The following is a 72,089-nucleotide window of genomic DNA, read 5'->3' on the forward strand; positions in this document are numbered from 1 at the left end:
TGCCAGAGGAGTGGAGAGAGTCTACGGTGATACCAATTTATAAGAATAAAGGAGATCCCCAATGTTGTGGCAACTACAGAGGTATTAAACTACTCAGCCATACCATGAAGCTTTGGGAAAGGGTGATAGAGGCTAGGTTGAGACAAGTTACTAGGGTCTTGGAAAACCAATTTAGCTTTATGCCAGGCAGGTCTACTACGGAGGCGATTCATCTACTTCGACAACTTATGGAGAAATATAGGGGAAAAATAGAGATCTTCACTTGGCATTCATTGACCTTGAGAAGGTGTATGATAGCATTCCCCGCGATACTATATGAAAGACCTTGGAAATGAGACGGATCCCAACTGCTTATATCTGGGCGATTCGTGATATGTATTGTAGATCTACTACATAAGTCATAACTACAGTTGGCGACACCGAGGCATTCCCGATGGAAATCAGACTCCACCAGGGGTTGGCTCTTAGCCCTTACATCTTCGCCTTGATTATGGACGACATCTATTGTGCGACACCTGACGGTGTTCCATGGTGTATGCTTTTCACAGACGACATTGTCCTAGTTGCTGAAACAAAAACTGAGCTGAATAGTATACTGGCTACCTGGAAGACTGCTCTGGAAGAAAAAGGTCTAAGGATCAATATTGAAAAGACATAGTATTTATGTTCAAACTTTAGTGGGAACCAAAACGATGAAGATGTAGAAGTATGCATAGAAGGACACGTTCTCCCCTCAAAGGATTGTTTCAAGTACCTAGGGTCTATAATACATAAAGATGGGGGTGTGGATGATGATGTTACACACCGTATAAAGGCGGGATGGCTAAAGTGGAGGGCTATAACTGGAGTTTTATGTGACAAGAAGGTGCCTCTAAAACTTAAGGGAAAATTTTATAGAATGGCAATAAGACCTACGCTGCTGTATGGATCAGAATGTTGGGCAATCAAGAAGGATCACGTAAGGAAGATGGAGGCCGCAGAAATGAGAATGCTTCGATGGGTATGTGGTAGGACTCTGTGGGACATGACACCAAACTCTGCTATTAGGAAGTCCTTGGGGGTGGTGCCTGTATCCGAAAAACTGAGGGAGGGAAGACTACGGTGGTTTGGGCATGTCCTTAGGCGACAACCGTCGGATACGGTCAGGAGGGTAGAGTCGATTACAGTCGATGATACCAGAAGGAGAGGATGACCAAGGCGAAACTGGGAAGACTGCTTGATATCTAATTTGAAGGATCTAGCCTTTACCGAGGACATGACCTCTGATAGGAAAGTATGGAGACTTAAGACCAAGGTAGCCGAGTAGTGCGGGCCACATCCATAGGGTGTATCATCTCTGTCTTCTTTTAATGTCTTTGTAGTAATTTACATGATCTCTACTTTTTATACGTTTTTTTTCATTGGAATTTATGAAGGCTTAGAACTAGGGTAGCGGAGTAGTGTTGCCTTAATTTAGGTTTTGACCCTTTTGACTTCATTCGTTTTCTCGTAGCTTGCTATCGTTGACTTCTGTGTATCATGCTCTTCATGTTCCCTCTTTTTAAATTTAGTCGGGTCTTACGTTTCTGTCTATTTGCAGATATTTTTAAGCAGAGATTTATTTTCAGGGATTACTTCTCATTACAGACGCGCATACGAAGACTGCCTATGAAGAGTGTCCAACTATGTATTTATTTATTCATTTATATATGCATTGCATTTTATCTTTATTTTTAATTTTCTGACTGCCAGAGGTCTTCCACGGAAGCTGCTTTCAACCTGGAGTTGGGGCAGCCTACTACCCTACTTCCCCCTTACCCCATTACATATTGGAATATGGTTTTGTTATTGTTGTTGTTGTATCAGGAGTCGATATCATGTTTATTTTAAGTATCAAACAAGTGTTTCATATGTATGACATTTTATTGTCATCATATGTATGACACTAGCCACCTTATAATAATAATCTGTATATACCTCGAGGAAAGAAGGGAAAGAAGGGAAAAAAAGGCCTTTCGTCATTTCAGAAAAAAAAAATCACATTTTCTATCGTATTGTCTGTGCTACCTCTTTCTTTCTCCGTATACAGAAATAAAATTTCGCCCGTCAACCGTTTATACTTCATTAACTATAAATTTTCGTTAAATTAAAAGAATAAATTATCGAAGATCGACAAAATTAACTTGTCATCAACGATATGAATAACCACATTTGGTAGGATAATATGTGTATGCCAATGTCTCTTTCGTCTGGGTCTCAATTTCAAACTAAGCAGGTTGTATGAACAAGACTAGGCATTTAATAGTGTGTTTTGGATTTAATGAGTTGATGAAAGTGGGTGACTAATTGACTGAGTGATAGATAAATATTAATTTGGAAGTGTGGGTAAAAGTGAACCAAATTATTTACCGATCAAGTTAAAGTCCATGTGGAAAACAGAGTGAAGTAAATTAACAACAAATGGCATTCAAACAAACAAAATAAATGAAAAAAGAAAAGCTTACATCGACCAATGCGGCGTCTAATTACAAGCAATATTTAATGATGAGCGTCTATTGGCTAAGTTGGTACATACTTAATGCTCTTGACCATGAATAGCTAATTGCTACATTATTTCATGCAGATATTAATAGATTGGTTCAAAATTATGTTAGAATATTTCATTTGATAATTTTTATTTAATATTTTGGATTAAAATATTTTTAAAAAAAATATAATTTAAGATTTTCATGTATTTAAAATTTATATCCGATATTGAATTAAGTTTGAATTTGAGCTTAAATCGAACTAAGTTTGAGAATGTTTTGAAATTTATATTTTTTTTAGCTCAAGTAGAGCTTTATAATTTTATATTCGCGAACTTTCGAGTTGAGGCGAGCTCAAATTTGAAGATAAGAAAAATCCATGTTCCCCCAAATTGTTAATAACATTGATATATATATATATATATATCTTGAACCATTAATTTAAAGTTCAATCACCAATATATCGGCGGCTATTTATGAGATATTTTGACTCCACCGCTACACTCAAGTTGGTTTTATTTTATGATCAGCCAAAAAAAAAATTGTTTTGTTTTCTTAAAAAAATTATAAAATAAATACTTGCATTTTACATATAAAATTAAATTTTATTTAATGAAAAGAACTAATAACATGTGTATACACTAGTTTTTTTTGTCCATTTGTTTTTATTTTTGTTTTTATTTTATTATTATTATTATTAGTATTATTATTATTATATTATTATTATTATTAATAAATAATAAATACATTACATACCTGATTACATTTACAACCCTGAGGCCTAACAGGAATCAACCCAAAACCCAGTTGAAGCAAGCCTAGACACGAAAGTTCAACCCTATCCATACCCGGCCCAACATACCCGATCCAGATGTATATAAGGTTTCTAGACCCTATCTCCAGCCACCAGCTCCTCACCATTGTTGGATCTGGCCTTGATCCAACGGCCTAGATGGTTCCAACAAAAAACCCTAGGGTATCATAACCCTAGGGATTACGCGACCGCCGCCTCTGATGCCTCAGCCAGCTGCTGCCACGCCGACATCTCGCCAGAAGCCTCCAGAAGCACCATAATGCTAGGCGAGCCGTCCATGTCGCTGCCCTTAGGGTGAGTCACCACCATAGTTTGGGGACTCTCCGAAAACCACCTTATTACCCGATCCAAGGCAGCCACTGAACCTACGAGGAAGAGGAGAACTCAACTGCAAGCAACATACAAACAAAAATAAAGCTACCAATGATCCCAGACAACTACAAACCGAAAGAAAAGAGAAGAAGCCGAGAGACTTACCACGACCATCAGAATCTTCAAACCATCGCCGAAGAAGCTATTCCAACCAAGGTAAAAGCTTCGGTTTTTCTTAGATCTAGGGCTATCTAAAAGCTTTTAGAAGGAGTAAAGGCCGGATTCGGCACTAGGGTTGAAGAAGGAAAAATTGATATACGGCGACCGACTGGTGACTGGACTCCCTTATGTGGGAGGTTTTTAGAGAGAAGTGAGAGCTTCTCTCTCCTTAGAGAGAGAGAAGTAAAATGAAAAATGGGGAAAATAGCCCTTTAGGGCCGGTTAAAGGGTTTAAATACCCTCCCCATACGACGTCGTTTTGGGGGAGGGGTGTCTGTATAATTTCAAGCATGAGAAAATCACGATCGCAGTCCTCCTTATTTTGTAATCTTTCAATATGGTCATTAAAATCAATTTTTGAGCCTTTTAATTATGTGTTTTAATTCTGTTTTATTATAATTTAGTCACTGGTAAAATATGTTTAAATATTTAGGGTAAATATCTATTTAGTCCTTATAATTTTATAATTTTTTTAATTTTAATCCTTTATAAATATATAGGTTAAATCACACTGTTAATACTTATATTTTATAATATTTCAAATTATGCCCATTAATTTTTATATTTTGCAATTTAATCCTATAGCTTTTAAGTTCATTTATTTTGGTCAATTTTTTATTGCAATTTTATTTTATTTTTATTATTATTTTCCTTTATTTTTCAATACTTTAATTATTTCTTTTTATGTTTTAGTCACTAATATTTATATAAATGTAAGTATTATTTGATTAATTTCACAAATTAATTAAATAATAATATTTATTTATTTATTAACTATTAAGAAAATGATGTCTTAAAATAACAAGATGTCCTATTCTAGTATTTTAAAAATAAATGAATATCCTTCTTATATAAATATATATATATATATATATATATACTTCATTTTTATTTAAATTATTTTTTAGGAAGAATTATCATATTCTTATTAATATTTATTTTTTAAATATTAAGAAAGGGGTTGTCTTAAAGTAACTAGATGTCATTTTCTGATATTTCTAAGTAAATAAATACACTACTTATAAAACCCTAAAAAATATATATTTACTTTAGTTTTATAAAAATTATTTTATTATATTTTCCTTAGTATTATCTGATTGAATCTGAAATAAAAGGATCGTAAATTAAATTTATATTCGAATTCTTATATTTCTACTAATAGAGACAATTTATAATCGACGGGTACTAATTTTGGGCGTTGTGGGGGTGCTAATCCTTCCCCAAATGTAACCGACCACGAATCCCTTTTTATTACTAAAAAGAATAAATTTCTGTTTATACTCAGACTGATTTATCTTTTAAAATGGTGTTTTCTTAAAAACTATTTTAAAAGGTGATTTTTGGGTATTCAACCTACCTAACCCAAAAGGTCGATGGAAACTCCAAAACATTTCAAAAAAAACCATTTATTTATTCACTTATTTTTCCGCCAAAGAAATTCGTACCCAGGTGAAAACCGGTTATAACAACTTGCACCTAGTCAAGAGATCTCAAGTTTATTTTTCTTTTGATGCTAATTATGGAATGAGAGAAGGGAGTTATAGATAATGGAATTTAAAACTAAATATGTGTTGATGTTAACATGTGTTTGTAACATTTAAATGCTTGTGTTTCTTCTTGGACATCGTTTCGACTATTATAAACACTTTTACGATGTCGATTGTTTTATCAGACAAAAGAAAGTTTTACCAAAGTAGTCAACAATTAAAATTACTTTAATAATTATTGTTCCTATCTTTTAGTTAATGTCATAAAACCTCTATTTCTCTATTTTTATTTCCATAAATAAGTCTAAATATATCCTTTTTTTTTTAATTTCAAATTCGATTGTATCAAACCTCTAAAACCTTTCTAAATCACAAATAATCAAAAGTGAAGTAGCCCTGGACCCATCAATGAGTGGCCTGGTAGAATAAGCCCATTATCTTTTTCGGTTCTATTTTTTTTTATTAATCTAGAGTAATTATAAGTGATAGTATCTTTTCTAAACACTTTTAATCATTTGATAACGAACATTTAAATACACCGCTGCAGTAGTTGGTACTCAAACTCAAGCTTTAAAGAAACCAATTATCCCTTTGACCACTGAAACTGCGTAATTCATGCAAAAATCAATTTGTTGGTTGTACTTTATATGTGAAAATATTTTATAATCACAAATTTGGTTTCAATTTTAAAATATAAAATATATATTGTTAATATTTAATATGAATTTAAATAAAATAGCTAAATCGAATTGAAATAGGCTAGATGAAAATAAAATAGACTAAATCTAATTTTTTTACCTATTTTAAAATATAATTAATGACGAATTTTAGAAAAACATTTATAGACTAGAACAATATAAATATAATTTAAAATTTATCTACCATAATTCATATATTTTTTTAATTTAAAAATATAAGAACAATTTTATATATATTTGAATTAAATATATAAAAATATATTAATCAAACCAATATAATTTTAACATAATTAATACATATTTTTCATTTAGGATAAACTACCTATTTAGTTATCTATCTATTACTTAATTTATGTTTTAGACACTTAACTATTATTATTTTTACAAAATCATACATAATGGTACGTTTTGGTTCTGTTCTGATCACATATCGGGTAACACCCTAATTCGACCCGACCTGAAGATCAAAGGACTAGTGCATTACATGGGACAACTGAAGTGGCTAACCCAAGATTTCTTTTTAAAACAAAATCATAATACTCATTAGGATACCATCATTTGAAATCATGCATGAAAACATAAGTATTTAAGTTTACAAAAGTGGGGAGCTCCTAATATATCTCAAAATAATGCATACTAAGTATTCTAAAATAGAGTTGCAACTTGAATATATGAATGTTTATTAATAGTCCATGCCCTCTAAAATAAACTCGAGACGTACTCTGAGCCTTGAACGATATGGAATGCAAGTTGTGTGATAAGCTCCTCGACGATCCTCCTAAGAACCTACTCATGGAAACAAAAGATTGATAAAAGGAAGTGCCATAGCAGATTTTCTTGTAATTTGTACCTCAAATAATTAAGAGTCCCTACACTTTGATTTCTTGTAACACCCTAAACCAGTACGACACACAGTTAACCGATTAGAATAACACACGGAACCAACGGAGTGGCTAACCAAAAATTTTCTTTACTTTCTCAATTAAAATGATTATTTGTAAATACTCAAAATAAAATAAATCAACAAAAATTTAATTAAAATGGTTTATATTAGGAGCTCCCAAAATATATTTATCAATATATACAGACGAACATTTAAAATAAGTTATGACTCCAAGGTACAAAAAGAGGTCTTAAAATATGCATGCTCTTTAAAGGACAATCTTGAGACTTACTTTGCACTAAAACTCAGTCTGGATCTCTACTGCTCAAAAGGCTCCTCAACTGCTCCTCTACTAACCTATGTAAAGAAACAAATTCCAAACGTGGAGCTAACTAGCCCAGTGCCACACTAACAACTAAGCCATAGTAAAAGTGTTCATTAATTTCTCAAGCTAATAGGTAAAATGAAATATGAGTATACTCGTATACTGCACTCTCTACTCTATGGTAGCATCATGGAGAGGCTGAGGGTTCTGCATCTCAGAGCTCACGCACCCCTCTAGTTTACCAAGGATGAGGCTCGGAATCTCTACATTGGACACAACACCCTCGACTAACCCACCCCTACGAGTGTCGGGCCTCGGCCCTAGTTAGTCAGTTTAAAGTGCCTCGCACACTACCTAAGGATATTAAGACTAATTCTGTACTTTGACACCATTATCTTAAATGAACTCAGATATCCTGATCGTTTCCTGAGTATCAAACAAGGCTAGTTTTATTTAAGATAATTTAGCGCTTTTAAAAAACCCTATTTTTCTCTTAATCTTTTATTATTAAACCCAAACCCAAACCTTGGTATCAATACTAGCCTTATAGTATCAATACTGCCTCTTAAGTATCGATACTCTTCTCATGATATCGATACCCAAGTGTTAAATCCTATATGAAAGAAGGAGGAGTATCGATACCCGGGTATCGATACTTGGCCCTTGGTATCGATACTCCCTAGAGTACCGATACCAAAAATGCATTATGGAAAATTAGTTTCGATACCAAGCTCTTTGGTCTCAAAACTAAAACCCCAATATCGATACTCCTTCATGAGGTATCGATACAACCATCATAAAAATAGTTGAAATTAATCATTCCTCAAGAATAGTATCAGTACTATTCCTCCAATACCGATACTCACCCTTAAAAATACATTATTTGGGTATTCAAACTCACCCATAATGTTATTTTAAGGTTCCCAATCATTATTAGTGTTTTATGTGATCACAAAGGATCATAAAAAAGGCTTTAAAACATGGTAAAAACCTAAAACATGGAGTCTACCATGAAAATTCTCAACATGCATTAAACTATACTCTTGTGGTATCTTACATTTCTAATGACCCATAATTTTTTGCTGCTAGAAATGCCCTCAAATCACTCAATAGGTAATTCCTCTTTTCCCATTTCTCTTGACCTTTCTCCCACTTCTTTCACTAATCAAAGGTAAGAAAAGGAATTACTAACTTAACTAAGTGGTTGGATTAAAGTTAAAACACTTCCTATAACTTGAACCTACAAAAAAGAGTTATAATCCATAGATTCTCTAAACTTCCGTAAAAACCATTTTTAAGGGTAAAACATGATATATGGGGCTTAAAATGAAGCTCTTTGATTGTAAATTACTATGCTTACCTTAAATAAACTTAATTAGGCTTGAAATCCTTGAAATCTTCAATTGAAGGAGGAATGAGAATAAAAGAAAGATGAGATGAAAGGAAGAGTGTTTGCTGAATGTTTTGGGGGAGTGGTTCACGTAAAACCCATAAAAATATAGGTTCTTGGCCTTTGATTTAAAAATTGGGTAAATTGCACTTTGTTTCCCTCGTCTTTTTATTTCATAAAATGATTATCACCCTTCTATAACTCTTGCGCCCAACTTAAGCCCACCAACACTAAACTTGGTCTAAACTATTCTAATAGGTCCTTTGGGCTCAATTTATGGGTCTTATGTTAACCTAATCTATTAACCTGAGATTTGGGGCATTACATTTGTAGATGAGGATCCGAAGAAGAGATCGTTTCAAATGATAAAAACTTAAAGCTTTATTTTGATGGAGCATCTAATGCTTGGGACAAGGAATTGGGGAAGTACTGATTTCTTCAAAAAAATGTCTATTACCCTTTCACAAATAGACCAGAGTTCTTTTGCACTGAGAATATAATAAAATTTGAGGCTTGAACTATGGGGATAAAAGCGGACACAGATAGAAAATTTAAGTGTTGAAAGTACATGAAGATACCTAGCTAGTAGTATGTCAACTACGAGTATAGTGGAATTGACACAAAAAATATCCCTTCATCTTGTATGTATATCAAACTTCAGTACATACTTTAACGAGGGTAACACCTTTTGTCTTCGGTGTATGGAATAAAAACAGTCTTACCTATCGTTGTAGAGATTCCAAAAATTTAAGTCTTGACAAAAGCAAAGATTGCATGAAGTTGAATAGGCCCAAGTTTGGTATAATTAATGGAAACTCATTGAAAAAATTGGTTAGAAGTTTATACCATGAAAATATATATTAGAAGCGAATGAGGCAAGCTCAATACAAGAAAGTTCGTCAAAGAGAATTCCGATAGGATGATCTAGTGATTGAAAAGATCTTGCCAATTCAGAAAGATTTTCATGAGAAATAAATGCCTAATTACGAAAGAACCATACGTTGTCAAAAGAGTCTTTTCCAGACTAGTGTTAATTTTGATAGAGATGGATGAAGATGAATCAAGTGATCCAATAAATTTAAATTTAGGTAAAAAAGTATGACACTTGAAGAAAAGAAAAATAAATAAAAAGAAAAAAGTTAGAAAGAAAAAAAAAAGGAAAAAGGAAAAAAGAGAAAAGAGAAAAGAGAAAAGAGAAAAAAAAAAGAAAAAGAAAAGGAAAAAAAGGAAAAAAAGGAAAAAGAAAAAGAATAAATAAAAAGGGGTCAAAGATGAAGATACACGAAGAACATATTAAAACTAAAGGAAGTATTTGAGTTGAAAACTTGAAAGGGTGACTTCAAATGCATTTTAATATTAGGCACCAGACAAGTAAACCCTCTCAAGAGTTTAGTACTTTGGGATGAGCTTCACATCTACAAGCATTCTGGTAATATTTAAAGTCTTTTTAGAAAAAATACGTACTTCTACGCTTCAGGACTATATCTAGTTGATTGGTTCAGTGGAAAGAGTTTTGAAAAGAGTTGTACTTGGGCTCAATTAGCTATAAAAAAGAGATTTTGAATAGTGGAAAGATGGGAAGGATCGAGAATGTAATTACTTCATTTTAAAAACATGAAGCCTTTTTGTTCTTTCATTTTCTTCTCCTCCCCATTTTCTTATATTTTCCTTTTTCTCTTTCTCTTCAAAGGCCAAAGTTATAAGGGAGTATTTTGAGCTATTCTTATATCTTTTAAGATTCAATTTTTTCCTAATCTTTCTAGCAACATCGTTTTAGTGATTCAAGCCTTGGGTTTTCAAAGCTAAAGAGAAAAGTTGTGGAAAATCAACCAAATCATAGAGGAAATGTGAGTGGCTAAGTAAGTGGCTTCATTTCGAGATTCAAACATCAAGGTAGTGTATTTCTAGTCTATTGGAGTGTTAAGATTTCTTATGTTAGGATTTGAGTATTTAAGCATTTTAAGGTTTATATATGATTTCATGATCAAATAATGTTTTAGAGGTTAAGAAGAAGTTTTTATGCCACTTTATAACCCCAAGTAATTTTGTAATACTTTAGCACATGTGTAGTAACCAAACTATGGCATTTCGAGTATTTTTTGGGTGTTTTTCAAACCTACATAAAACATTTTAGGGTTTGAGTATCGATACTAGGATGAACAATATCGATAATGAATAAATTGGGGCAAAATTAGGGATTTTAGTGAGGGAGTATCGATATTGCCAGGGAGAGTATCGATGTTACCTTGTAGTATCGATACTCAGCGTGATAGTATTGATATTGGGCCTATTTTTTAGAAACATAATGCATATTTGGTATCGATACTCATAAGGGTATCGATACTTAACCCTAGGGTATCGATACTGCAAGTAGAGTATCAGTATTAGCCATCTTAGATTATTAGATTCGACCTCTTTTAGGCCCCGTAAGAGCAAAAGATGATCCGTAAAGGTAGAACTTATTTCGTGAGGGACATATTTGTCCAAAGGGGCCTGAAAACACTCATAGGAGTGGGCTACAACTGAAGTAACCATAGTAGGCACAATGCATTCAAGTTTCTTTAGTTGAGCATGTAGCCAGTATCTAAGAATGAAGGACCATTGTAGAGAAATGAAAACTTTATCAGATTGTGAGATAGCGGAGTCATGAACTACAAAAATGTAAGCAAATGGTGGACGTACAGTCGTCCCTCTAATTCGAGGGTGAATTAGATGAAAGCGTAGTAAGAGCAACTAGAGTGTCGTTACTTAGAGTTAAACCCGAGACAGGTAATAGGCTAGTGAATAGTACATCCATCGCGCATTAACCACAAAGATCGTCATAGAGTCACAAAATGTGTAAAGACTTATTTAGAGACAAAGAATGACTAAAACGCTCTTAAGTAAGAAATGACCAAAATCAAGTAGCTTAATGAATAACATCAGGAACATATTAATAAACCTTCGTATAACGTTCTAGATGTGAGAACGAGCGAGATAGTAGTTAGTGAGAGGATGACCTCACTTTTGTGAGTCCAGCTATTCTAGGATATACCAGGTTACCGTAGTTGCCCTAGTGGGGTATTGTAAGTGCGCAAGACACTTCAGAGGCTAACTAGGACGTGAGGTTCGGGGAATGGGTTAGCGATGTCAGTGTTGCATGGCCTTGGAGCCTTAAGAATACATGTATAGTCGCATCAGTCCAGTCAGGCAGTGAAGATCGTCTAGTGGTATAGGATATCTGAGATAACCTAAGTAAGTGCACGAGGAACTTCTGTAGGTAAGTATGGCGTGTGGCCTTAACACTTGCAAGAGATGGGAATGTGGGTGTGATAACCTTACCGGAGACACCTAAATAAGTGCACAAGGCACTTTTATGGCTAATTTAGGCGTGAGGCCTAACACTGGCGAGGGGTGGGTTAGTCAAGCATGATATACACATTTGTCTAGTGTCTGATAGCTTTGTGAGACCAGATACTATTCAGTATTTTATATCGATAATGACAAGTTGAGTTAGAATCACATTTAGATAATGTATAGTAGTTATAGTCATTAAGGTTAGATACCCTTTAGAGGAGTATATACCCTTTAGAGGAGTACTCATGGTGAGGCCCTTATCTAAGGACTAAGGGAAACATGAGACCCATACTTTAGTGAAAAATAGTTAAGCCTTAAGTAGGTAGCACTTGATCGAGATCATGCAATTACCTACTGCTTAGTACCATATTTTTAGTATGCTTATGTATATGAAACTCTTAATGATGCTATAGATTAGCGATTATACTATTGGTCTTTGTAAGCTCAGCCTTAGGATGTTTTTCGTTGGCAGGTTAGTAGTTAGAGCAATTTGTGGAGCACCATCACAGTAGGACGTTTCAACATATTCTTCAGAGTATTGTATTGTAGCTTTAGTGGGCATGTGTATTCATAAAACTTTATGTATTTGAATTGTAAACCTCAAGATGTATTATTTGTTTTAAATTATGTGTCATGAATTTCCGTTTTATTAAAATGTTTTAATAACTGGTTTGTATGTGGTATGATACCATTGAGTTTTAAAAAAATGAAACAGGTTTTGAAAATCAAGGGTTGTCTCAGCAGTCCAATGTGGCGCTTTAGGCCCATTCAGGTCTAGGGCCTTATATTTAGTGGTATCAGAGCATCAGGTTCAGTCAGTCCTAGGAGCTAGTGATCAGTTTTAGTAAGAGGTTAGTGAATACATGCCCCTAAGTACTGAAAGTACTTGTATAAGTCTAGAATCTTGATGGTGTTTAATCTCTTAATCTCTATTGTAGAATTTTACTATAGTCGATAGTTTCGAACATGGTGGCAAACACGCCTAAAGTATTTTTTGAGTTGGCATGGTAGGCTAAGACCGTAGAAAAGTGCAAAGTATGAGGAAGAGTTTCTTGGGCAAGTCCAACGCCCCAAGCATGAAGACTTGTGTACCAATGTGAGAGAACTAGGGGTCCGCCTGAGTAGAAAAGAGTAACGTCAATTTTGTCACTCTAGATGGGTCAAAGGTCAAACGTAGGGTCTCGTAGGAGACTGCTAGCTTCACCATTCATGGCAAGCTCTAGAGACTTTCATAAAGTTTTGATGTATCCAGTGTGTGAGCATTGTGGAAAAAATCATCGAGGAATGTGCTATAAGCTTTCTAGGAAGTGTTATAGGTACAGATCCTTGGCGTATTTGGCGAGAGATTTTTCTAGTTTGGATGGTATTGTATCATCTTGACCGAGAGGAGTGATCCCAATAGCTCGACAAGGCAAAGAACCTACCCAGAAAGGTGTTAGTTTAATACCCGGGTAGAAGAGTAGAGGAATGGGTCGACCCGTTCCCTATTCGATGGTGTACAATCTCACCTGTCAGTTTGCAGAAAGGAAAAGTCAGGATATTGATGTCGTAGATGAGATATCAAGTATGTTTTCATTTATCCCAATATTTAATGTCGCATCACTAGGCTTAAGAGAATGCATCCTTGGGTGGTGTCAAGTGAACTAGGTAAGAAAAGTATTGTATAGAGAACTCGATAGCGAGGATCCAAGTGAATTGTTATAAGACATTAGTGGAATAAACCAGAGTTACCTTAGATATTTTTTAAGGACTCGAGTCAGATTTAGTATTCTACCAAATGGAAGTTGTTAACAAGTGTTGCTTGACATTGGGATTGTGGGTCTGGTGATGGTAGAATAGGTGATTATCCTTTATTGAGTTGAGGGTTAACTCTGAGAGAATGTCGAGCCACATAATTCTACACCTTTGTGTGTTCCCTAGGGGAATATCTTTGTGGGTTGTTAAAGTTAAATATGAAACCAAAAGAACTTTTCACATTGGCAGTTAAGATGATTTATGTGACCAAATCGCCACGAGTTAGTGATCCAAAGTTCAGTATCGGGTACAAAGATCTCCCCGAGAGTGTTAAGAATACCTAAGTTGTCATAGTTAATATGTCGATCAATTTATTGTTAGAAACATCAAGACATACCTCAGCCAATGCCAAGGCACTTTAGTTGCTAACTGGGTACAAACGCACCAAGTACTTACGAGGAGTAAGTTAGCAGGGTATATATTATGATATAGTAGTTTTGGAATTCCAACCTAAGTACTAAGGATAATATAGGTATGATAGTGAGTTCTGAGTCTCGAGGTGTGATTCTCAAGGTACAAAGAACCCTCTAGTTTTGTCATTGTACATTCATACGTGAACATTAAGTCATTAAGCTAAGTGAACCAAATCTCGTCAGTAATGTCTTCGTGTGGGTATATGAGCATGAGCTATTTACAAAGCATAGCAGCTTGCAGCACTGCATAGTACCATGGATTCTAGTACTTCTAAATAAAGGAGATCAAGTGTGTTAAGCATCATGTAGAAAACATTAGTTGTTATCGTATAGCACAATAGTGTAACCGATAGTGAGTGTAAGACATAGAGTCTCATAACCCATAAGTCAGAATGCGGTTAAGAAAGATCTCATTTTTGTGATGTGCTCTCCAGGAGAGCCAGATGTTGCTAGTTTCGCTAGACAAGTTGTCTCCTTCCAGTTATAAGTACCTTAGATGTGCAAGCCGATAAGTAATGTATACACAAGTCTAAGGAAAGTGAGAAATAGTCTAGTAGTACAGACGAATGCTGAATCAGAGTTGTTTAGCAGAAGCATAGAGATCAATGTTAGCTAGAGAAGGATTTGGTGATAGGAGTGAGTATTAGAGTAACAGTCTTCTTGAAAAATATTATAAGTATTCAGTGTTTAAAAATCAGGGTAAGACTTGACGGTGTTGTGCATTTCAAAGGTTGTTGCTTAAGGTTTGATGCAATTATTACCCTATAAAAAAGGTAGGTCATAGAACACTTGTTAGTTTTCGAGTTGCAAGCCAAGCTATGAGGATTTCTTCCTCGAGGATCAGCTTCGATATGAGTTTAGGTGCTTTAAGGTTTCTAAGTGTTTGACCTAAGGATGGGTCGTTGTTTGGGCAGAATAAATTTTGAGGACAAAATTTCCTTTAAGGAGGGGAGTGTTTTAATAGTCCAAATTCTATGCCAGTAGTTTCAAGTTTACTCGAGAGGTAAGTGGACCCCATAAATTTTGCATTTTAAGTCGTTGGGTCGAGTAGAGTTTAATTGGGTTACACTTGGGCCCAATTAGCCATAAAAAAGAGTTTTTTAATAGTGGAAAGATGAGAAATCAAAAGTGTAACTATCCCATTTTAAAAAGATGAAGCCTTTTTATTCTTTCATTTTCTTCTCATTCCCATTCCTTATATTTTTTCTTCACATCCTCTTCAAAGGCCAAAGCTATAGGTGAGTATTTTGAGCCATTCTTACATCTTTTAAGCTTCAATTTCATTCCTAATCAATCCAACAACATCATTTTATTGATTCAAGCCTTGAGTTTTCAGGATTCAAACATCAAGGTAATGTATTTCTAATCCTCTAGAGTGTTAAGACTTTTCATAAATATAATGATTTGCTAGGATTTGAGTATTTAAGTGTTTTAGGGTTTATATTTGATTTCATGATCAAATGACATTTTATAGGTTAAGAAGACATTTTTATGCCACTTTATAACCATATGTATCTCCCTAAAGATTTAGAACATGAGTAGTAACCAAACTATGGCATTTAAAGTGATTTTGGGTGTTTTCTTGAGCATAAATAAAATATTTTGGGGTTTAAGTATCGATACTAGGATGAACAATTCGATAACGGATAAATTAGGGAAAATTTGAGGATTTTAGGGAGTATCAATACTGCTAGGTAGAGTATCGATATTGCCACTATATTATCGATACTCAGGGTGACAGTATCGATATGAGGCCTATTTTCAGAAACAAAACATATTTTTACCGATACTCATAAGTCTATCGATACTTGAACCTAGGGTATCAATACTGCAAGTAGAATATCGATACTACCCAACTTGGAAGGTAAGATTCGACCTCTTTAAGACACGTAAGAGTGAAGGAGGATCCGTAAAGGTATAACTTATTCTATGGTAGATGTATTTTGCCAATGGGGCCTGAAAGTATTCATAGGAATGGGTTACAACCGAAGTAACCATAGCAGGTGGAATGCATTCAAGTTTCTTCAGTATAGCACATAGCGAGTATCTGAGAATAAAGGACCATTACAGAGGATGTACTACTAAATGGTATGACAAATTTATCAAATTGTGAGATAGCGAAGTCGTGAACTACATGAATGTCTGCAAATAGTGGAAATATAGTTGTCCCTTTAATTCGAGGGTGAATTAGAGGAAAGCGTAAGAGCGACTAGAGTATCCCTACTCAGAGTTGAATCCGAGACAAGTACCAGGCTAGTGAATAGTACAATCAGTGAGCATCAACTATAGAAATCATCATAGAATAACGAAATGCATAGAGACTTTCTTAGAGATAGAGAATGACTAAAACGTTCCTAAATAACAAACGACAAAAATGAAGTAGGTTAATGAATAACAACATTAACATATTAATAAGCCTTTGTATAATGTTCTAGATGAGAGAATGAGCGAGATAGTAGTTAGTGAGAGGATGACCTCACTTTAGTGATTCCAATTATGCTATGGTATACCCAGGTTACCTTAGTTGCCCCAGTGAGGCATTGTCATTACGCTAGGCACTTCAGAGGGTAACTAGGACGTGAGGTTCGAACACTCAAGGGGAGTAGGTTAGTGATGTCAGTGTTGTATAGCCTTGGAACCTTATAAATACATGTATAGTCACAGCAATCCAATACAGGCGGTGGTGATCGTCTAGTGGTATAGGATATCCGAGAACACCTAAATAAGTATGCGAGGCACTTCTGTGGAAAACTATGGTGCTAGGCCTTAACACTCATGATGGGTGGGTTGGTGAGTGTGATATCCTTACTTGGATACTGATAATTTGGGTGTGGGACCTAACAATCATGAGGGGTAGGTTAGACGAGCATGATATCCATAGTTTTCTAGTGTCTGATGACTTTGTGAGACCAAATACTAGTAAGTATTATATATAGACAATGTCGAGTCGATTCAAGGTTGCATTTAGATAATGTAGTTACAGTCATTAAGGTTAGAGACCCTTTCGAGGCGTACTCATAGCAAGTACCTTATTCGAGGACTAAGTGAAGCATGAGACCCAACTTCAGTGATAGAACATTTAAGCCTTTAGTAGGTAGCACTTATCGATATCATGCAATTGCCTTTAGAACGATTATGTTTATGAAACTCTTAATGATGCTCTAGATTAGTGGTTATGCTTATCCGCGTGTGTGAGTACTATAAAATATACGTAAATAATGTGCAAGTATACACAATCACTCAAGTAATACAGTGATGAGTGAGTATCATCTCCACAGGGATTGGGTGAAATTAAAAAAAGTCTAACCAAAGCTAAGCACTAATCTATCTAGGTATAGTTAGTCTTTATATATAAAAATGTCACGGTAAATGAAAATGTGTATGAAGGTGGATGTAGATGAATTGTCTGATGGTGTAGCAGATGGAAATGTAATGGCAAGGTAAGATGTTTAGTGTTGAAAATGATGTAATGTCGAGGCAATGAAAGATGGTAAATAACAATATATAAAATGAAAAAAAGATAATCCTCACGTGACAAACTTCCAATGGAATGAATGGTAGGGATTGATCTAAGGATGCTAAACTTATTTATCAAGTATATCTAAGTTATCTAGTCTTTACTTGCTCGATAGGGCTTTCCTAAAGTGTTCCCAAAGGAACCTAATAGAATAGGATGCCAAGGCATCTGCTCTCACTCAACGATGTTGGCCAGCCTACACTATTGATAAAAACACCCTTTTTAGTCATTGAAATCATATCCTAGTCTCTCCCGAGATATAAGGGATTAGGTTGTAATATCCCTGGGCCGGTTCAAAGCCCCTTGGAAATACTATAACCCATTGCTTATGAGGATCTTATCTTGCGGTTCTCTCGAATTCTTACAAGTATTTCTAGCTTAGGTTTCTCCCGAATACCTATACTTCATCTAAGAAATGGACATTTCCATGCCTCTTACAAGCCTAAATGGTGAAGCATTCATAAGCAAAGCAAATAAAGAACCAAAATAAGCTCAAATATATCATCAAAATAAAGTCTAAACATCCATTAAACCAACCACCACCAAATAAGTTAGTTAATGGTCATGCAAATATTCGTTCCAACAACCCACAAATAAATTGAAAAATAGTAGCAAAAAGGGAAGTGAGAAGAAGCCTTCGACGTGCCACCGGAGGTCTCCTCAGCCACTACGAATCACTTTAGCTCGCTAGCTCCTCTCGGCACCTAGCTCGCCACTCCTTGGAGCTTAATCAATGGATCAAAACCCAAGGAAGAAGAAAAGGAAAAGGAAATAAAAATCTGATTTTTTTTGCTCTATGAGTGTGCCTCTTCACGTCTCTCATCTCTTTCCCTTTAGGTGTCATTATAATAAAAGGATATAGGGGTAATGATTAGGTTATTAGGTGCAAAATAACCCTCATACCCCTAGAATCACACCATAAGCATGAACTTAATTCTCCAGGTGGCATTAGTCCTCTAAAAGGTAGCTACAACAATCATTCCTCTTGTAGTGCCAGCTGTCCTCATACAACTGTATCTTTTTGTCATTTTCTGCGCCAGAAATGCCAAGGCATTTCAATCTGCTTCAACAACGTGTGATGCCGCAGCATTACTTCTCAACGAATCCTTTTTTCTTGCTATTCCTGCATATCATAGACAAACTGCAGCTTTCCCTCAAGCAGCATCATGAAGAAAAAAATAGCACTACCACCTCAAATGCAACTATATGCAACTACATGATCTTAAAATGCCTAAAATGAACTTTTAAGCAAACAATAACTTAAGTGAAAAAGACCTTAAAATTAGCCTTTTTAGGAAGTTAACACACCCCCAAACTTAAATTATTGATTGTCCTCAAGCAATGGATAGCAGTTACACAAGCAGAATGTCAAGGCAATGTTCAATAATAAGACAGTAGGACAAAATTGGATTTCAACCCTCAGAAAAATAGGCTTCAGCATGCTAGACATATCAAGAAATCAAGTACTTTTCCCAAGGTCAAGATTCTTTATGATCGAGTGTGTGCATGATTGTATCCAATCTATACTTAGCAAACTTAGACAATTTCTAATCAAGTCCCCTAGTTTTTGTCAAGGCATTTACTTATTCATTAAGCACATTTTCTTTACTCCCTTTTTCTTTTCTAATTTGTTTTTAAACTTGCTGTTACGAAGGGAGTCAGCTCATCACACCTACTCTCCCATACTCTAGGTGAAAGGGAGCATACCTTCCACCCCCAAGCTAGTTAAGTAAAGTCATCCCGTGACATATTTCATTCACTCATATGCACAAGGCTGCAATTTATTAAAGAAAATTCTGGGCAATGCCACGGTAAAGAGGAGTGTCCCTCTACAGCTATGCCTAAGCATTTATTCACAGTTTCATTTATAAGGGAGTTGTTTTTTATTTTTCTTTTAAGTACAATACCATATTTCAATGCCAAAGCTAACTAGAGTTCCTTCATAAAAAGTTTCCAAATTTTCTAAGTATAGAGAACATACAAATCGTGTACAAAAATTTCACAAAGCATCAAGGCCTAGAGTGAGTTCTTTCATTCTCAACAGTCATTTACATTCAGATTCTAGCCTAACAAAATCATCATCATCGGGTGTGGTCTTGGTGTGTCGACCACTACGGGGTGCAGGAGAAGGATCGGGTGCAGGGACAGGACTAGGTGTTTCTTTTACAGAGACAGTGGGTGGATATTTAGGGGTGTCATATCGATACGAATCAGGTGCTGGGTCATCAACTAGAGGATCGTCTTCACCTATTAAAAAGAAATAAAATCAAAGAAATATCTCTCCCATTAATGCGTTGTCCTTTCCTCCAATTGGATAACTGCTCCTGCATGGTTTTGCAGCACTATGGTCCCTACAAATCATATCAAAAATTAATTACAAAATAGAATGAAACAAAAGCTTAAATTTAAATTTTATTTATGCACAGACACAAATTCAATACGATGGCATCAAATTTTTGTTCTCCTCTTAGTACGCTTCAGCATCGTGCAGACATAATACATCCTTGTTGTGCGGTGGTGGAACTCCATTGTAGGCTTTCAGACGCTGGCCATTGACCTTGAAGATCGTCCCATTATCTATTCTCTTGATGTTAACAGCTCCATGGGGGTAGACATAATTCACCTCAAATGGTCCTGGCCATCGAGATTTGAGCTTCCCATGAAAGAGTTTAAGTCTGGAGTTGTAAAGCAAGACTTGTTGCCCCACATGAAAATGTCGTGGCATCAGTTTCTGGTCATGCCACTTCTTGGTTTTCTCATTGTAGATCTGAGAATTCTCATATGCTTGTGCTCTAAATTCTTCCATTTCATTAAGTTCTAGTAATCTCTGCTCCCCAGCTAGTTGAGCATCAAAATTCAATCGCTTGATGGCCCAATACGTCTTATGTTCACGTTCAACCAGAAGATGACAAGCTTTCCCATATACTAGCTTAAAGGGTGACATCCCCAAAGGAGTCTTGAATGTTGTTCTGTACCCCCAAAGTGCTTCATCCAACTTTGGCAACCAATACTTACGCCTTGGCCATCTCTATGCTTGGCCATTTGTCTGCGGCTGATATGCCGTGGCAATCTTGTGTCGAACTCCATATCTCTTCAATACCTTGGCAATCAACTTTTTATCAAAATAGGTTCCCTCATCACTTATAATAGCTCGGGGTACTCCAAACCGAGTGAAAATATACTTGTGCAAAAACTTGAGTATGGTCTTGGAGCCATTCCTTGATGTTGCTATTGCTTCCACCCACTTTGACACATAATACATAGTAAGCAATATATATAATTTTCCTTCAAAAGATGGGAATGGTCCCATGAAATCAATGCCCCACACATCAAACAACTTTATCTCCAAGATATTTTTCAGCGGCATTTCATGTTGTCTGGAGATGTTTCTAGTCCGTTGGCATCGATCACAAGCTTTGTAAAATGCTTGGGCATCTTTAAACAGAGTTGGCCAGTAAAAGCCTGATTGCAAAACCTTAGCAGCAGTCTTTGCTCCACCAAAATGGCCTCCACATGGGGCCGAATAAAAATGGTACAAAATATCACTTTGCTCCTCTTCGGGTACACATCGTCTAATGAGTTGATAAAACACAATGCTTGAAAAAATATGTCTCATCCCAAAAATAGTCCTTTGCATCGTGCTTGAACTTCTTTTTAGCCTGACTATCTAAATCAAAAGGCAAAATTCCACTAACAAAAATATTAACAAGGTCAGCGTACCATGGAATTGTCGCGGCATATAAAAGTTTCTCATCAAGAAATTCCTCTTTAATATCTACAATGTCATGGCATTCAGAATTGTTCTCTAGCCTTGATAAGTGATCAACAACTTGATTCTCAGTTCCTTTTCTATCTATCACCTCTAAGTCGAATTCTTACAAAAGTAAGATCCACCTAATAAGTCTAGGCTTGGCATCCTTTTTGTTCACTAAATATTTTATAGCCGAATGATCAGTGTGAACAATGACTTTAGTGCCTATTAGGTAAGGTCTAAATTTATCAAAAGCAAATACCACGGCAAGAAATTCTTTCTCAGTGGTGGTTTAGTTCAATTGTGCTTCATTTAAAGTGCGGATAAAATAATAAATAACATGAAAGATTTTACCTTGGTGTTTCCCCAAAACAGCTCCTACGGCATAATTGCTTGCATTACACATCAGCCCAAATGGTGATGTCCAATCGGGAGGAACTACAATGGGTGCCGAGATAAGTTGTCTTTTCAGCTCAGTAAATGCGCCGAGGTATAACTCGTCAAACACAAATGGTTGATTTTGTTAAAGCAATGTGCACAAGGGCTTAGAAATCTTGGAGAAGTCTTTGATAAACCTTCTATAGAATCCAGCATGTCTAAGAAAACTTATTATCCCCTTGACTGAAGTTAATGGTGGCAACTTTTCAATCATTTCAATCTTCACCTTATCCACCTCAATACCCTTGTGTGAAATTTTGTGGCCTAATACAATGCCTTCAGTCACCATGAAGTGACATTTTTCCTAATTTAAGACCAACTCAGCCTCTTCGCATCTTTTGAGAACTTTTGCTAAATTGCCGAGGCATCGTTCAAATTGTCCCCACAAACAGAAAAGTCATCCATGAAGATCTCCAGAAAATCCACAACCATGTCTGAAAATATAGCTTGCATACAGCGCTGAAACATTTTCGGGGCATTACAGAGTCCAAAAGGCATACTCCTAAAGGCAAAAGTTCCATAGGGACAAGTGAATGTAGTCTTTTCTTGGTCCTCTAGTGTGATGGCAATTTGATTGTACCCCGAGTACCAATCTAAAAAGCAATAGAATGCTTTGCCGGCCAATCGATCCAACATTTGGTCGATGAAAGGTAGAGGAAAATGGTCCTTCTTTGTAGCTTTATTAAGCTTTATATAGTCCATGCATATCCTCTATCCGGTAACAGTGCGAGTGGGTAATAGCTCATTCTTCTCATTAGTAACCACCGTCGTGCCTCCTTTCTTCGGAACACATTGGACAGGGCTCACCCACGAGCTATTGAAGATAGGGTAAATCACTCTAGCATCAAGCCATTTCAGAATTTCTTTCATCACCACTTGCTTTATAATAGGGTTGAGTCTTCTTTGTGGTTCAATTGAATTACCGTGGAAATCTTCCAACATAATCTTGTGCATGCAGATTGTGGGACTAATGCCCTTCAAGTCGGCCATAGTCCAACCAATTACTTTCTTATATTGCTTCAACACACTTAACAAACTTTGCTCTTGATTAGTAGTAAGTTTAGTGGAAATAATCACCGATAAAGTCTCATCACTACCTAAATAAACATATTTAAGATGCCTTGGAAAAGTCTTAAGCTCCAAAGTTGGTGCATGCAATAATGAAGGTTTAGGAGGAATGAATTCATCAAAATTTAGAGGTTCAAAATTCATACCTGATCTAGCTTGTAGTAAGCTAGATTACTCCTCCAAAATTGGAAAGTCGTCGCACTCCACTAACCTTTCATCATCCACCAAATATTCCTTTTCTTCTAGCTGAATGAAATTGTTCTGGCAAAGATGTTCAGTTTCTTCTTCAATCACTGAGTTCAATTCAAAAATGCCTTGGTATTCTTCATTGTCATCAACATATTTGAGCGTTCGAAACACATTGATAGTCACACACTGATCGGCCACTCTCAAGGTGAGTTCACCTCTTTCACAGTCTATAAATATACGTCTAGTGGCTAGGAAAGGTCTTCCCAGAATAATCGGTGCCTTGGCATCAACTTCGCAATCCAAAATTAAGAAGTCGACTGGAAACACAAACTTATCTACCCTCACTATGACATCCTCGACTCTCCCTTCAGGTTTAACATGAGATCTGTCGGCAAGTTATAAAATAACCGAGGTAGGTCTTGCATATCCTATGCCAAGCTTCAAGAATATAGATTTCGGCATTAAGTTGACACTTGAGCCAAGATCACATAGTGCCTTTCCAACAAAATTAGCTCCAATAGAACAAGGAATTATGAAGCTGCCCGGATCATTTTGTTTTGGCGGCAACTTACTCAATGAAGAACAAAATTCTGTTGCCATGGCAGCAGTCTCTACTTTCCTCTTCTTGGTACAAATTTCCTTCAGAAATTTGGCATACATCGGTATCTGTTCAATAGCTTCCAAGAGAGGTACATTGATATGGAGCTGATCAAGAATGTCCATGAACTTCTTGAACTGAACATCATCATTCTGCTTCTTTAATCTTTACGGGAAGGGTGGTTGAGGTCTCACTTCCTTAACTGCAGTAGTAGGAATTGATTTTGCCTTGGCATCAGAATTTGGTGCCTTAGTTGAATCATAAGTAGAACCCTCCTCCTTGTCCTTCTCAGTAATGGTATCGTTATACAATTCAGCTTCACCACTTTCAGTAGTGGGAGTAGAGTCATCATGTTATGGCGCACTAGCCTTGACTTGTTGATTGATTTGTGTTCCACTCCTAAGAGTTAACACATTGGAATGATATTTTCCATACCCTTTAGTGACTTCAGTATCACTTGGCAATCACCCTTGCTGATGCTCTTGCAATGCCATAGCAATCTGACCAACTTGACCTTCCAAAGCTCTCAAAGATGAGCTATGGCTTTGAAGTAAGGCGCCTTGACTATGAAGTAAAGCTCATTGATTTTGAATTGAAGTAGAATGGTCTTACAGCATTGTCTTTGTAGTAGATATGAACTCTTGAATTGTAGCTTCCAAGGAACTCATGTTTGCTGACGTTGAAGATCCTTTGTTAACATTATGCCATGGCATAGCATTCTGCAACCTTGAGGCTCATTATGAGTCTGCTTCCGAGTAGGTTGACTAGCATTGTGGGCTTCTTGATTTCCCCATGAGAAATTGGGGTGCTGACGCCATCCAATATTATAAGTGTTAGAGTAAGGATTGTTGTTGCCTCGATTGTAATTACCTACAAAGTTGATGGACTCGTGATTGCTCGGGCATTCTCTCTCATGATGATTGCCTTGGAATAACAGACATGCCAAGCTAGTTGCTTTCACTTCCTTCACCTCAGTAGAGCGTTGTAAGTTTTTCAGCATATTAGTGATAGTTGAGAGTTGAGCGGAAACCGAATCCTTGGTATCTAACTCAAATGCTCCAGGTTCTCTCATCCCACTCATACATGATTTGAACACTTTTGAAGCAAACTCTTGTAACGATCTCAATACTCATGCATGGATTCGTCGTCGCCCTGGCGAAAAGATGATATGTCATTCCTTAGCTGCGTATTCATGTTCGGTGGGTTGTACCTCAATAAGAAACTCTTACAAAGATCAGCCCACGATTCCATCGAACCGGCTGGTACACCATTCAACCAAGTCCTTGCTCGGTCAAACAATGAATACGGGAACAACTTTAAATTTAGAAAATCCTCATATACTCCCTCTTGGCGAAAACAATCACAAACTTCCAAAAAAATTTGAATGTGCTACCTGACATCTTCATTTAGAATACCCCCAAACTGCCTAATGGAATTCAACATGTTGAACATGACTGATTTCAACTCGAAATGTGCAGCTTGAATGTCGGGTGCCACAATTCCAGGATTCAGATCATCTAGCATCGGATTTAAGTGATCATGAATAACGCGCGGCCTAATAGAAGGTTCAGCATTGCCTAATGCCGCGACATTCTGATTTCCTTAATCTTGACCAATGCCTTGGTTTCCAATCTGATACATGTTTCCTCTAGCGTGTTGTGCTCGTCTCCTTTGTCTAAATAGTCTTTCAATCTCAGGTTCTATCGGTTCTAAAGGCTCTTCAGAATTTCTTCTAGGCATACACTAAATAAACCTGAAAAATAAAATAAAAAAATATAAAGTAAACTATACATAAATAAAAATGCAAAATAAAATAAAATGCTCTGGCAAAACTAAATAACTTCATGCTGCCAATCCCCGACAACGGTGACAAAAACTTGTCCGCGTGTGTGAGTACTATAAAATATACGAAAATAATATGCAAGTATACACAATCGCTCAAGTAATACAGTGATGAGTGAGTATCGTCTCCACAAGGATTGGGTGAAATTATGAAAGTCTAACCAAAGCTAAGCATTAATCTATCTATGTATAGTTAGTCTTTATATATACAAACGTCACGGTAAATGAAAATGTGTATGAAGGTGGATGTAGATGAATGGTCTGATGGTGTAGCAAATGGAAATATACTGGTAAGATAAGATGTTTAGTGTTAAAAATGATGTAATGTCGAGGCAATGAAAGATGGTTAATAACAATATATAAAATGAAAAGAAGATAATCCTCACGTGACAAACTTCCAATGTAATGAATGGTAGGGATTGATCTAAGGATGCTAAACTTATTTATCAGGTATATATAAGTTATCTAGTCTTTACTTGCTCGACAGGGATTTCCTAAAATGTTCTCAAATGAACCTAACAGAATAGGATGACAAGGCATCTGCTCTCACTCAACGATGTTGGTCAGCCTACCCTATTGATAAAAACACCCTTTTTAGTAGTTGAAATCCTATCCTAGTCTCTCCCGAGATCTAAGGGATTTGGTTGTAATATCCTTAGGCCGGTTCAAAGCCCATTGGAAATACTATAACCCATTGATTATGAGGATCTTATCTTGCGGTTCTCTCGAATTCTTACAAGTATTTCTAGCTTAGGTTTCTCCCGAATACCTAAACTTCATCTAAGAAATAGATATTTACATGCCTCTTACAAGCCTAGATGGTGAAGCATTCATAAGCAAAGCAAATAAAGAACCAAAATAAGCTCAAATATATCATCAAAATAAAGTCTAAACATCCATTAAACCAACCACCACCAAATAAGTTAGTTCATGGTAGGATTTGAAATATCCAAACACAAAGTCATGCAAATATTTGTTCCAACAACCCACAAATAAATCGAAAAATAGTAGAAAAAAGAGAAGTTAGAAGAAGCCTTCGACGCGCCACCGGAGGTCTCCTCGGCCACCACAAATCACTTTAGCTCGGTAGCTCCTCTTGGTACCTAGCTCGCCACTCCTTGGAGCTTAATCAATGGAGGAAAACCCAAGGAATAAGAAAAGGAAAAGGAAATAAAAATCTGATTTTTTTTGCTCTATGCGTGTGCCTCTTCACGTCTCTCCTCTCTTTCCCTTTAGGTGTCATTATAATAAAAGGATCTAGGGGTAATGATTAGGTTGTTAGGTGCGAAATATCCCTCATACCCCTAGAATCACACCATAAGCATGAACTTAATTCTCCAGGTGGTGTTAGTCCTCTAGAAGGTGGCTACAGCAATCATTCCACATGCAGTGCCAGCTGTCCTCATACAACTGTATCTTTTTGTCATTTTATGCGCTAGAAATGCCAAGGCATTTCAATCTGCTTTAGCAACGTGTGATGCCACGACATTACTTCCCAATGAATCCTTTTTGCTTGCTATTCCTCCACATCATAGACAAACTGCACCTTTCCCTCAAGCAATATCATTAAAAATAAAATAGCACTACCACCACAAATGCAACTATATGCAACTACATGATCTTAAAATGCCTAAAATGAACTTTTAAACAAACAATAACCTAAGTGAAAAATGCCTTAAAAGTAGCCTTTTTAGGAAGTTAACAATGCCGTTGGGCTTTTTAAGCTTGGTCTTCAGATGTTTTCCGTTGGCAGGTTAGTAGCTGGAGCTGTTTGTGGAGCACCGTCGTATTAGAACTTCTAGCATCTCCTTCAGAGAACTGCATTGTAGCTTTAGTCGACATGTGTATTCATAGAACCTTACTTATGTATTTGAGTTGTAAACCTCAAGATGTATTATTTGTTTTAAATTATGTGTCATGGAGCTCCTTTTTATTAAAATGTTTTAATAATTGTTTTGTATGTGGTATGATTCCCTTGAGTTTTTTTTTAAGAAGATGAAACACGTTTTGAAAATTAGGAGTTGTCTAAGTAACCCAACGTGGCACTTTGGGCCTATTCGGGTCTAGGGTGTTACATTGGATATTATGGCATTTCAACCCATAGAAAAGACTCAAGGCATCATCGTATCAGATATATTGATTGACTTTCTGAGTAAGCTTAGAAATAATAAATCATTTTTTCAATTGAAGTCGACAATTACGAGATTCCATTATGAAATCAGAAAAAGAAAATATAAAGACTTCTGATGGCACTTTTGTTGATCCAAGTTGAGAGCATGGGTATGTTTGATAAATAATAAGAAGATGAGGCTATTTGAAGTGTAATATTTTTAGCACACAATTAAAGATGGACCATACAAAAACCCACATTGTGGCATTATTGAAGACCTAGATCATGTCGAGGTTTCGAATGAAGAATGAGTAGCAAAAGAAGATCGAAGTTCCCACTTTAAAGACTAGAAGAAGATCAATGATCAACATTTCTTCACACATAAGAACATCATTTTTCATAGAAAATTTATTACATTTAGAAACATTTAATTGCATTCATATTTTCACAAACATATGCATGTTTCTTACAAATATTTAATAGAAAAAAGATTTGTGATGACGAGATATTGAGAAGAGAAAAAATTCAAACCCCAACCATGGACGAAACCGTATTTAAAGTGATGGAACTTTAAAGCTGAAAGAGCCCAATGAGTCATAATCTCGACATAGGGCATGATAGGGCATGATATTCAATCATTTCATCGAAAGAATAGATTATTTATTGTTTGAAATTCAAGGATCAATTTACAATTTTGATCCACATCTCGAAATAGTAGATCTCAGCAAAGAACCCAAGACCTTTTGGGTTGTTATCTTCGGGTATATTAAACATCAATGACATTTGATAATCAATTACAGGTTTAAATTCTTCAAAGAGAAGACAATTCAACTTCCAATAGAATGGTTCATAATGAGAAGAACTCATTTGATAAGGGATAAGAAATTCATAATGAGAAAATTTTGTTCAACCTTTGTCTCATTCATCACAAAAGGAGGTGGATCAATATTTTTAGTGGAAGGGTTCATAATGTGTATAATTTGTTCGATAAGGGAAAAAAGTTCATGATGAGAAGAACTTGTTCAACCTATTGTTGATTCATCATGAAAGGAGGTGGATCAATATTTCCAGTAGAAGAGTTCATAATAAGAAGAACTTGTTCAATAAGGAAGAAGAAGTTCATAACAAGAAGAACTTGTTCAACCTTTTCATCATTCATCACAGAAGAAGATGGATCATAATTTCCAGTATAAGGGTTTGTAATGAGAATAATTCGTTGATAAGTGAGAAGAAGTTCGTAATGAGAAGAACTTATTCAACCTTTTGCTCATTCATCACAGAAGGAGGTGGATCAGCATTTCTAATAGAAGGGTTCATAATAATAAAAACTCATTCGATAAGAAAGAAAAAATCATAATAAAAAGAACTCGTTCAATCTTTTTGCTCAAATTTATCACAGAAAGAAGTGGATCAACATTTCCAAAGTGAAGTTCATAACGAGAATAACACTTCCAAAAATGTTCATAATAAGACGAACTTTTTTTATTTCTTTACTCAAATCTATCATAGAAGGAAGTTGATCAGCATTTCCAAAAGAAGGTTTATAATGAAAAGAACTAATCCAAGGAAGAAAAAATTCATATAAGAAGGGCTTATCACATCGTTAGATTTGGAGACGATCTATGACCCATATTCATCATCAGTTAGGGTTTTCTCAAACCCTAGTTTTTCCAGGCTCGAGACTCAAACTGCACCACTATTATCAAGGGGGATTCTTTGCCTTTCAGTCGCATCGATCTAGAGTTATTTTCGTTCAAGTTGAGATAGATCACTTAAAATCTAGGGCATTTAATGTATAACCGGTCTTCTCTTTCTCCCACGCCTCGTTAAACCACCAGCAAAAAAGATAAAAACAAAAAGGAAAGAATCAGAAAAATCTTTCCCATTTTTTATTTTGTCTTTTGTAATATAAAAAGGTTCTATAACCCACCCCCAAAAAATGCAAATTGACGAATTTTTGGAATTTTCGGTCCAAAAAAATGCAAACAATATAAACAAAACGTCTAAGGTACCTTGCCTTTTGTATTAGCCATTTTTCGATTTGTATGGAAAATAAGGGAGTTTTATTCATGTTTACCTCATTATTTCTAATTTTGGTATGAGGTCCCTTTGATATACCTCTGTGGAAGCGTGAAAGAGGGTCTCTTTGAAAGAAAAAGCTTATCTTTTTAAGGGGTCATCGTTGAACTTTTGGAAAGAAAATGGTTGTGTTAAGTATGATGGGGGCTCAATTTTGAGGGCTAGAGATGAAAAAGAAATAATTTATGTCCGTTTAGGGGGCTCTAAGTTAGCCCGGACATCCTTAATGGTAGTCGGAGTGACATGAAAAAGGCCAAATAAATGGCCATTAGGTTTTGGAGCGACGCTGCGAGAGTAAGGAAGAAAGAGCAGAGAGAAAATAACAAATAGGGTGCGTTTGGTTCATAGAATGTAGCATTACCTCCAGGAATGAGATTACCAGAATGTAACATTACCTGATACATTACTGGAATGTTACATTATTGTGTTTGGTATGTTTGGCAAGAATGTATGATTACAGTGTTTGGTTGAAGGAATATGAGATTGCTGGAACGTATATTTTACCAAATTGTCCTTGTTCTATATGTGTTAACAAGTGGAATTCTAAATATTTAAATGAAAATATTTATATAAAAAATAATCAAAAATATATTACTTTATTATTTTAAATTTATATACATTTTAATAAAATTTATATATAATTTTTCTTTATAAAATTTAAAAGATAAATGGGTAAAATAAAAGAGTAAATATATCAAGTTTTCTTTTAATTATAAATAATATATTTTTTACATTATTTATCTAAAAATATATTAAATTTTACATCAACATTTAACTAAATAAGCATATGAAAATTTTAATAGATGAATCATTTTACTCCTTCCAAAATGTAGGATGATGCTCACTTATTTTACTTAATTCTCTGTAAATGACAGTGCGTGTATATGTTATATTTAAATTATGCAATTCTACCTTGTAATTATTTACATTAGTCAAGTAAACTTTATATATCATATTTGTATTAGAAAAATAAACTTGTTGATTCTTATAATTTTTATGGTTGATTAAATGTTAGCACTTTTTTCATTTTTTTTCTTTAAATAAGAACAAAACATTATACAAAACAGATTCATTTTATTTCAGCAGCAACTTATTGACTTTGCAAGACCCTTTTTATTTCAACACAGCAGATTCATTTTATTTTGCACACAGTAATAAACAGAATACAAAACATGTGGTATTCTTGATACCCATTACGATGCAATATTTATGAGAAACATTGGGAAGCAATAAATTATTTTAGTAATTTCAGATAGACTGACAGATAACACTAGCAGGCAGCATACAACAGTAGAATGAAAAGAAAAAGTGCAAACTGAAAGATAAGAGATAAGCTTACATTCTTTGTTTAGCTTATAGAACAAAAATAAGTATAACATTAACCATCAAAAGCAACAACAATGTTCAAACTTACAAAAGATAATAGCCATGACATTCTAAACTTAATCATATATGTTGGCTATATTAAATACACAAAATTCTCCAAGTCAAAAGCTTGGCATATACATGGTGAAGCTAGACAAAAAAGAATGGACCATATTCTAAAGTCAAAATCAAAAAGAGATCGACATAATTCTAGAAGGACCACCGTCAAAAGGATGGTCTAAATTTTGCATAAATTTTTCCATCTTTCAACACTACATGTACAAAGTGACTCATAATAAATGAGAAACATAATGTCCAAAACCAAGTTGTCTTCAAGTAGAGTCTCCTCAGCCCATAAGGTAAAAAGATCAACATCCTATAATATTCTTAAAACATGTATTGAAAAGTTAGAAGGCTTAAGCATGGCAGCAAATAAAAAAACAACTGAGATACTACAATAATATATATCTGTGTATCACCAAATTTAGTGCATACACAATACACATAGTAAGAGTCAACTGCCTCAAAAATTCAAAAGATGCATGCTACATAATCAACCATCATAATGCACACATTCCTACTAGCTGGTCATGTTTCTAAAAGTGTGTTGCTCCTAATTTTCTTGCAGGGGTAAAAGTAAATGACAAATCATATCAAACATGCCATCGCTCTGGATAATTGCAAGACATGTGGACTTCCACAACATATATTAGTTTTCCTTCAACCTATCAGAAATCATCTTTAGTGCTTTCTCCCTAATCAGACTCCCTTATTTCAAGCTATTCCGCAAATATACTGAATCAAATACAGTAGTGTTGTCATAACAAAATTAAAATATTATTGAAAGATGTATCAGCAATGGGTGATCAAAGAATATAACAGCCTCATAATATTCTTACAAGCATGCATTAGGATCTTCCTTGTGCACTTGAACAAGCACTGACGCTCGATAAAATATTATAGCAATACCATCAAAATGGAAAAAAAATAAAAGTATATATAGAAGAGAATCAGACATCTTCATATCATAGAATATAAACTATGGTTTTAATAACAGATGACCCACATATATTTTATGACATCTTTAATATACATCAATATGCATGTGTAATGGGAATCCATGTTTATAATTACAATAATCATCCAAAAAAGTTCAACAAGTTACTAACCACATGAATAGGATCATGAACTATGTAATTCTCCACAGCATTTCCACGCTCCAGATACCTATCAACAAGAATGTAGACTGCACCTCATGCAAACACTGTTAGCAAGCCAAAACTAAAATCAGAAACAAACTATGTAATGCCATAAGACATGAATTCTTTCTAGTTGAGGAGATATTGTCTTCGATGTAGGACTCATTTTGTTTCCTTAAAATTGCTAGCTCCTCTTAATCTGTCAAACAGTAGATTGTGCTAAATACTAAAATATAGATTTATGAATGTACATTAAAATTAAAAGAAAAAAGAGAGAATATTCAAGCTGGTATTTAAAAGAATAGTGAAGGTGTAACTAACCAAATACGAGCTGACTTACAAAGCCTTGTCTCTGAAATCAGGATTTATGGTCAACTCATGTGGACCAATCTTGATTTGTTGCGAAGTCGCCAAAGCCTCCTTCGACTTCTCATTCGGCGGTTTAAACCTGGAAACCGTCTCCACGAACCAATCGTGATTTTCTTTCAACTTCTTCGCCTACATAATTTGTAACAACCCGAATATTTACAAAATAGTATTTAATTGAAATTGGAGGTTAATTGTGAAAATTGGCAAAAATTTGGGGACTAAATTGAAAGATTTTAAAACTTGGAGCTTGTTTTAGAGTTAAAGAAAATTCAGGGACTAAGCCCTGAATTTACCCAAAAAAGTTAGGTAAGTTTGGGGTTATATGTTATATACGTGTGGTTTCTGTTTCAAAAACAGAAAACCACACTCCCAAATTCCCTTCCCCTACGCCGGTTTCCGACTTAGATCCCGACGCCGTCCGAATTTCGATCATCGTTTTAAAACCACCGTTGTGTTCATCATCGAGCGAGAAACAAACCCTTCAAATTAATTGAAGCGAAACGCTGCCAAACATCGGGAATTTTCAGTCAAAGTCTCGACGTTTTATTTAGCTCGATCGCCGGGAAAATCTCAAATTCATCACCGATCGTTGCTTCGTTTACGACACCTCCTGCACCATCGTGTTCCTTGTGTCGTTGCGAGTCTGGCAGTGTCAACCTTGTTCGTCGTCGACGGCGGCTCGTGAGGAGGTGGAGCAGTCAAAGATTCGACCGAGTTGAATTCGAGCTCTCCGCCGTTCAAAAATTTGAACCGATCGTTGTAAGTATCTCGAAATCGCTCAAAATAAGTTTTGGAAACTTTTCCGTAATTTTTAGACCCCCGGAGGAGGTCTCACGCGCCACATGCGCCGCCGCAGGGAGAGTGAGCAGCTGGAAAACCGGTTTGACCGGTTTTAAATCGGTTTTGACCAGTTTGACCGGTTTCGACCGGTTCGAACCGGTCTGACCAGTCTGAACCGTTCTGACTGGTCTGACCCAACCCGACCCGACCCGACCGTTGACCGTTGACCGTTGACCGTGACTGTTGATCTCCTTTGACCAAAACTTAAAATGGCTTTGACTGACCATTAAACGACCGGAAAAGTTTAACGAGTATACCTATTCTGATAGATTTCGACGTCCCGAATCTGTTTCTGAAGTCTGTTTCATCAAATTCGAACCCGAAGGCCTCCAAATCGACGGTCAAAGTGGTTGACTTTGACTTTGACCAATAATTTAAATTTTCGAAAAGTCATACTTTATGTTTTTCGACCTCCTGATTCTGATTCCGCAATCCGTTTGACCAAATTCAGACTCGAAATCCTCCAAATTGATAGTCAAACCCTAAAAATACTTATATACTTAAGAATTTTAGCATTGAATAATTAAGTAAGATTTGGGGCTGATAAATTATTATTGTTTGAAGGTACAAGAGATTCTCCGGATCGTTCGACAGCTCGACCCAGCTCGACCCAGCTCTTCTAGATCAGTTAAACCACGTGTGCCAGTATTCACCCGTAAGACCCATAAATTTTATAATTTTAGAGATTTATTTATGTTACCCATAAGTAATATAGGGTTATTATAAAATAGGTTCGAAAACTGTAGCAGAGCGTGGTAAAACCAGTAATCAGTAGATCTACTATTTGAACCTATTATCAAGGTGTGTTCCCTAATTATTACTGAACTGTTTTATTGCTTTTAATATGAGGTACACTGAGTTCTTTGGTTACTGTTTTATTGATGCACCAATTTAATGTGATGATTTATGGAATTTGTGACACGGTGCAATTGAACTTTTGGATTGAATTACAATAGTATAGCTCTGATCAAGCTAATAAACAGAATGGGCCTAATGTGGCTCTTGGGGCCCCAAGATACATTAGGTTGGCTTCCCTTGCTGTGTGCTTAGTGTAAGCTATATGGACTTGGACTTACGGGCCTAAGGATACAAGCTCTAAAGCTTATCCTTAGGTTGGTTTTCTTTTTGCTGTGTGCTTAAAGTAAGCTATATGGAAAATAGTTTTGGGAACTACTGATGGTGTACAAGAAAAGTGTTTAAACTATGATTTTCAAAAGTTACTCTTTTATGAATTTATGAGATTTACTGGACTATGATTTGTTTAATGTACCTATTGTGATTTTAAGGTAATATTGGGACACACTGAGCCTAGCTCACTTTTCGAAAATATTTTTCCCCTTTCAGATACTGTTGGTTAGATATCTCGGTTCGAGCACTTGGAGGATCAACATATCTCTTGAAGTATATCTGATTGTAATGTTTTATCTTGATAGTTTACTTTATTTTGGTGACATGGACCTTATTTTAAAGTATCGTATTTTAGGATGATGACACTTTTACTATTACTGTTCGGTTTATTGTGATTTTGATTTTGAAGACCTGTTTTAAATTAATTTATTACTTATTGGTATTATATTTACAAGTTGGGTTTTGATAGTATAATATCATGTCATTTATAATGTGATTTTACAATGATTGAATAACGGTTTCAGAAAATGTCTTTAAGAATCATGTATGTGATCCACTAGACTTAGTCAAAACTCATAGGCCAGATCTAGGGGGTTAAATTTATTGGTATCAGAGCTTTTGGTTTTTAACCCTCGGACCATGTTTGAGTCCATATTGAGAATACGATTTTGAAATATTTTACAAAACAAGTTACAAAGGCCATGTCACAAAATTATTAAGATTTTTAAATTGTGTTCGAGACTCCAAGTGCTTATCTAACCCTAAGTTTTATCTTCTGTAGTAACTTGAGATCCATCAAAATGAGTGTTAGACGTGGTCGTCGAACTAGCCATGGATGAGGTCGAGTGGCTAGATTTACAGATCCGATTGATGAGATACGGGTAGATCCCCCACCTCCGATAGGTGATCCTGCTCCTACGACCCCAACAAATCTGCCTCCTGCCGCTGGTATTGGAATGACTACACCGATCATAGGAGCGACCGATATTGAGTCAGAGTCTACCGGAGTTGCTTTGAATGAGAATTTTGGTAGACAATTTCTGCAGTTGATACAGGGAGCAGTCAGAGCTACTGGTGTTGTATCAGAGGTTCTTATTTCACAGACTTTGATTGCCAATAGAGTTAGAACTTTTGGGGGACAGATTGGTGGAGCTCCTACTGAAGCTGAGGATTGGCTCAAGGATACAGAGAGACGCATGGATCAGTTGGGTTTAGACTCAACTAAGAGATATCAGGGTGCTGTGGCGATGTTAGATGGCAATGCCTACACTTGGTGGGAGTCAGTGACCAGTAGTGTTCCTACCGATCGTTTGACCTAGAATTTCTTTAAGGATCGCTTTCGGAGTCGTTTTCTGGGAGAGCGCTACTTAGCTCAGAGACGTCAGTAGTTTCAAGACCTGGTTCAGGGAGACATGACTGTTTCTGAGTATGAGATCGAGTTCTTGAAGTTGCTTAAGTATGGATTCAGTATGGTACCTACTGAGAGAGATCGATGTCATAAATTTTCCCTTGGACTCAGATACGAGCTGCGTAGGCAAGTTGTAACCCATCAGGATGAGATATTTGATGTGCTGGTGCGCAGAGCTAAAGATGCTGAAGAGGTAGAGGTTTTAGCTTTTGGTAGAGAGCGTGTTGAACAAGAATGATCTAATAAATTTTCAGGCCCGATGGAGTCATCAGCACAGTCTGGGAAAAGGACTCGTACTTCAGTCCCTTAGAGAAGCAATACACGTTTCAGGCCTGCAGCATCCTCACCGTTAGTTGGCAGTCGAGGCGGTTCCTCGTCGTATTATCATGGGTTCCTCTGTGAGTTTTGTGGTAAACAACAAACAGGAGAGTGTCGTAAGAAGATGGGTCTTTGCTATCAGTGTGGATCTAGTGGTCATTTTCGGAGGGATTGTCCTCAGCTAGCTTCGTTTGAGCAGACCACTACTCAGACTCCTGTACATTCTCAGACTACAGTACAGACTCCAATTAGAGATCGTAGCCAAGTAAAGGCTCGTGGTTCAGTGTCCAGGACTGACAGTAGAGCCCGACCTCAGTAAAATAGAGGGCCAACAGCTTCTGAGGCTAGACAGCCAGCTTTGGTTTATGCCACTAGACGTCGGGATGACAGAGATGAGCCTAAGGTTATTGCAGGTATATTTACTATTTATTCTATCCCATACTTTACATTACTGGACAATGGCTCCACTCACTCCTATGTATCGAGCTCGGTATCTCGAAACCTTCAGATTCCGATCGAGAACACTGAAAATACTGTTACAGTTACGAGTCCAGTAGGACAAGCGGTATTAGTGAATAAAGTATTTCGGCGTTGTCCTCTCTAGGTTCAGGGAGAAATTTTTCTCGCTGATCTTATGGAACTTCCTTTAGAGGAGTTCGATCTAATTCTTGGGATGGATTGGTTGAATAAACACAAGGTAAATCTGGATTGCAAATACAAGCGGGCTACTCTAAAGACTTCAGATGGTCGGACTGTTGTGTTAATTGGTGAATGACGTGGCTATCTCTCCAATATAGTTTCAGCGATGGAAATTAATCGTATGATCCGGAAGGGGTATGAGACTTTCATTGCTTGTATTTTGAACACTAAAGGTTCATTTTCCACGATCGAAGAGATCCATACAGTTAGCGAGTTTCCTGATGTCTTTCCAGAGGAGTTGCCTGGTTTACCTCCTGATAGAGAGGTAGAGTTCGAGATTGAGACTTATCCGGGATCTGCACCTATTTCTATGGCACCTTATCGCATGGCTCCAAAAGAACATAAGGAGTTGAAGGTCCAATTACAAGAATTATTCGATCGAGGATTTATTCGGCATAGTACTTCACCATGGGGAGCTCCAGTTCTGTTCGTGAAAAAGAAGGATGGGTCGCTAAGATTATGTATAAACTATCGGAAGTTGAATCAGATGACGGTCAAGAATAAATATCCACTACCCAGGATTGATGACTTATTTAATCAGTTGCGAGGAGCTACTGTATTCTCTAAGATTGATCTTCGTTCGGGGTATTATCAATTGAAAGTTAAAGGATCTGATGTTGCAAAGACGGCCATTCGCACTAGATATGGTCATTATGAATTCTTAGTGATGCCTTTTGGTTTGATGAATGCTCCTGCAGCTTTCATGGATTTGATGAATCGGGTGTTCCGACCATATTTGGATCAATTTGTGGTGGTGTTTATTGATGATATTCTGATCTATTCTCGTACTGAGGCAGAGCATGACGAGCATTTGAAGATCGTTCTGTGGACTTTGAGAGAGCATCGTCTATATGCCAAACTAAGCAAGTGTGAATTTTGGCGTCAAGAAGTGTCGTTTCTGGGGCATATTATTTCTACGCGAGGTATTCAGGTCGATCCAAGCAAGATCGAGGCTATTCTGAATTGGAAACGACCCAAGAATATCTCTGAAATTCGCAGTTTCTTGGGCTTGGCTGGTTATTATCGACGTTTTTTTTAGGGCTTCTCGATCATTGCTTCTCCTTTGACAAAGTTGTTAAGGAAGAATGTGCCGTTTGACTGGGGTGAGGCACAACAGGAGAGCTTTGAGAAATTAAAGGCGGTATTGACTCAAGCACCAGTGTTGATTCAACCAGAGTTCGGGAAAGATTTTACAGTGTATAGTGATGCGTCACACTTAGGACTCGACTGTGTTCTAATGTAGGAAGGTAAGGTAGTGGCTTATGCATCCCGTCAGCTGCGACCGCATGAGTGTAATTATCCTACTCATGATTTGGAGTTAGCAGCAGTGATTTTTGCCTTGAAGATTTGGAGACACTATCTTTATGGAGAGAAGTGTTACATTGTCACGGATCATAAGAGTTTAAAGTATCTTCAGACCCAGAAGGAGCTTAATTTGAGACAGCGACGCTGGCTAGAGCTTCTAAAGGATTATGATTGCGTGATTGATTATCACCCTGGTAAAGCTAATATTGTAGCGGATGCTTTGAGTCGAAAGGCGGTAACAGAGTTGAGATCTTTAATGGCCAGGATGAATTTATATGACGATGGCACTCTGTTAGCAGAATTACAAGTTAAACCGACCTTGGTTGATGAGATCAAAGCTAAACAGCCCCTTGATAGCTCCTTGTTTTCCATCTTTGAGCAAGTAGAGCAAGGAACAAGCTCAGATTACGCCCTTGATCAGGATGAAGTTTTATGCTTCAAAGGTCGGTATTGTGTGCCTGATGATGCTGAGTTGAGGTAGACTATCCTTACGGAGGCTCATAGTAGTCCATATGCTATGCACCCCGGTGGAGATAAGATGTATCAAAATTTGAGAGAGAGGTATCATTGGGTCGGCATGAAGAAGGACATCTCGAATTTTGTGGCGAGGTGTTTGACTTGTCAGCAAGTTAAGGCGGAACATCAACATCCATCAGGTTTGTTACAACCTATCAAGATTCCTGAATGGAAATGGGAGCGTATTACTATGGATTTTGTTACTGGTTTACCTATGACTCCTTCGAAAAAGTACTCAATTTGGGTGATTGTTGACATAGTTACAAAGTCAGCTCACTTTATTCCTGTACGGGTAAATTATACGTTGGACAAGTTGGCGAGGTTGTATATTTTAGAGATTATTAGATTGCATGGTGTTCCGTTATCTATCATTTCAGATCGAGATCCGAGATTTACTTCGAGATTTTGGAAGGCGCTTCATACGGCTTTGGGTACGAGATTGGATTATAGTACCTCCTTCCACCCACAAACTGATGGTCAATCTGAGAGAGTCATTCAGATTCTGGAGGATATGTTATGGGGTTGTGTAATTGATTTTCATGGTAGCTGGGAGAACTTTTTGCCTTTGGCTGAATTCGTTTATAATAACAGTTACCAGACCAGCATTCGTATGGCACCCTATGAAGCACTCTATGGGCGTAGGTGTCGCTCCCCGATTTGTTGGATTGAGTTTCGTGATAGGAAGACTTTGGGACCTGAGTTAGTGCGGGAGACGGAAGACACAGTCAGATTGATCCGTGACCGTCTAAAAGAGGCATTTGATAGGCAGAAATCTTATGCAGATCAAAGAGGAAGGATATACAGTTTGACGTTGAAGATCAGGTTTTTCTCAAGATATCTCCATGGAAGAAAGTATTGAGATTTGGACGTAAGGGTAAACTGAGTCCGCGATTTATTGGGCTGTATCATATTCTGAAGAAAGTTGGACCTGTTGCTTATCAGCTTGAGTTGCCTTCCCATCTTAGTCGTATTCATGATGTTTTTCATGTGTCTATGTTAAGGCGATACCGTCCAGATCAGATCACATCATTCAAGTTGATGAGGTAGAGCTGAGACCTGATTTGTCATATGAGGAGGAGTCATCCAGATCTTAGAAAGAGATGAGCGAGTTCTTCGGAATAGGCGTATTCCAATGGTCAAAGTTCAATGGAGTAACCGAGGCCCCTCAGAAGCTACTGGGAGACATTGGAGTCAATGGAGGCTCAGTTTCCTAAACTATTCTTATAAGGTAAATTTCGAGGACGAAATTTCTTGTAGAGGGGAACAACCCGAATATTTACAAAATAGTATTTAATTGAAATTGGAGGTTAATTGTGAAAATTGGCAAAATTTGGGGACTAAATTGAAAGATTTTAAAACTTGGAGCTTGTTTAGAGTTAAAGAAAATTCAGGGACTAAGCCCTAAATTTACCCAAAAAAGTTAGGTAAGTTTGGGGTTATATGTATATACGTGTGGTGTTTCAAAATAGAAAACCACACTCCCAAATTCCCTTCCCCCTACGCCGGTTTCCGACTTAGATCTCGCGCCGTCCGAATTTCGATCGTCGTTTTGAAACACCGTTGTGTTCATCATCGAGTGAGAAAAACCCTTCAAATAATTGAAGCGAACATTGCCAAACGTCAGGAATTTCCAGTCAAGTCTTGACGTTTTATTTAGCTCGATCGCCGGGAAAATCTCAAATTCATCACCAATCGTGCTTGTTTACGACCTGCACCATCGTGTTCCTTGTGTCGTTGCGAGTCCGCCGGTGTCAACCTTCTTCGTCGACGGCGGCGCGTGAGGAGGTGGTGCAGTCAAAGATTCGGCCGAGTTGAAATTTGAGTCTCCGCCGTTCAAAAATTTAAACCGATCGTTGTAAGTATCTCGACCTTTGACCAAAACTTAAAATGGCTTTGACCGACCATTAAACGACCGTTAATCTTTTCCGAGTATACATATTCTGGTAGTTTTCGACGTCCCGAATCCGTTTCCGAAGTCCATTTCATCAAATTTGAACCCGAAGGCCTCCAAATCGACGGTCAAAGTGGTTGAATTTGACTTTGACCAATAATTTAAATTTTTGAAAAGTCATACTTTATGTTTTTCGACTCTGATTCCGATTCGCAATCCGTTTGACCAATTTAGACTCAAAATCCTCCAAATTGATAGTCAAACCCTAAAATATATATACTTAAGAATTTTAGCTTTGAACAATTAAGTAAGTTTTGGGGCCGATAAATTATTATTGTTTGAAGGTACAAGAGATTCTCCGGATCGTTCGACAGCTCGACCCAGCTCTTCTAGATCAGTTAAACCACGTGTGCCAGTATTCACCCGTAAGACCCGTAAATTTTATGATTTTAGAGATTTATTTATGTTACCCAAAGTAATATAGGGTTATTATAAATAGGTTCAAAAAACTGTAGCAGAGCGTGGTGAAACCAGCAATCAGTAGATTACTATTTGAACCTATTATCGAGGTGTCCCTAATTATTACTGAACTATTTATTGTTTTAATATGAGGTACACTGAGTTCTTGGTTATGTTTTATTGATGCACCAATTTAATGTGATGATTTATGAAATTTGTGACCGGTGCAATTGAACTTTTGGATTGAATTACAATAGTATAGCTCTGATCAAGCTAATAAACAATGGGCCTAATGTGACTCTTGGGGCCCAAGATACATTAGGTTGGCTTCCCTTGCTGTGTTCTTAGGGTAAGCTATATGGACTTGGACTTACGGGCCTAAGGATACAAGCTCTAAAGCTTATCCTAGGTTGGTTTTCTTTTTGCTGTGTGCTTAAAGTAAGCTATATGGAAATAGTTTTGGGAACTACTGATGGTGTACAAGAAAAGGGTTTAAACTATGATTTTCAAAAGTTAACTCTTTTATGAATTTGAGATTTACTGGACTATGATTTGTTTAATGTACCTATTGTGATTTTAAGGTAATATTGGGACACTGAGCCTAGCTCACTTTCGAAAATGTTTTTCCCCTTTCAGATACTGTGGTTAGATATCTCGGTTCGAGCACTTGGAGGATCAACATATCTCTTGAAGTATATCTGATTGTAATGTTTTATCTTGCTAGTTTACTTTATTTGGTGACATGGACCTATTTTAAATATCGTATTTTAGGATGATGACACTTTTACTATTACTGTTCGTTTATTGTGATTTTGATTTTGAAGACCTGTTTTAAATTAATTTATTACTTATTGGTATTATATTTACAAGTTGGGTTTTGATAGTATAATATCATGTCATATGTGATTTTACAATGATTGAATAACGGTTTCAGAAAATATCTTTAAGAATCATGTATGTGATCCACTAGACTTAGTCGAAACGCATAGGCCTGGTCTAGGGGGTTACATAATTCAAAACGTATAAAAAATCCAATAGCCCAATAGGCAGAATGTGCTCTACAAGAAAATTAAAAGAGAGATCCATAGTAAATATACCATACGTCAGGGAGAGGTATTCTCAAGGTTTGTCAGAAGAGAAGAAGCCCACCAAAGAGAATGATCGACAGATTTAACGGTGGTAGCCATAGATGGTCGTCCACAAAACCCTAGCCCCGAAGCAGTAAAACAAAAAGGAAATGAACGTTTTGCAGAATGTGCTCTACAAGAAAATTAAAAGAGAGATCCATAGTAAATATACCAGGGTTTCCGGGAGATCGTCGGAGGGAGAGGTATTCTCAAGGTTTGTCAGAAGAGAAGAGAAGCTCCCACCAAAGAGAATGATCGACAGATTTAACGGTGGTAGCCATAGATGGTCGTCCACAAAAACCCTAGCCCCGAAGCAGTAAAACAAAAGGAAATGAACGTTTTTCTTTTTCTTCTCCCTGTGAATCTCATTGGAAACCACAAATTTTTATTCCTTCATAAAGACAAGGCCTCGGGGAGAAGAAGATAAGAAAGGGTGTTTTAGCCCTAAAGAACGGGAATAAAAAAATACTTAAGTGAGACGTGGGAATAATATTTCTAGTAATACAAACCCAAAAAAACACTGTTGGTATTGAGCTTTTGCCCTCACTTGGGAATGTGGCTCATCCAAACATAGGTATCTTAACCAAGAAAAAAATATTCCTCCCAGGAATGCAAAAATCCGTGAACCAATCGCCCCCATAAGGTAAAGAAGCTTTAGGGATCTAGGCCTCCGAATTGGCAAAAATGGAAGACGAGTCAAATGATTAAAAAAGAATTAATTGCATTCTGGTCCTCCTACTTGAAGCGTGAATTTACATTTTGGTCACCAAATATCTTGTTTTATTTATTTTATTTCTAACCCCTCAAACTCTATTAAATATCATTTTGGCCCTCTAATCTTCACTAATTATAAATTAATCTCACTGCTTCACGTGACCCGCCTTGGGGTATGATCGTGTTATCCATGATCCTGGTAAAACTCTAAGAAAAATTTCTAACATTTTACTTTCATGCAATTTATTTTCTGCTTTTTAATTTACGGACTTTACTTTTACACATTTATATTTCAGTTATTTTAATTTGATACAATTTAAATTTTCAGCATTTAAAGTTTGGTACTTTTAACTATCACAATTTACATTTCAGTATTTGCATCTATTTTATTTAATTTTAGTCCTAATTTTCCTTTTTATTTCAATTTCAATAATTTACATTTTAATATTTCATTTTTCCTTTATTTTAATTCCTAAAATTATATTTCATCTTTATTTAGTTTAATCACTAGATGAACTTAAGGAGAATAGGTTCTGTTACTTTACGTGCTTTAGACAGGATGTCTCCTCCTAATTATTATTTTTTTCTCTACACTATTATGACAGTCTATGCAAATAGTATTATAGTTATATACGATAAATGATTTCCAAATGCCTTTTTTTCCTCAGTCCACATTCGTATCAAGCATAATTTTTTTACTATTTACGTATTCTTTATTTACAAATTTAATGTCACATTCGTCATTAATTATGTGCAATTTATTTATTGTTTTGTATAAATTCATTTAAATTTTTATGTGAAATTCGAGTGAACAGAGAGGAATCTCTTTTGTCTTAGATAATAGGTAAATGAAAATTCTCTCGATTTCATTATCGTTTCACATCAAATACTGACTATTATTTTTCGTAAAAAAGGTATTTAAAGTGGGTTCGATTTATAAGGTCATTTATTTTTTTTATGTGAAATAAGAGTGAATCGAGAAGAATCTCTTGTCTTAGATATTAGGCAAATTAAATTCTCTCCGCTTCACTTTCACTTTGTCGAAACGATTTTTTTAAAGGGCCACGTTTGAATAATTTGAGGATCGGTTAATAATAAAACGTGATTCAAGGAGTCTCCACCAACCTTTGATTAGGGTGTTATTGATCACTTTTTCATTTTAATAAAATTATTAATCTTAATTAAAACAACAAATTTGCGGTTTGCGTTACCAAAATTTGAGTTGATAGTCAGTTATGTGTGGACAATGATTAGCACCCCCTCATCGCCCTAATTGGTACCTAGTCAATTAATTAGTTGTCTTTGCAATGAAATTTAAGAATTCGAGTCTAATTTAATTCAAGATCCCATACAAATAATATTCTTTGAATTTTAAGACAAAACATAATAATATTTTATTATTTCATGTCGAGAAGAATCGACCTCTCATACTTTAAAACAGTTGATTCTTACTCCAGTCGAAATAAAGAAATATACAATTTTGTTCTAAAGTTCAATATTAATTCAAAATAACAACACAAAATAATTCTAAGAGAGAAAATAATAATATCTAATTATTTCCAATCGATAATAAATGATCTCTCATGCCTTAAAGCAATCATTTATTACTCCAATCGAAATGAAGATATATCACTATTTCATCTTAAGATTCAATATTGATTCAAGTGAAAATGATAATATCTAATGATTTCCAATCGAGAATAAATGACCTCTCATGCCTTAAAGCAATCATTCATTTCTCCAATCAAATAAAGAGATATCACTATTTTGTCTTAAAAATCAATATTGATTCGAGAGAAACGGTAATATCTAATTATTTCTAATCGAGAATAAATGACATCTCATGTCTTAAAACAATCATTTATTACTCCAACCGAAATGAAAAGATATTACTATTTTCAATATTGAGTGTTACTATTTTGAAATCCCATTGAAAAACACATGCAAAAATAAAACAAGTTAAAAGCATACATCAAACAAGTACAATTAATATTTATTTAACCAACATTTAGTAAGCATAAGGATGTTCAATTATTTAAATACATCGAGACAAGACCTTAGATTCGATCTAATAGTCTTTTCTCGGTGAACTTAATTAAAAGAACATAATCTTTTTCTCAATCCCCAATTTTTAAAATGGATTCAATTTTATTCGTATCATTTAATAGACTTTCATTTTAAAACTATCAAAAGTAACCTTCTTATACGTTAAGACAGTCACTTTACGAAAAATATTAAAATGAACGAATATTACCCTTAGTCAAATTATTTTGATTCGAGTCAAGAAATGCTTACGAGGGTATCATGCAAAACTAATTAATGACTAAAATGAAATAACATACAATAACCATGCAAAAATTAAAATAAAAAAAAACATGCAAATAGGACTAAAATAAAACAAACAAATCATCAAGTCAAAAATTAAAACAAAATAAAGTTCCAAAGTGACTAAAATAAACATTTTTAATATTAAGTGCTAAAATTAAAAAATAAAATAAATAAAACATGGGGACCAAATTAACATAAAATAAAATTGCATGGTTAAATTAAAAGAAATAAAAATAGATTGAAATATAAACATGCTGAAACTACAGGGACCATTTCATAATTATTCCTTTTTTATAGCCTAAAACATGTTTTTAAAGAAAAATGGGTAAATTACCTAATCATTCCAGAAATATTTAAAAAATAAATCATCACTACATATGACCAAAATGTAAAAATACGCTAAACATAGAGGGACTAAAAAGCAAATAACCCAATAAACATATAACTGGTACAAAAAAAGGGTAAATAACAACTTTAGTCCCTATATGTGACCAATATGCAAAAACACACTAAACTATGGGGGACCAAATAGCAATTATTCCAAAATATATATAACATGTATAAGAAACAGGTAAATAGAAAAATTGGTCCCTACAGATGACTAACATGCAAAAAGGCGCTTAAGTTAGGGGGACCTAATCGTGATTTTCCCTTAACGTTTTTCTATATATTCCACTTTTTTTTATTTTTATTTCATTTTTCAATCGAAAAAGTAAAAAAATTCAAAAGCTCTCCTTTATCTCTTTTTCTCTTCGGCCAGTCCACTGTCGGCCGCCTTACAACGACTCCGGCCGTCGTTCCGGTCGCCACACACTACAGTCGGAACTCCTAAACCTACCCCAAACTTCCTAGGTTTCCAGATCTACCCACTTAAGCTTAGATCTAGGGCTAAAACTACCTAAAAGATTCCCTAAACCCCCCCCCAAAGAGCCTCGATTTTTCGGATCTTACACCCTCCGACCGCCGCAAAAATGAACAAGCCCTCCGATTTAACTCCCCACTCTAAGGTAACTATGGATCTGCCCTTCCTCTACTTATTTTTGTTCCATGCAAGATGTTTTCTGTTTCGTAAATGCTTGGTTTTTTTGTTTCTTTTTTCTTATTTCGAAATTGAAAAATAATAATGAAAAATACCTTGAAGTTTTTCTTTGCTTGTATTGCTTTCTGAAAACCGAAAGGGGAACCCATTTTTACAACAGTGTAGTCATGTTTTTATAATCCTTGATGTTTACAGCTTTTTTTTCAAAAGAAATAACATGATTACAACCGTTTGCGTGCAGATTTGGGTGACTTGTTGACTTGGGCTAACTGACATGGGAGTATTGGCTTGCACGGCTGCTAGGACGTAGTTAGTGGAAGGGCAGTGGCTAGGGATTGGCACATCAAGGTGATGGTAGATGATTGGTGGTAATGAAGGTGGCAGTGTAGTGGTGGTGAAAGGCGATGACAGAATGAGGTTAGGGTTTGAAAACCCTAATTTCTTTGGGTATTAGGCCGGGGTTTTAGCTTGGTCCCGAGTTTAGTTGGTAGCTAGGCACGGGTCTGGATGTAATTTTGGGGCGGTTCTAACCCAAAAACCAATTAATAAAAATAATAATATATTAATAATAATAACATTAATATTAATAATAATAATAATAACATTAATATTTATAATAATAATAATAAAAATAATGGTGTAGGGATGAAAACGACCGTGGACACACTTCATATCAACAACAACTATTATTTTCGTAAAGGAAATTTGATTTATCTTAAATGTTAGATAAATCGAACTTTTGTCAATTTTTTTACATGTACTAAAAGTTATTTTATTATTAATAATAAAATTAAAATATTCAAAAGGGGGCCTTCCTTGTTCTAGATGTTGAATGAGTTAGAGCTTTTAAATTTATTTTTAATCAAAAAGAAATATGGTCATACATTTTCAATATATTTGATTCTAAATATTCCAGAGAAATTGGTTGTACATTTTCAATACTTTTGTCATATTATTTAAAACAAGATATGGTCTCAAATTAATTGGACATTCGATATCTTTCTAGACATTTGAGGATTTTGAGATCATTTAACGAAAAATATCTTTTATTTTTACTAAATTTTCATCACGATCATGGGATTTTGGAACATTGAGGAATATTCATAAATTTTCTTAGACGTTAGAAAATTTAGAGGTATTTTAAAGAGTTGTAAATCTCAAGCTTTTATTCTGGTTCATGAAAATCGAGGTGTCTTCTTGAATGAGATTAAATTTCAATATTCTTCTATACGTTGGAGAATGCTTGAGATCACCCATGAAAGACTTCACCCTCGAAACTTTATATAGATTAATTTAGTAATTTCTAGATTTTTCTAGCATAATTTTATTTATAATTAATAAATAAATATTTCTTTAAATCACAGTAAAATATATTTTTTCTTTTTAGGATTAGGGTTTAGTAGTTAAGATTAGGGTTTAAGACTTAGGTTTAGGTGTTGGTGTATAGTATAAAATTTGAGGTTTGGGTTTGGGGGTTTGGATTTACTGTGAGTTAAAAAATATTTATTTACGAGTTATAAAATTTAATCAAATCTAAGACATTTATTTGTTTAAATCTAGTTATTATAAATTAGTGTAAAACTTATTAATTTTACATAGTATAAGTGAAACCTATCTCCTATATATTATACATATAATGAAATTAATTTTTTTGGAACAAATCTAGTAATGTTAATAACAAACTAAAAAATATTTTCAAATGATATCTTAACTATTAGAGGTTAATAGTTTTGTATTCAAATTTTAAGAGAAATGGGTGAAATTTATAAAACATGAAAAGCTATTTTTAATGGAGCAATATGATATTTCATCTAAAGTATTCTTTTAAAAAAACATAACAAAACTACATTAATTGGCATGCCTAAAAATTTAGCTTGAAGTAGGTTGCAAGAGACAACTTGAACTTGCAAAATAGAACAATGATAGGAAGAAAAAAATACTTAAAATAAATATATGACTAACAAAACGAGACCCGACTTGGTCTTTTATGAATTTGTGTACTCAGATATTTTTTTTATTTTATAATAATACTATATCAGATTTTATATTTGAATTATCTTTTCCCCTTTTAATTATAAAACATTATAATAGTCACACCAACCTCACAAATAGTGGTTTTTAGGGTGAGCAACACCGGATACCCGCTTATTTTTTTTGGGAACCGAAATCAGAACCTATTGCACCGGTTCCTAAAAAATGGGAATCGGAATCGGAACCTGTTAAACCAGTTCCTAAAATTTGGGATCCAGAACCGGAACCTATAGGTACCAGTATCGGTTCCGAGTACCCTGTTATTTTGATAGCTTTCTCATTCAACTTGTTAATTGTTACACATTAAGTGGGAAGGTATGTCGTCTCCACGTTAAAATCGACCCTTTTATAACCTGTTATTTTATTAAACTAAAATGCTACTAATCACAAGTATAACTCTTTTTTATACAAAATTTATCTACCATTTCATACTTAAATAGTAATAAAAAAACTAACCCAAAGTACATATTACGAAAACACAAAGTTAGAAATCAATTACAGCAAGTTTAATCCAAATTCAAAAGTATAGTTCACAAAACGCATAAAGTCGTAAAAAGTCCAAACCAAGTACGTTTACAACCGGTTCAAAGTATTTTTGGCTCTATGTTTTTAACTTTTTACGTTCAAAGTAATTTTTTAGTATGGACTCAGTTTATTTGGACTCTAATATTTTGGACAATATAATGTTATGCGGTTCTAGTTTCAGGGTACCTGGTATTGGAACTGCTTTTAGCCGGTACCCGATATTGGAACCGCTTTTAGCCGGTACCCGGTATTGGAACCGCTTTTAGCCGGGTACCCAACCAGTTCCGGATCCAAAATTTAGGAACCGGAACCGCTGTCAAAAGGATCCTTATTTTGCTACCCGGAACGGAACATACGGTTCTTAACTGGTTTTGGTTCCAGAACAGGGTTCCGGGTTTTTTGCTCACCCATAGTGGTTGCTTACATAATCACAACTGGTAAAGTTCAAGATAATTTTTTAAACAATTCAACAATCCAAATTGAGTTATTATTTATTTAAAAGTATTCCATTCATGCATATACGTACACAAAAATATTATGTATATTGTCGTCATAATATTTAGAATAATTGAGAGATAAACATCCTTGAGTCATATTTTTTATTAGAAAAAGACATGTAATAACTTTTATCTATGTAGAAGTATAAATATATATTATATATTAAAGGAAAATTATCGATTGAATTAATATCATAAAATAAGCCATTATTAATATGATTAAATAAATTAGTAAAAAGTATTTTAAAGTTAATTAACTCACTCTTCTCAAATTGAAACTCATTTTTTAAGTTAATCTAGGATAAATATAAGAAAATATCTATTCAAATCTTAAATTGAAATTAATAATTGAGTTATTAGCAATATTTTTAAGAGTGCAGCAGAGAAACGCTTTTGAAATGTCTTTTTCGATTATAATTTTTTAAGATTTTATTATTTAATATTGGTGTAAAAAATATTTTAAGAAGATAAATGATTGTTTTGGAAATTATATTATAATTAAAAATTAAATTTAAATAATATTTAATTTTTTAATGTTATAGTATATAAAATATTAATTTAAACTATGATAAAATATATCAAAATATTTTTATTAAAACTAAAAAAATTATAATAATTGTACGTGTTTTGTGTATATATATATATATAATTTTAAGAAATTTTTACCTAAAAATTTGATATGATAAGATATAAATTTCCAAGGTTAATAATAATTTAATAATCATATAATTATGTTCTGATAGAAATTAAAAATTTATATTTTATAAAATAAATACATTACAAGATAATAAAATAAATGTTACAGCTATAATTTTAACTTCAAAATAGTTTATTAAATAAAAAATCATTTTTTTAATTTTTACATTAAAATTAAAAATATTTTCAAATATACTTTTCTCTCTAAAAAAAAGTTTATTTAATAATATTTCTTATTCTAAAAATACTTTGTTTGGTATTACTTTTTAAAAGTGATTTAAAAAGTATTGTAAAAAGAGATGAGTCTAGAGTGAGTGCATATATCAATTTGCATCACTAATGATGTATATTGATATGCACCACTAATATAATAATATATTGTGAAATTAATAAATGATCTTTAAATTTATTAAAATGATTTAATTTGTCATTAGACTTTCAAAAATTATAGATTTTGTTAAGAAAAATAGATAACGACCATGAAATATTGTTAAGGGGCAATTTGACATGCTAAATTAATTGGAAATATCTTATTTACCCCTCAATTATAATTATAATTTTATTTTTTATGTTTTTCTATATCTTTAAATAATTATTTTTTATTAAACGATGTGATTCAAGCATTTGACTTTTGTTTAAGAAGTTTAAACACAATTTCAAAAAATATATCTCGAAAATTATTGTATCACATTAATAAGAAAAATATATCCAAACTTATGTACAAATGATTGAAACAATTCTTAACTTTTAATAATATATCAAGTGATTTATATGATATATAAATTTAATATTTACAATATAACACTAAAAATATATTTAGTTTGTTTATATCCATTTTGTTTTCAATTCAACGATCATAATAAAATTTATTTTAATTAAAATAAATAATGAAATAAATTTTAGTTACAATTAAAGGGTTAAATGAGATATTTTTATTAATTTAGTATGTCACATCACCTCTTTAATTATAGATAATGGCGTTGTGCTCATTTTGTAACAAATTCTAAAGTTTAATGTTTTTTATGTAACTTGTGAATGTTTATTGTCTAAAAAGATCATTTTGATATAGTTTAATGTCCATTTATAAATTTTAACTTACAAAAGTAGTGGTAGATACCAATTTTTGACATTCATTCTAGAATTTTTATGTAAAAAGATACTTTTAAAAGTATTTTGAAAGGTGTAGTTTAAAATTTAATTGTTTAGTGTTGTGATTAAAAGTTGATTTTAAAAGATAAAATGTCAATTTTAGACATTATATTATAAATTGAAAAATATAGTATTTAAATTATATTTATAGTTATTAGCACTATGATATTTGAAATATATCAACTTTTTTTTTTATTAATCTAAGGTGCTTACAAGTGGTAATATCTATTTTAAAGTCTCAACCATTTGGCAATGAACGCTTAAATACCCTGACAATCTCTGGTGCTCAAACCTGGGACCTATAACAATTATAATCATTCATTTAACCACTGAAATAACTTAATTGTTTTGTGAACATACCAACTTAAACTATAATAAAATGGTTTATGATAATTCATTAATAATATTTTTATATATGAAATATTTTATTAAAAAATATCTTATCAATACTTCTTAATATGTGGACTTAAAATTACTACGAAATAATAATTTAGATATTAATTTTGACAATAAGATAATATATATACTTAAAGTAAAAAAAAAATCTTTTAAGTCTTATCTGAAAATCAATTTGAACATTAATAAAAGTTAAGTATGTGATCCCTGTCAGTTCATATCAATCAAGGTTTACCCTTCATAACCGGAAGGATAAGAAAAATCACATTTTTAGCAATGGTTTTAAACCAATTTCTGAGTAAGTTTACTTAAGAGTGTACAATTACATTTTCATTGCCAAAGCATTCTCAAACTTAATGTCATAGACTATTTTTTTTTAAAACAAAGGTAAAGTTGATGTTTAATATTTCAACTATTACTCTCGTTTCATTTTAGTATCTAAATTTTATTTTTTTTAAATTATATTTAACATTTAGTTTAGGTTTCAGTTTGACACCCCCTCTGTTTAAAATTTAATGATAATGTTGACTTGTCATTATAAGATATTACAATATCATTGAAAAAAAATTATCACATCAGTAATTATTAATTTTTTTAACGGTAGATATCAAAGGGATGCTTAAACTAAATATTAAATATGATTTTGCAAATAAATAAAGTTTGAGTATCTAAACAGAATAAAAATAATAATCTAGATATTCAACATATAATTTGCCCTTAAAAAGTACTTCTAAAAGAGTTTGGGTTCCAGCGTATTCTACGTGTTTAGACCGACAACTTTCAGAACCTCATCATCATATTTCCACGACGTCAACAACATAAATACTAAAAACTTATATAAACGTGTGTGATTCCAATCACAAATCTATAGATATATAATCATATGGCTTACACCTGTCCCACTTGTAATGATTGAGCATTTTAAGGAAACCATCTGCAATGACGAGCATATATATAATCATATAGCTTACACCTGTCCCTTTTGTATTTTAAGGTTTAGGGTGGAGAAAAAATTATATATATATAGTCTTTTTTTATATATATAACGAATGGTTTTTTATTTACTGATTGTTTAATTTAGATAAGGTATTGTAGATGGCAGTCACAGTCCTCTCAACTCAAAATTCTATCGTCTCATTAAATTAAATAGTTAATTTATTGATTTGTTTTAACTTATAGAAAAGCAATTACATTAGTTATAATAGTTTTATAGACACTGTTTTGTCCGGGATATAATAATAATTATTATATTATTATTAATATTATTAATACTATTTATTTTTATTTTGCAGCTCCCACGTGCTGGTGTCATCCACGAGCAAACCAAGTCTCAGCCATCAAGTCACCACTGAAAGTTGTCATCATCAACAGTTGCTGAATAGTGCAAAACAATAGAAAAATAAGTGAAATCAAGCCAAAGTCAAGAAGATTCAACAGAACCTTACCTAAACATTGAATTTTCGGGTTTCATTTACTCCATCAACACCTAATCCCGTGAAATATGGAAATTTGTCTCTTGAAGAGAGAAAAAGGACTTCAACATGCATCATAAGGGGCAGTTTCGAAGAGTAAAAGGAGGAGGGAGCAGAAAAAAAGTGATGGGTGGAGAACCACAAAACCATAAATTTATCAGTAATCATCGAGGGGGGTCTCGGTAGCAGCAAAACACAGAGGGTAAACAAGGGGGAACTTCTACTTTTTAGATTTGAAATAAAATGGGGGATGAGTGAAGTTTTTTTCTTTTCTTCCTGTATTCGAATCAAGCAATGTAAAAAAAAGGTCTTCCTCCTTTCATTTGAGAAAAAAATAACCAAAAATAGAACATTAATAAAGAGGTATTTATCCCATTTTGTTTATTTTCCAGCAAAGATTCATGTGTATGGTTTTTGTTTGAAGCTAGGATAAGGGTTAGAAGCTTACCTAGAGCATGTTTGAATTACCGTAGCTTAAGACCGAATACTGGAGATTTGTTCGAGAGACCTTGCATATGGGTTGTGGGGTTTAGTTTTTAGATCGTGACTTTAAAATTAAAAGAGTAAGAATAAAGAGAGATAGAGTGAAAATTATTTAACTTGATTTGGTTTCATCGCCGGAGTAAGGAGTCTGGGGTTGTGGGTTTTGGTTTTCAGTCGAATTAGATAGTTGAGGGTGTAACACCCTAATTTAGGGGCTAAATTTAAGAAATTATAAAGTGGTGAATTTAATTGGTATTTTTGGAAGAAATTGGGGATTAAATTGTAAAATCGTAAAGTTGGCAGACCATTTTAAGAAGTGCAGGAAGTTAAGTGACTAAACTCTTGGTTTACCTATTTTTTATATATGATGAATTATAAACCCCGTGCGCAGGTTCAGCAAGAATGAAAAATTTCAGTTTTCCCTCTCCAACAACCTTCCTTTCAACTCCGATCTACTCGCCGTCCTACCTCCGATCGACGAGCCGAAACCACCATCGTGTTCGTTGTCGAGCGAGGAATAAAACCACCAATGTGTTTGACCGATTTCAACCCGACCCGACCCGTTTACCCGACCCGACCCATTGACCCGGCCCGTTGACCTGACCCGACCCGTTGATCGTTGACCCGTGTTGACCACTGTTGACCAAAACTTTGATAGGCTTTGACCGGGCATTAAACGACCTTTGACTTTGACCGAGTATACCTATCCTGACATTTTTCGATGTTCCAAATCCGATTCCGCATTCTGTTTATTGAAATTCGAACCCGAAGGCCTCGCAATTACCGGTCAAACCCGTTGAATTTGATTTTGACCAAAAATTCCAAATTTCTGAAAAGTCATATTTTATGCTTTCGACGTTCTGAATCCGAATCCGAAGTCCGTTTTGCCAAATTCGAACCCGGTAAGCTGTTTTCACTGATTTATCACCTGATTCGATCCGTTTATTGTAATTAAGCTCTGTTTTTTTATATAATTTATGTTAATATGTATCTGAGGAATTATTGGAAGTTGAATTGAAGATCAAAGGCGTTAAAATGGAATTTTTATGGTCGATCAGTTTTGCACGGAAATTGAGGTAATACTTTACTACCTCTTTATGATTTATGGAACATGTGAATATTGGTTAATGCATGATTAAGATAATATTGATCTCTTTTGTGTAGTTAATTAGTTTCTATACTCAATCTGAATACGGTAAAAGGGTTCAGTAATTGATTATGATTCAGATGATTTTTATAAGAAATTGAGAGATTGTTAGAATTAAATTACAAGTTCTGTGCTTAGTGATAAAGAAATCAACATGGATTTGAAACTTATAGTTTATTTCATCAAAGGTTAAATGTTAAAGGTACTTGGATGGGAAATTATGATAATACTCTGGTAGGGTAAAATTACGAAAATACCCTTAAGTTGTAAGATGTCAAGAATTATCCCTGGAAGTTGATTAATAACTCTGAAGGATATATTGATATGATAAAACTACATATGTGCTTAAGAAATGCTAGATTTGCTTATACGGATTTTTTAACCCTAGAGGGTTTGTGCAAGATATTAGAATTCTATTAAGGAATCATTTAAAGATAAGAGAATGTTCGGGAAAGCAATTGATCATAGGATCTCTAAATTATAATTATTTTCGTTAAGAGCCAATATTGAAATTATCTGGTTAAGAAATTACAAAAATGCCCTTGAGAGGTAAAATAGTCCTAGTTAACCCTGAATGAGAAAATACTTTGAGGATTCGTACTTAACTCGATTAAGTACGGATTTGATTGTTAAGATCCTGACTTAGTTCAGGAAAATTCCTAATTTTCCGTTTGTAAAATCTGAGAAGACACTTGACCCAGAAATATTCAAGTTATGAGTAAATACCTGAACAATAATTTATCGGGGTGTTATGTTGTCATAATTGTTTAAAAGGACTGAAATAAATGATAAGATTGAATTTAATAGTAAGATCGGACGGAAGGAAATGATTTAAATACGTTGAATCTGTAAAATGACCAAAATACCCCTATAATGGAAATGACTCAAGAATATCACCAAGCTCAGGAATGATTGGATATCCATGAGCTCTGAAGTGAATGGAATAAAACTGAATACCAAAATTTCCAAAATAACCTTATGACCTAAACTAAGTAAATGTTTTGGATTAATTAAGGAATCCAAATAAGCATAGGTACTAGACTACCTTTAAAAGTAATGGAAAACAATTTAAGTGAGTAGATCAACCCTAAACCTATATCAATACCTGAATGGAATATATATTACTGGAATATGTATTCGTCCTCTCAAGTTTGGCTCGATGACAAATTTTGGAAGTATTCAGCTCAGCTCAACTCTAGATCCCATTCAGTACTAGGAATTGGACGTTTGTTCGACAAATCAACCATGAAGACCAAATTAAATGAAATGGAAGTACAACATGTATCTAAAACTCAATAACGTCTAAATTACTCTGAAAACCCCCGAAGTAACTGGAATAGACTTGACTGCTAAATAAGCTAAGTAACCTCAATGATTGAGGATTAAGTAAGTGAATTAGATAAGTCTGGAAATTCTGATAAGTTTATAAGATGTACTGTCCTTAATGAACTAAAAATCAAGCACGTCAGTATTTCATGATATCGTGGAAGCATGGAAATGAAATAAAGATCATTGGAAGATCTATTCAGCGATGATTCTGAAGATGATCTATGAATAAGAATTTGTGGTATTAAAAAAGTAAATACCCTGGAAGGAAAATGAATTGACCAGTGGACATAAATTGTTAAGGTTCTGAATATTCGTTCTCAAGTTGTTCGATTATCCGATCAATTGACATGGATGTAAAGGATTCTGAATACCCTTCTGATTACGTACAACTTCTGAAAATTGTCCGAATAAGATATGATTCTGATAATTCACATTCTGAATAACTGATGTTTCTGTTAGTTATTGAACTTTTTATAATAGTGATTCTAAATTCCGACATTCTATCGGTATACTCAAAATTCGTGTTTCTCTACTTGCTAAGATTATCCAGTAACTCTGAATAATATTTGTAAACTCTGGTGTGTTCCCTAATCATATAATTATTTTATCTGATTTCCGACTTGAATTCTGTTCTGATACATTACCTGAATTCTGTTCTGATTTCTGATCTGGATTCTGTTCTGATATCTGTTCTGAATTCTATTTTGATTTATGATATCTCCATTTAATGGCGGAAAAATGTTTTAATTGGGGGGTATTGTTGAAGGAAGAAGTTCTGCAAGTTCCTCACCTTTGTGCTCAGGGCCTTATATGATGTGTTGGGTTGGGTGTATGGTTCTGGGGAACCTACATATTCTGATGTGATGGGATGGGGGTATATATATATGTTTTAAAAGATCTGTATCTTTTTACTGGTTTTACGGGAACACACTAGATAACCTATTATGATCTCCTTAACTCAGTCATCCGAAATATTTGTCTGAACTGAAAGCCCATTGTCCGTTACCATCTGAAATATCAGTAGGATCTCTGCTCAGCATAAAAATCTGTAAATGTTCGGAAATAATAAGGATATGTATGTTTATATGTATCTGCACGTTCTTCAACATCATCTGGTAGTTCTGTATTACTGAGCTTTTCGAAGCTCACTCTATTACTCACATTTTCAGGTTAAAAAAATTGTACCAATGCATCTATCGACTTTAGTAAGGAAGTTCTTCCGGCGTTGTTGCAGAGTATGGTACATGTGATTAGGGGGACATGTAATTGTATTTTGTTTTATATGTGAGTCTGAAAATATGTTTTAATTTTGCATACCGATTAATGATTTTATAATTTACATGTTATGATAAAAAGTTTTAAATTTTCCGCTATTTTTACAGTGGGTCGCTCTGGTGGCCCAAATATGACACCTCAGATCGGATCTGGTTACCCGCATCGGTCTGGGGGTTACAGAGGGGGTTTGTGTTGTCATCATTTGAATCATCCTTGTGATTCCTTCAATAGCCGGTCAGAGTGTGAGATAGCCACCAAGCCGGCGGCCATGGTGGTTAAAGGTTGCAATCAGCCATGAAATGAAGTAGAAGAAGAAGAGAGCAGCTTTTGTGTTGAAAGAGAGAAAAGCAGAGTATAACGGAGGTCTTCTACGGAAGCTACTCTCAACCTGGTGTTGGGGGCAGCCTACTACCCTACCTCCCCCTTACCCCATTATATATGGGAATAGGGTCAACTAATCTTACGCTTACCAGAAATGTGATTTGATTTTAGGTTAGATATTAATATAATGTTTTAAATAAAATGTATGAAACGACAAAGTTTTAGTGGAAATGGATCCATTTCAGTGCATTGGTTAGGTTATTTGCACAGTAAATCCTGGCCATGTTTGTTAATGCATTTTAGTCCATGTTTCATGATTTGTTAAATTTTAGATTTTGCCTTCAAGTTATACGCATGCTATATTTTAGTCCTGCGGCTATGTTGTTTTAAGTTTTCGTTATGTTGCATATTCGGCATAGCATTTTCATGGTTTTCATTTTAGTGTAGTGTAGTGTTTCGGGTCTGTTACAATTTTAATTCCTAAAATGTGAGATTTTGTGTTTTTTTGGCTTTTGTTTGTTTAACTAGTTGTTTTCGGTCCCATATTATGTTATCTTTAATTTATTGCTATTTTTTATTTTTTAAACTTGTATTTTTTTTCGGATTGTGTTTTAGTCCCCATATTTAATCATTTTAATTTCTCACTTATTTGTACGTTTGAAATATCATTTTAGATTTTTTATTTAAATCGTATGAATAGGTTTATCTTAACATTAATATTTGGAATATGGTTATTATTATGTTTCATGATTTAAAGTGGGCATAGTTTCTAATTTTAACCCCAAATTTACTCCCTTTGTATTTTAATTACTATATGGTACCTTTTCTATTTTGTAAATATATGTTCTTACTTTTGCATGTCTTCACGTTTCATACATTCATTTTATCTAGAAGAGGTTGCATTCGTGTCCCTGTAAATATATATATATATATATGCGTATGCGTATGCGTATGCGTATGCGTATGCGTATGCATATACGTATGCATATGCGTATGCATATGATTATGCGTATGCGTATGTATTTTATAATTAAGCTTAAGTTTGACTTTAATATTCTTGAGTAAATATTAATTGAAGCATGTTGAATATTTCTTTTAAATAATTATGTGAGTTTACATTGGGTATTTATTACATGTTATATTTAGATGCTATGGTTACACATGTTCAAACTTTATATATTTAATTTAGATGAGATAATGTAGTGCCTAATTTAGTTTCCATTTTATTCATTTGTGTACATATAAGACTAGTGTCATTTATCTTATTCGAATAATGTTGTATGATTTGTATGATAATCTCAATTGCTTAACTCGACATTATTATATAATTGAATTAAGAGTAATACCTTTTTAATTTAAAATTATTTTAAGTGGGTTGTCTTAACTGATTAGAGATTTGCTTTGATGATTTTAAATTAAAAAGTGTATCCAATTAGTGACACCTAAAAATTGATTCATCACTTAAAATTTGGGAATGGAAGAAAAAGAAATGTTCGTCTATTTAAATTTTTCGAGAAAAGGTAGTTAGAACTTATCTAAGACATGGTCTAGATATTTTTAAATAATTGAATATTCTTTATCTCTCTAAAGGATGGGTAATTTTAATTTAATCTATTTTGGTGTTTTAGAATATTATAAAACTCGTATGTTGTTGTTTTGTTGGGGATTGTAAATCAAATTTAAATTGAATTTGTAAGTTTCATTGCAAAGACATTAATTAATCGACTAGGTACCGATTTAGGGCGTTGTGGGGGTGCTAATCCTTCCCCACGCGTAACCGACTCCCGAACTTGCATTTTGGTAATGCAGACCACAAATTTGTCATTTTAATTTAAATTTTTTATTTAAAATGACAAAAGTTTTTTTGGTGCCCAATCACACCCTAATCAAGGATTGGTGGTGACTCCTCGAACCGTGTTTTCCTATCGTAAAGGAAATCCCAAATTTTCGAAACGAGAGGTTTTTTAAATCACAATTATTTTTTAATTAAAAATCAATCAAGAGAGAAAATAAAAAATGTGTGGTTTTCAAAATCTCGCCCTCTTAAGAAAAATACCGTTTCGACAGCTTGGCGACTCTGTTGGGGATTTTTTTAGAAAGTCAGGCCTATAGTCGATTAATTGATTGTCTTAGCAATTGAAAGTTATAAATTTGTTCTAATTTGGTTTTTGATCCCCTATTTGGTTTTAATATTATTTGTTCAGAATTTGATTAACCAATAAATAGTTGTATTGATCTGTTTGCTAATGGTTTCAGATTAATTATGTGTTTAAAGAGGATTGACTTTTTTGAGTGTTATGTGATTATTTGTTGTTTTATTTTCGCTTTTCCTCACACAATACACAGTTGCATTTGCATAACATGAGCTAAAACCCTGCTCCATCCTATTTAAGTAGGAGTAAGTAGCTACTCCCTCATGTGGTTTTCGCCTCTGTGCGGGATAGTGAAACACTCCTTGGGCTCACGCCTTATGATCCTTGTGAGGTTTTCACCTCCGCAATGACATAAGAAAGTGTGTCCCCTCGAATTGAACTCGATCTGAAAGCATGTGATGTGCCAGGATTGAGGGTTTGGTAGCCCAAGGGGGCACCGTCAAAGGATAAATTCGAGGCCCTTACTTTAGAACCAAACCCAATATATAGTATACTTAGAACCTAGATACAACCTTACCCAGACCATATGATCCTGTGAGGAGGGGACACAAGGAAAAGCTTTTTGAGTCATTTATTTTTTTCGAATAAATGCATGTGAACTAGAGATCATGCAGTTAGGTTTATTTTTCAAATCAGCATGCAAATTAGATATCATGTGGTTAGGTTTTTTTGTGAATGACAAAGCATGGGGTAGATATCATGTTGGGTAGGTTCTATTAAAGCATGATTTGGTAGCCAACATTTGAGGGTAGGTTTTATTTAATGATTATGGTAATCACTATCTTGTTGTTTATATTATGTGTACTAATCCATTTTGGTTGTATGCCTATTTTATTTTGGATTTATTGCATTTGCATCTTCATGTCATCCAAAGGTGTTAATTCGCAAGTGATTGACTAATAAGAAGGTTGGTCATAATGAGACAAGAAATTCTTAATCATGTACTCAAAACTGGGATATCAAAAGATGTTTAAACGATCCATGAAGAATGACATCCGATGAAGGAATAAATTTAAAGATGATTGAAGACTTCCTTTAAAGAAGCGAAGGCCAATATATTCCCTCAAGAGATAGATATAGTCATACCAAGGACGAGAAGACCCTTCACAAAGACATTAAGACCACTTCGCATTGGAAGTAAAGATGGAGGTTTCAAGATTCAATTTAAGGACATCTGACGTCATCAAAGGTGATAAAATATGTCGACAACTTTAGGGTGCAATGTTAGATTCCATGAAGAGTACGATTCAAGAAAATGAAGAAATAAAGAATCACAATTGTATTTTGACTACATGGTGTAATGAAATCTTGTTGTCTAAATGAAGGTTGTTCTATAGTGGTCACTTTTGGAATTAACACCTTGTGCATTTGCATTTGCATATGCCTTCCTATTTTACATTAGCTTATTTATTTATTTATTTTGCTATTATTACTTTTAGTCATTTTGATATCTTATTTGTACTAACTTGTTTGTTATGTCATTTTTTTCTTTGTCTGTATTGCATGATCATGACATAATCAAAAGGTGTTGATTTGTGAGTGGTCATCATAGTAAAAGGTTTTCATGACTGAGAAAGGGTTTCGTGATCAAGCAGGCTATAACACAGTCAAGAAGTGACATCCTACGAAATCTTCGAGAATAGCAGAGAGTTGTGTGCACAAAGATCATATGTGTGACAAAGAGTACAAGGAGATAAGAGAGTTAAAAGAAAAGATGTCCAAGATGATGAATAGAATAGATGCTTTGGCAAAAGGAAGTGGGACTTCTACAATAGAACAGAAAGAGCTCGATGAAAACAATCTTGAGGTATCAAATATGCAAGAGATTACTTTAGAGCCCGCTGATCCTAGTCAGTATAAGAAATCACATACAATCATTGTTCGTATCAACAAGCTGTTTGGAAACGCCAAGGAAATAATGGAAACTATAGAAGTTCAGAAGGATGAAAAGAAGAAATGCAGTTAGAACTCGTTGGTGTTTGATATTCTACTCCCAACATCAGGGGAAGTAAAACTGAAAACTCCAGCCCAACCCAAGTTGAGAGGTGGCTCTCGTTGTGATTTCATCCCAATATCATATAAGGAGTTGTATGATGCACTGTTAGAAGCCCGAGAAGTGGCCCCGCATTATGTGAAACCTCTGTAGCCTCCATATCCAAGTTGGTATGACGTCAACGTTTGTTGTGAACATCATACTGGAGTTCAAGGATATTCTATTGAGAATTATTCTACATTCAAACGTCGAGTCCAACTTCATCTAGATCATGGGGTATTGGAGTTTGGTAATAGATTATCCTGTTGAGTTTGAACCATAAGTGACCAAAGGTAAGGGTATCAGTGAGGGCATTCAGGAAGATGATTGTTTGCCAAAATACAAAGCTCATATTCGTCATTTAAGGAGCGAAAATATTAAATTGAGCAGAGAGATGGAAGCCATGCCAAATGGTTTTCGAAGGATCAGTCAAGCCTTTAAATTTGCTAGTATAGGAAATATCCCAGATGAGTAGATAACAGGGGTCACTAAACTAAAGAATAACGTTGAACAATGGAGAAAGAATTTCAAGGTACACGAAGGTCGAACGGAGAAGTTTGCTCATGATTTACAAATTGCAGAAAGAAAGCGCAATATAGTTGTTGATAATTTGGGAAAATATCAAGCCAAAAATCAAACGTTGAATTTGTCCATAGCCAACTTGGAAATTTCATATCAACGCCAAAAACGGGAGAATAAAGCTGAGCTCGAAGCCACTAAAGCCAAGAACAAGAAGTTGATGAAGATTATGGATGATTGTAGTGATCATATGCAAGCGTTTCATAACCACAATGACTTTCTTACATGGAAGATTCAACAGTAATGTCTACAGCTCCGAGAATCGGCACTCAAGATAGAGAAAATGGACAAAGTCATTAAAGAAGCTATGACCCAAGCAAACAATGTGGCTCACAAATGGGTTGATTTAGCTGGATTTGCAAGAGAATTGAAGCAGATTGACAATTCAACACCCGAGCATGAGTGGAAGTTAAATTGGCTTTTGAATGAGGTAGAAAAGTTCAGAGTGAAAGATGTTCATTATATGTAAAGTTTGTTTGATGTACCGAGATCTTTGTGTTCAATGAAAGTTGATTTAAGATGGTCACTTTGGATTGACACATTTTGTATTTGCATTAGCATTACATGTATTCATTTAAGCATTTTATATGCATTAATTATGAAAACACGGAAATAACTTATGGAAGGTTATGTGCCAGTAATAACAAGATCATTCATTTATACTGCTCCTCATCGTCATGAACAAACAAATGGAAATAATGGAGTAATCTCACAAGGAATCACAAAATCAGTTGCAAGAGCAGTTGGTCAGGTTATAACAAGGAACGAGGAATCAAGCATCGGGTTCTCTGCCAGACGCATTGAATCAAATGATCCAGGTGCTGATACCACAGGCTACTGGTAAAGAGAAAAGGGAGGATAAAGGAAATCAATCTCATCAGACTAGTACATCAAGAGTGATAATTTGACCTGGAGCATCTAACTCAGACCTAGGGATGAGCCTCGTCAATTTTGAGCAATTTGAAGACGAGTTAAAGTGGTTGAAGGAAGCTATTAAAGATATGAAGGTTGTTAATGCTTCTCACAAGGAGTTAGAAGCTAGGGAATTCGGTTTGGTCCCTGATTTGGTCATCCCACACGAATTTAGGGTGCCTAATTTTGAGAAATATGATGGCACCAGTTGCCCCCTAATTCATCTAAAAATGTTTTGTAGAAAGATGGAAGGGTACATAATGATGATAATTTGCTAATTCATTTCTTCCATGACAGCCTTGCTAGGCCAGCTGTAGTATGGTATAACCGCTTGAACAAAGAGCAGATCAAGACATGGGTTAACCTAGCTGATGCTTTTCTAGGGCATTATCAATATATTAAACGCTTAGCCCCAAAACATCATGACCTTCAAAGGATAAGGATGAAAGCTACTTAGAGCTTTAAAAAATATGCCCTAAGATAGAGAGGAGTGACAGCACAAGTTCAGCCTTTTTTGCTAGAAGAAGAAATATTATGTATGTTTCATGACTTTCTCCCAGCTCCTTTCTTTGAGTTAATGTTGGGAAATTCGACGAAGGGCTTCAAGGATCTTATGATGGCTGGAGAATTAATTAAAGATGCAATTAGCAAAGGAAACTTGAAAGTCACTTCCAAACGTCCAACTGATCAAAAGCAAAAGGCTGATGAGGTGAATGAATGTCACATCTAGAGCTCCTGCAACCGTAAAAGAAAAAGGGAAGCAGGGTACTCGAGTCGTCCGAAGAAAGTCCAAGATCAAAAAATACATTGAGAGTATTGCAAAATTCTATCTTGGATCTGTATCCCCATTTGGTTAAAGGTCAATACCTCAAACCGAAGCTAATAAAATTACCACCAAACCCTTCTGCCCATAACTACGATCAAGATAGTGTCTGTGATTTCCACTTAGAAACATTGGGCATGCTACGGGGAATTGTAGGATGTTGTTCAAGGAGATAGAGATGCTTTTTGAAAATGGGACGATGACACAAGAATTAGTGGAACAATGGATGACGAGCTTGAGTAGGGCATTAGAGTGCAATGTGTAACACTCGATCGAGTCAAACGCCACTGCATCAAAAGAATAATGGGGCATCCTAATTATGCAAAAAATCATTTCATTCATTGTGAAACTTTTTGTCATTTGTAACATTTTGTTTGAACATGTTTTTGTCCATTTTCTCAGTTTTTTTAAAGGACTTTTAAACAAACTTACGTCATTTTCCAAGGTCATGAACAATGAATCAAGTTTTAATCTTTTAATTCTTTGAATATCAAATGAATTAAAGGTTCTTTTACTAATTCATTAATTATATGCTTTTGACAAGAGGCAAGATTAAACCTTCCATGTCCCATCCAACCCCAAAAGAATCATTGTTGGGCTACTCACCCAGAAGTAACACTGGGATTGAACTTTGACATCAAATACTTCATTAATTATATGCTTTTCACAAGAGGCAATATTAAACCTTCTGTGTCCCATCCAAAGTCGAAAGAACCATTGTTGGGCTCCTCACCCGAAAGTAACACCGGGACTGAAATTTGACATAAATTCCCCAGCCTCAATATATCCTAAAGGCATGACGAGGACCTTTCCTGCAAGAAAGACAAGACGAAGTGTTACATATCAAAGGCACACTAAGACCACATAGTAGAATAAGAAGAAATAAAGGAAAATCATTGAAATAATTCTATCATGCATTAATTATATTGTTTTCATATAAATAAGGTTAATCTTGAATACTCGTCCCCCTGGGGATACCTCTTTTGCAAAGACTTCCATGTATGAGATGATGAACGACTTTGTTTCATTTATCCTTTTAATATATATATATATAACCCTTTTGAGCCTATAGTATTTTTCTTCTGATTCAACCCAAACCAAGGACCACCCTCCATACTGGGGGGCAAAGGTGAAGAACATCTGTTCGCATGAGTAAAGATCATCAATCCAGATTTCACTACAGAAGCAATTCATGATGAAATAAAGTGAGAAATAACATGATACCACGAGGTGGACCAAACACAAAGCATTCGAAGATCAAATCGAGTTAACAACACAGAGAGAAAAAAGAAAGAAATATAGCAAGAAAGGAAAGGAAAAATAGAGAAAGGAAAAAAGGAAAAAAAAGAAAAGAAAGAAGAAGAAAGAAGAAGGAAAGAAAACTGATCAAACACCTCAAGACGAGCGGTTCAAGCATTCCAAATCTGTTCATCCGAAGATCATAAATCATCAAAGGAAAATAAATAAATAAAAAGAATAAAAGACGCACAAGCAGATTCAAATCAGGCAGAGCAAGGTTGACGATAGCAGAATGAATTGATCCTTGGTTCGATCACCTTAAAACACTTATTTGGGCCTATTTATCCTTTTCTTTCATAATCATGAGCCCTGGCCTACATTACGTACCTAAAAAGTCCCTTCTAATCATACATGGATTTCTAAGTGGAGAGACTATCTTCAGATTTGATTCCGCCCCTCAGGGTTAATTTCATTTGTAAATAGTTTTTTTTAAAAATCCTTTAATGCATGTCAGGGAAAAACAATAAAAGGATATTTCAAGATGTAAAATTTTAGATGACATCTTGAAACCAAAGGAGAATTCGAGTTGAAAACCTGAAAAGGCAGCTCAAACACAAAGACTGTCATCCACTGTACAGAAGGTTGATCTTATACATCTATTCATAAAGCATTGCACAATCCAAAGGCGCTCAATAGGGCTGAGAACCAGTGAACATTTCAAGAAAAAAAGCATAATGGTTGCCTCATCATATCAATAAAACGCCAAAATCAAGGAGACAAGAAGCCAACCTAAACCACATTACCTTCCCAAGTCAGCCTAAGACTTTTAGCAACGTTAATCTTTACACTTTTCAAATGTATATAATTTTTAAAGGATTAAAAGAAAATTTAATTTATTTGATATTCAAACATGACAGTTTCAAATGTGAAAGGTCCTTGAAGGTGGTGAGGCTCATTATGCCTCTATTAGAGAACAGAATGAATGAAGAATAGAACTTGAAACATTTCACTGTGATGTTGTCAATAACCCATCAAGAAGAAGATGACCTCATTTTTTAAAAGGGGCACATATTACAACTTGTATAAAATGCAAGTCATTTTGTTAGAATAATTGATCACTTCTTAAGTGTTTATGATGATATGAAGAGACACCCTCAAATTAATTGACAACACTACTGTGTAGTGACACCAGAATGAGAACATTCAAGTTAGGATATGTTGGGCATGAAGAAATCCATGAGTACCCACTTTAGGTCATGACCAGAAACCCAGATCATGTTGGGATGACAAGATTCAGACCAAGAAGACATTGAGAATAAGTCTCACAACTTGAAGTGTCAGGGGCAGACCGTGAATTTGAGCAGAGCTTACCTTGTAAAGAAAATCAGTCAAGCATCAATTAATGGAAGAGTGCCAGAAAATAACTCTGAAAGTACATTTGAGCCAAAGATAGAAAGGGGCATCAATATCATATTACTGACCGCAAAAAGAAATAAAACATTTCTTTTGAGGCTATAATGACGATGAAATGAAGACAGAAAACAAAGACCACAAGATGGTTGGGCAGAACTTCAGAAGTTGCAAGCTGCTACACCGATATCTGCTTAAACCCTAGAGAAGAATGATCAAGAGGAAGAAGGCCTTGTTCCCCACTTTGGAGTCAAAGCAAAATTAAATCAGCATTTAAATCATTTGCATAAAAAATGCATTGCATTGCATTCGCCTTTAACACATAAACATTTGGTTATTACATATCTTCCAAGGAAAAAAAGATTCATGGTATTAAAATCACGAAAATAGAAAGCTAGAATTCAAACCTCAAATACAAGGAATCATGTTTAAAGAGGCAAAACCTGAAGAACAGGGTGGGACCAATTCATAGAGGAAACATTACTTTGAAGTGGGGCATGTTCCCCAACCATTAAGTTGTTTTATAAGTAAAAAATGAAATAAGAAAGGTTTCTCATTCCAATCTGAAAATTGAAATTTTTGAAAAGTAAGAAATGTTTCTTACCTAGTAAAATATTTCCAAAATTTATAAGTCTTTCGAGCCTTCCATAAGACCATCGGGCAGGATGTTTTCACATTTCTATCAAAAAATGAGAAAAGTTTCTCATTTAAATCTGAAAATTGAAAATTTTGAAAAGTAAGAAAGGTTTCTTACTTAGTAAAATATTTCCAAAATTTATAAGTCCTTCGGGCCATTAGTAAGTCTTCCGAGCATGATGCTTAAATCCTTCGGGTCATCTGTAAGTCTTTCGAGCAAGATGATAAGTCCTTCGGACGATCCATAAGTCTTTCGTGCAAGATGTTTTTCAAATCTCTATTAAAATATGATAAAGGTTTCTCATTTAAATCTGATATTTGAAATTTTTGAAAAGTAAGAAAGGTTTCTTACCAAGTAAACTATTTCTAAAATTTATAAGTCATTCAAGCCATCAGTAAGTCTTCAGAGCATGATGATTATGTCCTCTGGGCCATCTTAAGCCTTCACCAAAGAGTAATGAAGCAAATCAATCTAAAACCTTCACCGAAGAGTAGTAAAGCAAATCCATATTAAGCCTTCACCGAATAGTAGTAAAGCAAATCAATCTTAAGCCTTCACTGATGAGTAGTGAAGCAAATTCATCAGTAAGCCTTCCGAGCATGATGATTAAGTCCTCCGGGCCATCTTAAGCCTTCACCAAAGACTAGTGAGACAAATCAATCTTAAGCCTTCACTGAAGAGTAGTGAAGCAAATTCATCAGTAAGCTTTCCGAGCATGATGATTAAGTCCTCCGGGCCAACTAAAGCCTTCACCGAAGAGTAGTGAAGAAAATCCATCTTAAGGCTTCACCGAAGAGTAGTGAAGCAAATCAATCTTAAGCTTTCACTGATGAGTAATGAAGCAAATTCATCAGTAAACCTTCTGAGCATGATGATTAAGTCCTCCGGGCCATCTTAAGCCTTCATCGAAGAGTAGTGAAGCAAATCAATCTTAAGCCTTCACTGAAGAGTAGTGCAGCAAATTCATCAGTAAGCCTTCCGAGCATGATGATTAAGTCCTCCGAGCCATCTTAAACCTTCACCAAAGAGTAGTGAAACAAATCAATCTTAAGCCTTCACTGAAGAGTAGTGAAGCAAATTCATAAGTAAGCCTTCCGAGCATGATGATTAAGTCATTCGGGCCATCTTAAGCCTTTACTGAAGAGTAGTGAAGCAAATCAATCTTAAGTCTTCACTAAAGAGTAGTAAAGCAAATTCATCAGTAAGCCTTCCGAGCATGATAATTAAGTCCTCCGGACCATCTTAAGCCTTCTCCAAATAGTACTGAAGAAAATCAATCTTAAGCCTTCGCCGAAGAGTAATGAAGCAAATCCATTTTAAGCATTCACCGAAGAGTAGTGAAGTAAATCCATTTTAAGCCTTCACCGAAGAGTAGTGAAGTAAATCCATCTTAAGCCTTCATCGAAGAGTGGTGAAGAAAATCAATATCGAGTCTGATATCCCCAACAAAAATAATAGAGCAGATCCCTCATCAAGTTTTAAAGCATGGAGTTAGAAGTGGACAATAAATGGTTGTCTTTTTTATCTTTGCCCAATTCTTATTAACACAAGAATGAGCAAAGAGGGGATGCTGTAGACACCCGTTTGTCTGGGATATAATAGTAATTATTATTATATTATTAATATTATTAATACTATTTATTTTTATTTTACAGCTCCCACGTGCTGGTGTCATCCACGAGCAAACTAAGTTTCAGCCATCAAGTCACCACCGAAAGTTGTCATCATCAACAGTGGTTGAATATTGCAAACCAAAAGCAAAATCAATGAAATCAAACCAAAGTTAGGAAGATTCAACAGAACCTTACCTAAACATTGAATTTTCAGGTTTCATTTACTCCATCAACACCTAATCCCGTGAAATATGGAAATTTGTCTCCTGAATAGAGAAAAAACGGACTTTAACATGCATCATAAAGGGGAAGTTTTCGAAGAGTAAAAGGAGGAGGGAGTAGAAAAAAGTGATGGGAGGAGAACCATAAAACCAGAAATTTATCAGTGATCATCGAGGGGGTCTCGGCAGTAGCAAAACACAGAGGGTAAACAAGGGGGAACGCCTACTTTTTAGATTCGAAATAAAATGGGGGATGAGTGAAGTTTTTTTTCCTGTATTCGAATCAAGCAATGTAAAAAAAGGGTATTCCTCCTTTCATTTTAGAAAAAAAACAACCAAAAATAGAACATTAATAAAGAGGTATTTATCCCATTTTTTTTATTTTCTAGCAATGATTCATGTGTATGGTTTTTTTTTGAAGCTACGATAAGGGTTAGAAGCTTACCGAGAGCATGTTTGAATTACCGTAACTTAAGACCGAATCCTTGAGATTTGTTTGAGAGACCTTGCATATGAGTTGTGGGGTTTAGTTTTTAGATCGTGACTTTAAAATTAAAAGAGTAAGAATAAAGAGAGATAGAGTGAAAATTATTTACCTTGATTTGGTTTCATCACCGGAGTAAGGAGCCTGGGGTTGTGGGTTTCGATTTTCAATCGAATTAGATAGTTGAGGGGGTTCGTGTTTTCATCATTTGAATCGTCCTTGTGATTCCTTCAATCGCCAGTCGGAGTGTGAGATAGCCACCAAGCCGGCGGCCATGGTGGCTAAAGGTTGCAATCGGCCATGAAAGGAAGTAGAAGAATAAAAGAGTAGCGTTTGTGTTGAAAGAGAGAAATGAAGAGTAAAACGGCACACATCTTAGGCTTAGCAGAAATGGGATTTGATTTTAGGTTAGATATTAATCAAATGTTTTAAATAAAATGTATGAAACGACGGTGTTTTAGTGGAAAGGAATCCATTTCTGTGCATTGGTTGGGTTATTTGCACAGTAAATCCTGGCCATGTTTGTTAATGCATTTTAGTCCATGTTTCATAATTTGTTAAATTTCAGATTTTGCCTTCAAGTTATACGCATGCTATATTTAAGTCATGGGGCTATGTTGTTTTACGTTTTCGTTATGTTGCATATTTGGCATAGCATTTTCATGGTTTTCATTTTAGTGTAGTGTAGTGTTTCGGGTCTATTACAATTTTAATTCATAGAATGTGAGATTTTTGTGGTTTTTTGGCTTTTGTTTGTTTAACTAGCTGTTTCGGTCCCATATTATGTTATCTTTAATTTCTTGCTATTTTTTATTTTTTAAACTTGTATTTTTTCGGATTGTGTTTTAGTCCCCATATTTAATCATTTTAATTTCTCACTTATTTGTACATTTTAAATATCATTTTAGATTTTTTTTTTATTTAAATCGTATGCATAGGTTTATCTTAACATTAATGTTTGGAATATGGTTATTATTATGTTTCATGATTTTAAGTGGGCATAGTTTATAATTTTAACCCCAAATTTACTCCCTTTGTATTTTAATAACTATATGATATCTTTTCTCTTTTGTAAATATATGTTCTTTCTTTTGCATGTCTTCACGTTTAATACATACATTTTATCTAGAAGAGGTTGCATTTGTGTCCCAGTATATATATTATAATTAAGCTTAAGTTTGACTTTAATATTCTTGAGTAAATATTAATTGAAGCATGTTAAATATTTCTTTTTAATAATTATGTGAGTTTACATTGGGTATTTATTACATGTTATATTTAGATGCTATGGTTTCACATGTTCAAATTTTATATATTTAATTTAGATGAGATAATGTAGTGCCTAATTTAATTTCCATTTTATTCATTTGTGTACATATAGGACTAGTGTCATTTATCTTATTCGAATAATGTTGCATGATTTGTATGATAACCTCACTTGCTTAACTCGACATTATTATATAATTGAATTAAGGGTAATACATTTTTAATTTAAAATTGTTTTAAGTGGGTTGTCTTAACTGATTAGAGATCCGCTTTGATGATTTTAAATTAAAAGTGTATCCCATTAGTGACACCTAAAAATTGATTCATCACTTAAAATTTGGGAATGAAAGGAAAAGAAATGTTCGTCTATTTAAATTTTTCGAGAAAAGGTAGTTAGAACTTATCTAAGACCTGGTCTCGATATTTTTAAATAGTCGACTATTCTTTATCTTTCTAAAGGATGGGTAATTTTAATTTAATCTATTTTCGTTCTTTGGAATATTATAAAACTCGTATGTTGTTGTTTTGTTGGGAATTGTAAATCAAATTTAAATTGAATTTGTAAGTTTCATTGCAAAGACATTAATTAATCGACTAGGTATCGATTTAGGGCGCTGTGAGAGTGTTAATCATTCCCCACGCGTAACCGACTCTCGAACTCGCATTTTGGTAATGCAGACCACAAATTTGTCGTTTTAATTAAAATTGTTTATTTAAAATGACAAAACATTTTTTTGGTGCCCAATCACACCCTAATCAAGGATTGGTGGCGACTCCTCGAACCGTGTTTTCCTATCGTAAAGGAAATCCCAAATTTTCGAAACGAGAGGTTTTTTAAATCACATTTATTTTTTAATTAAAAATCAATCAATAGAGAAAATTAAAAATGTGTGGTTTTCAAAATCTCGCCCTCTTAAGAAAAAGACC

This window comes from Hibiscus syriacus, unplaced genomic scaffold, assembly GCF_006381635.1.
Source record: "Hibiscus syriacus cultivar Baekdansim isolate YM2019G1 unplaced genomic scaffold, ASM638163v2 tig00112402_pilon, whole genome shotgun sequence".
Classification (NCBI taxonomy): domain Eukaryota; kingdom Viridiplantae; phylum Streptophyta; class Magnoliopsida; order Malvales; family Malvaceae; genus Hibiscus; species Hibiscus syriacus.